This window comes from Helianthus annuus, chromosome 6 (assembly GCF_002127325.2).
Source record: "Helianthus annuus cultivar XRQ/B chromosome 6, HanXRQr2.0-SUNRISE, whole genome shotgun sequence".
NCBI lineage: Eukaryota > Viridiplantae > Streptophyta > Magnoliopsida > Asterales > Asteraceae > Helianthus > Helianthus annuus.
Genome location: NC_035438.2, coordinates 68,535,817 through 68,607,905, shown reverse-complemented (window position 1 = coordinate 68,607,905; position 72,089 = coordinate 68,535,817). Strand labels below are relative to the sequence as shown.

The 72,089-nt window shown below is 37.3% G+C and overlaps 1 protein-coding gene, 4 non-coding genes and 2 pseudogenes across 6 annotated transcripts; 6 read left to right on the top strand and 1 right to left on the bottom strand.

Annotated features, from left to right (window-relative positions):
• Positions 1-29,132: 29,132 nt before the first annotated feature.
• LOC118480086 lies at positions 29,133-29,234 on the top strand. Its single transcript, XR_004861722.1, has one exon. It is a non-coding gene; the product is annotated as a small nucleolar RNA Z43 (small nucleolar RNA).
• Positions 29,235-29,427: 193 nt separating this feature from the next.
• On the top strand, positions 29,428-29,509 carry LOC118480092. Its single transcript, XR_004861728.1, has one exon. It is a non-coding gene; the product is annotated as a small nucleolar RNA U83 (small nucleolar RNA).
• A 58-nt stretch (positions 29,510-29,567) lies between these two features.
• LOC118480084 lies at positions 29,568-29,655 on the top strand (annotated as a pseudogene).
• Positions 29,656-37,806: 8,151 nt separating this feature from the next.
• Positions 37,807-37,908, top strand: LOC118480087. The gene has a single exon (XR_004861723.1). It is a non-coding gene; the product is annotated as a small nucleolar RNA Z43 (small nucleolar RNA).
• A 179-nt stretch (positions 37,909-38,087) lies between these two features.
• LOC118480091 lies at positions 38,088-38,169 on the top strand. Its single transcript, XR_004861727.1, has one exon. It is a non-coding gene; the product is annotated as a small nucleolar RNA U83 (small nucleolar RNA).
• A 56-nt stretch (positions 38,170-38,225) lies between these two features.
• LOC118480085 lies at positions 38,226-38,313 on the top strand (annotated as a pseudogene).
• A 10,139-nt stretch (positions 38,314-48,452) lies between these two features.
• On the bottom strand, positions 48,453-54,430 carry LOC110865592 (pentatricopeptide repeat-containing protein At5g25630). 2 transcript variants are annotated; one of them, XM_022114883.2, is made up of 5 exons: positions 54,415-54,430; positions 54,230-54,281; positions 52,870-53,140; positions 51,874-52,791; positions 48,453-49,539 (listed from the first exon to the last, which is right to left on the bottom strand). In XM_022114883.2, exons 3-5 carry the CDS (start codon positions 52,969-52,971, stop codon positions 48,694-48,696), a joined length of 1,866 nt encoding a protein of 621 aa, XP_021970575.1. In that variant the 5' UTR covers positions 52,972-53,140; positions 54,230-54,281; positions 54,415-54,430; the 3' UTR covers positions 48,453-48,693. The 2 variants fall into 2 exon arrangements, with proteins under 2 accessions (XP_021970575.1, XP_035830717.1); XM_035974824.1 differs by lacking the exon at positions 54,415-54,430 and having other exon boundaries at positions 53,459-54,239.
• Positions 54,431-72,089: the final 17,659 nt, after the last annotated feature.

Below are 72,089 nucleotides of genomic sequence, written 5' to 3'. Positions count from 1 at the left end.
AGTGTTTAATAGATTGGCCCAATCAATATTCTGACATATATTTGCGGCCCAATTATAGAGTTTTGAAAGATCATATATCAACTATGTGAATATATGTTGTTTTCGGCCCAAGTCATAGTGTCAGCCCATGTTATTTCATCTTGTTTGAGGCCCAAAGTGTTGACGGGATATTGAAGTTTGAGGCCCATTTGATCTAGTTCATTAGTTTCAGATTGCGAAGTCATTTGAAAGGGTCAAGCTAGTTTGAAAGTGAATTCTGTGTCACACGGTTTGAATTTGATCTCAGTTCACAAGAGGTGGTTCAGTCCCAGGTCGTGTGGATTTGTCAGGTTGTTTGAATTTGATCCAGGTCATGGCACTTCGTATGGTTTGACAAATTAAATCTCAGTTCGCATGAAGTTCTGCCCGCACAAGAATATTCACCAGTTCGAGTATTATTTTGATTCAGTTGTTTGATAAGTGTTTAAACTGATAAGTGTTTGTTTGCTTGTTGATTCAGGTAATTCGAGATATTCAAGGTAATTCAAGAAGTTCACATCATGGGTGAAGAATTCTACAACACGTTTTTCAACGCGTTCACATCCGAATCGTCTGAGGTTGCAAATGTTACACCAAAAACCATCACGAAGGCAATCAACGAGAACATCAAGCATGATAACTTTTATGGAACGCAATCAAAACCACCAACTCTTAAAAGCATTGAGGATTATACCTGGTGGAAAGAACGGTTCATCAACTGGGCGAAAGTGTATGCCCATGAAAGCTGGTTTTGTCTGGAGTTTGGATATGAAAGGCCAAAAGATGACAAAAACGAAGATCTACCGTTCAAGAAACTTTCCAGAGAAGAAAGATCTGAGTTTGCAGCAGAACAAAGAATGGTTGCTTTGATCCAGACAGCAATCAGAAATGATACATTTGCTTTGCTTACTCATGATGGATCCTCAAAATCAGTCTGGGAAGCTTTAAGAGTTAAAGCAGAGGGGGGAAAACAGATTAGAAAAAATAAAATTGCTTTACTCAAAAAAGAATTTGATCTGTTTGATAATATAAAAGGAGAGACAGTGAGACAAATGATTGAGAGATTCTGTCATCTTAAAATAGAACTTGAACGTTTTAAAATTGATAAAACGAGAGAGGAACTTATTGATAAAGTCATTGAAGCGTTACCACGAGCTGATCAGTGGCAAACATTTGTTTTTATCTTAAAAAATGATGCTTCTTATGACAAAATTTCTCTTGATTCTTTGTTTGAAAAGATTGAAAGTCATGATCTGGAGTTACAAAAGCAAAGCCAGATGACTGGTTCTTCACATCAACAGAATGTGGGCTTGTATTACAAAGGCAGTGTACCTTCTGATAAAGGCGTTGGTTCACCAAAAACAACATTTAGTGGTGAAAAGATGAAAGAGCCACAAACAACGTCAACAAGTCATCATTCTGGATATCATTCATCTTCACAGTCAAATTCTGATGAATCTGAAGAGATTCTTTGCAACATTGCTCTTAAACTGAAGAATTCTCCTACGATGAGCATCAATGCAGCAAAGCAGCAAATGAGTTTCCTTACATCGGTTCTGGAGTCATATGAAGGTCTTGTAGCTGGCAAAATTGGAAATTCCGAATTGACCAAAGAAGACTACGACCAAATTGATCCGGGAGAAATGGAACTCATAGATATTCGCTGGTGTTTAGCTAGTTGCATTCGCAGAGCTCAGAGGTATATGGAGATTACCAGAAAACAATCGCTTGGAGGTGCGTCAACAAAGCTTGGATTCGACAAATCCAAAGTGACCTGCTTCGGATGTAAGCAAAAAGGTCATTTCAAAAGAGAATGCAGAAACTCTGAAGTTGCTGAAGGAAATGAACGTCCTTTCAACGATGATTACTACCGAAAGGCGATCTACCATCGAAGCAGAGAAGATCCGAAATTGATTGAAGATAAACCCAAGTTAAGGGCTTGTGCAGTCTTCCATGAGGATGAAGGATTTGATTGGAGCAAGATTTGTCCAGAAGAAGATCGAATTGATTATCGATGGAAGATTAGAACAAAGGATGATGCAGAAACTATTTCAAAGAAACACGATTACTATGCCTTTGTTTCTGAGATTCAAGATGAAAACAAAGACAAAGACACTGCTGAAATTTGTGAAGAAAAAGTTGAGATCAAAGAAAGAACTCGAGAAGAGATTTTGAGTGAGAAGACTTACAAAGAATGGAACGTGGTCCACAACAGAATGGATGACATGCAGGAAGAATATGAGAGTGCTGTTAGCAACAGAAGATGGGATAAGAAGAGAGAATGTTACTACAACAGAGAAGGTGAACCAGTTGTTCCAAAAAAAGACATAATCTTTGATGATGTTCTTCTCGTTGTTCCGTTGAGAGCAGAATATTATCGAAATGTGATGAAAGATGATACATATGCTAAAAGGCTTGAATTAGGATTATCGAAATATTATCGAAATGTATCGGTATTATCAGAGTCTGTTAGTGCAGTAATGTCTATCGCCTCCGTCAATTCCGTTCGTAGCAGAAACAGAAGAACTTTAGTGATTATAGTGTAATATCTTGTTACTAAAAGGTAAGGTGGCATTATTGTAAATAAGGAAAGATTCCTTATTGCCCCTTGGCCTATAAATAGAGAACTTAGGGTTTTCATTTAAGACTTTTGCAACTTTGGTCACTTTAGAGCTTTGGAGAAGATAGGAGCTAGAGAGAGAAAGTGACATCGTGATTCAGGTTCTTGTACGTTTTCAGATCTGATCAATAGAATCACAGATTATATTACGTCTCGTGTGTTCGGTCACGTTCGTGTACGGATTCCGCACGTCACACGTTCGGTTACGCAATCGTTTCGGAGTCAAAACCGGTCCTACAAGTGGTATCAGAGCAGGAGCTCGATTGCACTGATCTATCACACGATTTCGCACAGGATTCATCGATTTCAGATCTGAATTTCATCTATTTCTTCATCTTTTACATATTTTTTCATGTTTTTAACTGATTTTAGTCAAATTGAACGGGTTTTTATGGTCCAAATCGTCTGATTTTTTGATATGTTGTGCGAAAACACCTGATTTACAACCCTACCAAATTTCAGATTCAAACTCCTAGCCGATTAGGAGAAATTCGAGTTTTTAGGTCCGATTTCGTTTGAATCGGCGAGAGTCCGTTTGAAATTGACACATCTCGTTTGAAATTGGCCATCCCGTTTGAACTTATCGTTTGAAGTGATACATTCCGTTTGAAAACAAGTGCTTCCGTTTGAAAACAGCCTCATTCCGTTTGAAAGCAGCAACATTCCGTTTGAAAATTAACTACCGTTTGAAGGTTTCGTTTGAATGATGTATATAGTTTGAAAGTAGTTAGTCATTTGAAGAAACCGTTTGAAAAATTCAGTCCGTTTGAAAGTGGTTCAGACTTTCCGTTTGAAGAGTATTGGTCCAATCAGATTGAAGTTTGAATTGAGTGTTGTCGGTACATTGTATCAGCCCACAGTTCGGTCCAATCAACGCATTAGCAACCAAATAACAATTATAGTGCATGTGTTGTTTAAGTTCATAAAGTTGTCAGACACATTAAAACGAATAAAATCAAATTGTCGGCTTAGTGAACAAAAGGTCCAATAACATTGAGTTGAGAAAATAATTGTCGGCCCTTTTTGAGATATGTACACAGTGTTAGTATACAAAGTGGACGGGCCAATCCATGTACAGTGTTAGTATCATTGCTTTGGTTGACTTTTGATATAGCGGCCCAATCATGTATTTTGAATATTAAAAAAAATGGTTGATTTTTTTAAAACAATCCATGTGCATGTGATTTGAATATAGCAGCCTAGTGAATCGGTCTAATAATATTCTACTAAGTGTTTAATACATTGGCCCAATCAATATTATGACATATATTTGCGGCCCAATTATAGAGTTTTGAAAGATCATATATCAACTATGTGAATATATGTTGTTTTCGGCCCAAGTCATAGTGTCAGCCCATGTTATTTCATCTTGTTTGAGGCCCAAAGTGTTGACGGGATATTGAAGTTTGAGGCCCATTTGATCTACTTCATTAGTTTCAGATTGCGAAGTCATTTGAAAGGGTCAAGCTAGTTTGAAAGTGAATTCTGTGTCACACGGTTTGAATTTGATCTCAATTCACAAGAGGTGGTTCAGTCCCAGGTCGTGTGGATTTGTCAGGTTGTTTGAATTTGATCCGGGTCATAGCACTTCGTACGGTTTGACAAATTAAATCTCAGTTCGCATCAAGTTCTGTCCGCACAGTATGTCAACTTTCAGTCCGCACAAGAATATTCACCAGTTCGAGTATTATTTTGATTCAGTTGTTTGATAAGTGTTTAAACTGATAAGTGTTTGTTTGCTTGTTGATTCAGGTAATTCGAGATATTCAAGGTAATTCAAGAAGTTCACATCATGGGTGAAGAATTCTACAACACGTTTTTCAACGCGTTCACATCCGAATCGTCTGAGGTTGCAAATGTTACACCAAAAACCATCACGAAGGCAATCAACGAGAACATCAAGCATGATAACTTTTATGGAACGCAATCAAAACCACCAACTCTTGAAAGCATTGAGGATTATACCTGGTGGAAAGAACGGTTCATCAACTGGGCGAAAGCGTATGCCCATGAAAGCTGGTTTTGTCTGGAGTTTGGATATGAAAGGCCAAAAGATGACAAAAACAAAGATCTACCGTTCAAGAAACTTTCCAGAGAAGAAAGATCTGAGTTTGCAGCAGAACAAAGAATGGTTGCTTTGATCCAGACAGCAATCAGAAATGATACATTTGCTTTGCTTACTCATGATGGATCTTCAAAATCAGTCTGGGAAGCTTTAAGAGTTAAAGCAGAGGGGGGAAAACAGATTAGAAAAAATAAAATTGCTTTACTCAAAAAAGAATTTGATCTGTTTGATAATATAAAAGGAGAGACAGTGAGACAAATGATTAAGAGATTCTGTCATCTTAAAATAGAACTTGAACGTTTTAAAATTGATAAAACGAGAGAGGAACTTATTGATAAAGTCATTGAAGCGTTACCACGAGCTGATCAGTGGCAAACATTTGTTTTTATCTTAAAAAATGATGCTTCTTATGACAAAATTTCTCTTGATTCTTTGTTTGAAAAGATTGAAAGTCATGATCTGGAGTTACAAAAGCAAAGCAAGATGACTGGTTCTTCACATCAACAGAATGTGGGCTTGTATTACAAAGGCATTGTGCCTTCTGATAAAGGCGTTGGTTCACCAAAAACAGCATTTAGTGGTGAAAAGATGAAAGAGACACAAACAACGTCAACAAGTCATCATTCTGGATATCATTCATCTTCACAGTCAAATTCTGATGAATCTGAAGAGATTCTTTGCAACACTGCTCTTAAACTGAAGAATTCTCCTACGATGAGCATCAATGCAGCAAAGCAGCAAATGAGTTTCCTTGCATCGGTTCTGGAGTCATATGAAGGTCTTGTAGCTGGCAAAATTGGAAATTCCGAATTGACCAAAAAAGACTACGACCAAATTGATCCGGGAGAAATGGAACTCATAGATATTCGCTGGTGTTTAGCTAGTTGCCTTCGCAGAGCTCAGAGGTATATGGAGATTACCAGAAAACAATCGCTTGGAGGTGCGTCAACAAAGCTTGGATTCGACAAATCCAAAGTGACCTGCTTCAGATGCAAGCAAAAAGGTCATTTCAAAAGAGAATGCAGAAACTCTGAAGTTGCTGAAGGAAATGAACGTCCTTTCAACGATGATTACTACCGAAAGGCGATCTACTGATGTGTGTAAAATGCAACATATAAAACACATCAATTAAGGCATAAAACTAACCCTTTTTAAGTACTAATGTTGGAAAAAGAGTGTTTTTGTCTTCCTTTTGTATTTTCAGGATGAAATGAGCTCAAAATCACAAAAGAAGCAAAAAGACCACTAATTCTACCATAAATACAAGAAAAGGAACAAAAGTAGACTGCCCGGACCCTCAACGGCACCTCCCAAGGCAAAAAGAAGGAAACAGAGTCTGAACACGCCCCGTGTCCAGCGAACACGGGGGCGTGCCCAGGAAGCAGCAGAAAAGACAAACCAGTAGAAGCTTCCATTGCCCACCACGGGGCCGTGTCCAGCGAGCACGGGGGCGTGGTGAAAGTACAGCAGGCGCATTAATTGTAATTCGCAATTACAACTAATGAAGAGAGAGAGTGTCAGGCGGGCACGGGGCCGTGTCCAGCGGACACGGGGCCGTGTCCAGCCTTCTGTTCAGCCTATAAATAGAGGAGCTTGGATTCATTCTCTCTCATCCCTTGGCACACCACCTCTCTCACACTTCATCCACCACCCACCACCACCATAACACCATCATCCACCACCATCATCCATTGTCCATCATAGAGTGTGTGAGTCGTCTCGGGATCCAAGATTGATCGTAAGAGTTCTTGACAATCAAGGCCATGTTTGCCTAAGTCTCTTACATCACTTGGTGAAGACAAGTGTTTAGTATAATACTTTTATTTTTAATCTTTTGCACTTTTTATTTGGTTTTGTATTAATGACTTTAATAACTAGTTACTTATGTTGAAGGTGATCTTTCCTTATCGTTTGTCCGTGGTGTCTTGGCGTTATTTTACTGTCTATATAAAATAAAAGATTTTCACCATTCATATCTCCACGGTCTATATGGAGGTATGTTGGCTACCTGGTCGGGGGTTAAGGGAACGGTTTGGTAAGGGTCTTGCCCTTGTTCAGCGTTTAGAGGTCCTGCTTGGGACCTGGGTCAAATTTAGTAGGATCTCCTTCAATGCCCATAGGTATTGGATGGCGGGGATCCAAACTCTTTGACCCCCTCATAAGTTAACTACTATTAATACTATAACCCGGCTATTTAGGACTGTATCCCTGCTGACTCATACTACTTAGCCGAGGGTAACGTCGCCGCCAAAAGCGGGGCCTACCATAATTTGCATTAATAACTTAATTCATTATCTTCCAATAATCCGACCCTTTAGGATTGTATCCTTGCTGACTCAAACTACTGGGTTGAGGGTAACGTTGCCTTCAAAAGAGGGGCCTACTACAATAACTAAGATAATCTCTTAAACAAGTGCAAAAGTGCGAAAATAATCAAAGGTTATACTAATACACGTGTCGGATCCAAGTGATTCATCTTGTCTATCTGTTTTTATTTTATTTTTATTTTCAGCATTTAGTTAGTTTTTATTTTTCTTAGTTTAAAACATTTTTCTAACCTTTTTGATTTGAATAGACGTTGAGGATAAACCGGTATTAAAAGCTCTTGTGTCCTTGGACGACCTTGGTATCTTACCAACACTATACTACGTCCACGATGGGTGCACTTGCCCATATGTGTGTTTAGTGTTAGTAAATATCGTGTTTTATAAATTTAAAACTTGGCTAAAAGTGTAAAAAGGGCTTAAATATATATCTAAAAACATATATACACTAACACGCATCAAGTTTTTGGTGCCGTTGCCGGGGACACAAGGATTTTAAGAAAGCTTAAAATCAGCGGCCTAATCAGTTTTTCAAAACCTTTTTAAAACGTGCGCATTTTTCTGCATTTTAGTTTAGTTTTTGCATTTACAGTAGCCTGACCACGGGCCGTGCTCACTGAACACGCCCCCGTGCTGCATATTTTTAGAGTAGATACCCAGATACAGAGTCTGAACACGGGGCCGTGCTCGCTGAACACGCCCCCGTGCTCAACGTGACCAGTAACTTTAATTAAAACGCCCAGATACAGTCCCTGAACACGGGGCCGTGTTCACTCAACACGGGGCCGTGTCCAGCTTCTGTTTCCGTCTTTATTTTTGTTTTCTGGTCCCGAGACTCAGTTGTGATCTGTTGAGTGATTCTTATGGATCAATACTCAAGAGGTTACAACTACACCTATGATGAGGATGATTATAGGGGTAATTATTGCACTAATTGTCGTAACACACGCTCGGTTCAATATAATACTTCATATCAACCATCCAATTCATACAACCATTATGAGGAACCCAGGTACGAGCCATCAACTTCATACACATCCTATGAAGACCAAAGGTATGAACCTACTCCCTCATACTCATATTTTGATGAACCAAGGTATGAGCCATCATACTCATACTTTGAAGATTCAACATATGAGCCACCACCTTCATACTCTTATTATGAGGAACCATGGCGTGAACAACCCACCTCATATGAGTACTATGAAGAACAAAGTTTCGACCCTTATCCATCATATACTTACAATGAAGAACAATGGTGTGAACCATCTACTTCATATGAGTATTATGAGGAACCTAGGATCGAACATCCGGATTTAAGCTTTGAGGATCCAAATTCTTTCAATCTCACCGAAGTAACTAATAGGATATTAGAACACATTAAAACTATCGAACGTTGCATAAAAGAATCTCGCGCAAGGGAAGAGGAATCCCGCGCAAGAGAAGAGCTAAAAGATGATAATAACGTAGAGATAGTTGAAAGTGTAAAAATGGAAGAACAAGAAAGTGAAAAACCGACACATGAGTTAAACAACGAAAATGGTGAGTCCGATAATGTTAAAATTCAAGAAGAGTCTAATTTCGAAGAAATTAACCTCTTGTCACCTACTTTCGAAAACCATTGTTTAATAACCCCTCATGCTAAGTTTTTAAAAGAGTTAAACACTAGTGCTAAAATCAAAGACTTAGTAAGCGTTAAGTTAACTAATGATCAAACCTCGCTAATAAAAGAAGACCCTTTTGAAATTAACATCACACCGGTTCCATGTTTCTTTCAAAATTCATTTATTAGTAATATAACCATCGATAAGGATCTTTGCGTTAACATAATGCCTAACTATATTTTTGAAAAATTAAGTATTAGTGATTTTACTCCACTTCAAATACCCATTTTTCTATCCGATCGGAAAGTAATAAAATCAATCGGTGTAGTTGAGGATGTCTTGGTTCAAGCAAATCAAATGGTAATCCCAACCGACTTTGTCATCCTAGATGACGCTCCCCTAGTCTTGGGAAAACCTTTTGTACAAACTCATAAAGCTTTGAAGAACCGGAAATTCAACAATCTACCTCTTCAATTAGGGGCATTCAAAAGGAGCATAGATCTTGAGCGCTCAATGAAATATCCTTTTGGCAACAATGACCCCCTAATTGAAGATGAAGCTGAACCACCCGATACAACCAACGAAGAGGACCACTTTGTCGAGGAAGAGATAGCCATAGAACAAACTTTTAAGGTTCTTGATCTAAAGGAGCCACAAAATAAGGTGTCTTCTAAAGACCCACCCATTGAGCTCAAAGAACTTCCTAAAGGTTTGGAATATGCTTTTCTAGGCAAAGATGGTAGTCTACCCGTAATTATTTCATCTAAATTAAGTAGTATAGAAAAAGAAAAATTAGTTATCTTACTTAAAAAACACAAAAATGCAATCGCTTGGAAGCTTGTAGATATTAAAGGAATAAGCCCTTCCATGTGCACGCACAAAATTTTAATGAATGATGACTACAAAACGGTAATTCAACCACAACGAAGAGTGAACCCCAATGTTCAAGAAGTGGTTAAGAATGAAGTCATCAAACTACTCGACGCCGGACTAATCTACCCTATCTCCGATAGCCCGTGGGTAAGTCCAGTCCAAGTAGTCCCAAAGAAAGGAGGTATGACGGTAATAACTAACGAGAAAAATGAATTAATACCAACGAGAACCGTCACAGGATGGAGAGTCTGTATAGATTATAGGAGATTAAATGAAGCAACTAGGAAAGACCACTTTCCTTTACCCTTCATTGATCAAATGTTAGAAAGATTATCCGGTCATAAATTTTATTGTTTCTTAGATGGTTTTTCAGGTTACTTTCAAATACCGATAGCACCGGAAGACCAAGAGAAAACAACTTTCACATGTCCCTACGGAACTTTTGCATATCGACGCATGCCATTCGGTCTATGTAATGCGCCTGCAACATTCCAACGTTGTATGGTCGCCATTTTCCATGATATGATCGAAAAGACAATGGAAGTCTTCATGGATGACTTTTCCATCTTTGGAGACTCATATGACCAATGCCTCGATAATCTTGAACGAATGCTATCCCGATGTGAGGAAACTAACCTCGCCCTTAACTGGGAAAAATGCCATTTCATGGTAACAGAGGGAATAGTACTCGGTCACAAGATCTCAAGCGAAGGAATGGAAGTTGATCGAGCAAAAATAGAGACTATTTCTCGATTACCTCCTCCATCCTCCGTGCGAGCAATCAGAAGTTTCCTAGGACATGCCGGATTTTATAGAAGATTTATCAAAGACTTTTCAAAAATTTCAAGGCCTCTAACAAAATTACTTGAAAAAGATGCACCCTTCATCTTTGACAAAGAATGCAATCAAGCATTTCTAACCCTCAAGGAAATGCTAGTCAATGCACCTATCATGATAGCGCCAGATTGGAAATTTCCATTCGAAATCATGTGCGATGCAAGCGACTTTGCTGTTGGAGCAGTCTTGGGACAAAGAAAAGAAAAACATTTCCACCCAATCTATTATGCTAGTAAAACTCTTAATGATGCACAAGAAAATTATACAACTACAGAAAAAGAATTACTAGCGGTGGTATTTGCTTTTGATAAATTTCGTTCTTATCTTGTTCTTTCTAAAACTGTAGTTTATACAGACCATGCAGCCATCAGGTACCTCTTCAAGAAGCAAGACGCAAAACCCCGTCTGATAAGGTGGATTCTACTCCTCCAAGAATTCGACATTGAAATCAAGGACAAAAGAGGAGCAGAAAACACTGCTGCAGATCATCTCTCACGCTTAGAAGACCCAGCTTTGGAGACAACCAGGGACGAGCAAATCAACGAAAAATTTCCCACAGAATCCCTGGAAATGATAGAGAGTAGACAAGAACCATGGTATGCCGACTATGCTAATTTCTTAGCTAACGGTGTAGTCGCCAAAGGATGGCCACATCATCAAAGGAAGAAATTCTTTGCTGATGTAAAGCATTACTTTTGGGAAGACCCCTATCTTTTCAAAATATGTGTTGACCAGCTCATCCGAAGGTGTGTCTATGGTAATGAAGCACGAAGAATTCTCCATCATTGTCACGAAGGTCCATACGGAGGACATCATGGTGCCGCAAGTACCGCACGAAAGGTATTTGACTCAGGATTTTACTGGCCAACCATTTACAAGGATGCACAAAACCTTGTAAAGACATGTGATGCCTGCCAAAGATCAGGTAATATTTCTTCCAAAAACGAAATGCCTCAAAATGGCATTCTCGTCTGTGAAATCTTTGATGTGTGGGGACTCGATTTCATGGGACCTTTCCCACCTTCAAAGGGAAACAAATATATACTTGTGGCAATAGATTACTTGTCTAAATGGGCAGAGGCCGAAGCTCTTCCAACAAACGATGGGAGAGTGGTGGTAAAATTTCTGAAAAAGCTGTTTTCTCGTTTCGGGACACCAAAGGCTTTAATAAGTGATAGAGGTACCCATTTTTGCAATCATCAACTCGAAAAAATATTAACAAGGTATGGGGTCTATCACCGGGTCTCGACAGCATATCATCCTCAAACAAATGGGCAAGCCGAAGTGACTAATCGAGGTTTAAAACGAATACTTGAAAAAACTGTAGGAATAAATAAAAAAGAATGGGCCGACAAATTAGACGACGCTTTATGGGCTTTTCGAACTGCTTATAAAACCACTATAGGCACAACCCCATATAAGCTAGTCTATGGAAAAAGTTGCCACTTGCCAGTAGAAATCGCTCACAAAGCCTACTGGGCAATAAAAAACGTAAACTTAGATTTAGAAGTTGCCGGTAAAAATCGATTTTGTCAAATAAACGAATTAGAAGAACTTAGGAATTATGCATATTCTAACTCCGAAATTTATAAAGAAAGAATGAAGAATTTGCATGATAAATATATTAAGTCTAATGAATTTCGGGTTGGAGACCAAGTTCTATTGTTTAATTCACGACTTCGATTATTTCCTGGTAAGTTAAAATCTAGGTGGTCAGGACCTTTTTCCGTCACCCATGTTTTTCCACACGGTGCAGTAGAAATTAAAACTCGAAATGGGGCACCATTTAAAGTCAATGGCCAACGGCTGAAACTCTACAGAGGATCCATTGAGGATGAGGAAGAGGAAATCGCACTACAAACGGTCAACGAATAAACTCGTACCCGACATGTTACAGGTAAGTGTACATTCAAAACCAGTGAATCATCTAACCATTTTTCGGAAGTAAGGGGCATGCACACGAACACATCTAAAAAAATATATATATATATATTTTCAAAAACTTCGCCCGGCACGGGGCCGTGTCCGCTGAACACGGGGCCGTGTCGAGGCGACTGTCGGGATAAAACCCTCTTTTCTTATCAGTTACACCATTCCACACGCCCCGTTTAGCCGAAAACTCTCTGGTTAGAGGCGATTTTCTGCAGATTTCGAACGTCACCACCGAATCTAACAACGTCAAGGTATGATTCTATCCTTCTTAGTAGTTAGATTAGTTACTTGCATGTAGTTAAAACATCAAAAATTGGGGAAAAATCTAGGGTTCTTCATGTTCATCCGGATCGAACTCAAAATTTTTGATGAAAATTGTTAGTAGTAGTTTAGAATAGAGTAGTAGGAAGTAAATAGACATGTATTGTTGATAGATTCGTCCGATTTCCAACTAAAAACCCAAACCCTTGTTCTTGAACCGAAAAACACGAAATTGAAAGGGTAAATGGTTTGTTTTTGGAAAAATGACACTTAGGGTTTCATTTTCGGGGGAAACCGCTGCTATTAGGCTAAAAATTTTCAGGATTTCGAGACCGGGACGAAAAATGAAAATTTTGAGTTACAGACGCCTGGACACGGGGCCGTGTCCGCTGAACACGGGGCCGTGTCCAGCCCACTGTTTGCAGTTTCGCTTTAATTTTCCTGGTTTCATACTAACTTTTTATGTATTCTTTTCAGATGTCGAAATTCACAAGGTTTGGTGCAAACGAACTTGACGCTAGGGCACGCTACGAGGTCCTACAAACAAGACCCGAAGAATACCCAAGGCGGGCATGTACTGATTTGCTAACCATGGTGAACCAACTGGACCGCTTCAACAACATTGTGAGGGGTCCACTGCACGTTGCATTGACTGCCCGACTTCGGTCGGTCCATCAATGCACAATGGAGTTCTATAGCACCTTCATCTTCAACTCAAGGCGTGAACCATTTGATCATGAGGCGGTTGAATTTCGATGTGGAGGAACCACCTATAGAACCTCCATGGCGCAGTTTGGAGCCATCATTGGGCTATACAATGATGAAGAAGCGGGAAATGAAGAGAATACAGGGGGGTTAAGAGACTTGGATGCAACCGAACGCCAAGCCGCATGGGCTCAAATAGGTGAAGGAATCTACAACCCGAGCAGCACAAAGAGCACCAAACTGAGGGACCCGTTATACCGCTACATCCACAGGCTCCTCACATACTCGCTGAACCAACGCCATGACAGTAGTGGCGTTGTTGGGTTGAAAGATTTAGTTGTCCTTCACTGCATCCACAACCAGAAGCCTCTAGATGTTCCTTACTTCCTACTGCGAAACATGCACTTGAACCGCCTTGCCTCTGCTCCTACACCAATCTTCTTCGGGGGATGGGTGTACCGTCTTTTCAAGCACTTCACGAATATCCCAAGGTCCTTCGAAAGGAGTCCATGGTCGGGACGGGTCGATTATCATATTTGCCGAGCCATGAACTTGCTTTATGAAGCGGAGGACGGGACGGTGAGCTTTCAGAGGACGCAAGGCTACGCATGGAACCCGCAGGAGGCTCTAGTTCTTCATGCACCACCTCCACATTTCCAATACCCACCCCAAGGCGATCCGGGTCAATCCTCCTCTCAAGGAGGCGGTTTTCCTAATTTTCAAAGTTTACATGATCTTTTGCAGGAAAACCTTATGTGCACCAGGAACACCTACAACCTCGCTAACAACACATACCACCGGGTTGGAGCTATCGAGCGCAGCGTCAACGATATACAAGATGATATCGGTAGCATCCGGGAGTACATGGCGAGGCAAGGGGGTGGAGGTGATGGTAGTGATGAAGACATGGAGTAGGAGGCTGGGAGGAACAAGGGGCTGGCTGGTGATGAGCCCACAGGTTTGATTGCCCTTCTTATCCATCAAACAATTCATGGCCTGCGTGCCAGTTGTCGAACAATTTACTTTCCTTAACTACTTTTTATCTTTATTTTGTTTTTATTTTATGTTTGGATAATGTTTGACAATGGTAAATTAGGATGGTTTGTGCTTGGTTGGTTGGTATTGAATGATTAACAGGTGCAATGCAGGGGTTCAAGTGCTAAACATTAGTACTTGTAGCCCCAGGAGGGAGAAACCGGGAGAAAACCTTATTTTTCAGGCTAACAGACTGTCCACACGGGGACGTGTCCAGCCGACACGCCCCCGTGTCCATCTCCCAGATCTGCTGTTTGGCTACTGACCTGCAATTTTTTGCCCGACACGTGGCCGTGTTCACCCAACACGCCCCCGTGTTCACCTTCTGTAAGTTTTTCGTTACTGGCAGTTCACCACGGGGCCGTGTCCAATGGACACGAGGCCGTGTCCAGACTGCCAGTAACACAAATCTTTGCTTTTTAACACACTTTTATACATTCTAATCAACCAAAAATATTATTTTTGGACACATTGAGGACAATGTGTAATTTAAGTGTGGGGGGGGATGCTAAAACCTTGAAATTTTGCAAAAATCCTAAACACAAGCCTTACACAAAACTCTATTGGAACCGCTAAACACCCCAAATTTTTTCAAAAACTTTTTCATTTTTTTTATTTACTTGTCTTAGTTTAAGTTGGGAAGAGCAAGTCTAAAAAGGTTATATTTTTACAAGTTTACAACCGATAGCGTCGTGATAAAAAAAGGAACCAACATAAGAAAATTATGAAACGGCATAACAAGTCTAGTTTAAAATTCGATTATATATGCTTGGTCACATTAAAAACCCATTCCCACAAAAGTGAGTTTTGAGCCTTTATTGAGCATAAAAATACACATATTTAGATTAAATGCTCATTTTTCGTTTCTTGTGTGAATAGCCGCTCGGTCCTTACAAATCTAGAACTTGCCACGACGATACATTCCCGGTCCTTACCAACTTAAACCCAAGTAAGTAAATGATGGAGGCATTAGGACTAACTATTTTTCTTTCAAAACCATTATTTTTCATTTTTTTTACCTACCCAAAATCCCCCTAGATAGCCCCTTTGAGCCTAAACCTTTCATTTCATTACCCCAAAAACCATTTTTACCCACCAAAAACCTTTTTCATTTTTTTTTCACCCTTTATTTTAGTAACAAGCTCGGTTTTTCGTCAACTTGCCCTTTCATGTGACATCAAAAAAAAAAAAATAAAAAAAAAAAAATAAAAAATAAAAATATATATATAATGATGATGAAGTCAAAAACAAACAAAAGCTATAAAAAGCTTGTTTGGAGAAATACTTCAAAAAAATAAAAAGTCACTAAAAATAAGGTACTTCACGAAAACCGACGCTTGTTACGATTTTTCGCCCTTTTTACTAACCACTAACCAACCACCCACCTTTAAACCCAAGCCTTCACCCAAAAAGTCCTCTTGATATTTACAAAGGTAAAAAGTTAAAAAGGAGGAGGATTGATTGCTTGGCAAGCCTATGGAAATACGTAAGTTCCGTGCCGCTCTCGAGTGATTCACTAAAATATACACCTTCGGCCGAGTGTTGAGTGATATCCCGTGAGGTATGTGAACTTGTATATAAATGGAATTTTAATAAGGCATGTTATGCCCAAATAAGTAGTTTATCTTGTGAAAAGTTCAAAATAAATCATAACGAATAGGATTGTAAATAACTAAAAATAAAACCTATAAAAACCTTGGATTCCCGACACTCTAGGACAAGCTAAAAAAAAAACTTCTTTTCTACCTATTCCATTTGGGAGTGTAAGCCACATTTAAAGAGTTTTGCTTGAGGACAAGCAAAAGTTCAAGTGTGGGGGTATTTGATGTGTGTAAAATGCAACATATAAAACACATCAATTAAGGCATAAAACTAACCCTTTTTAAGTACTAATGTTGGAAAAAGAGTGTTTTTGTCTTCCTTTTGTATTTTCAGGATGAAATGAGCTCAAAATCACAAAAGAAGCAAAAAGACCACTAATTCTACCATAAATACAAGAAAAGGAACAAAAGTAGACTGCCCGAACCCTCAACGGCACCTCCCAAGGCAAAAAGAAGGAAACAGAGTCTGAACACGCCCCGTGTCCAGCGAACACGGGGGCGTGCCCAGGAAGCAGCAGAAAAGACAAACCAGTAGAAGCTTCCATTGCCCACCACGGGGCCGTGTCCAGCGAGCACGGGGGCGTGGTGAAAGTACAGCAGGCGCATTAATTGTAATTCGCAATTACAATTAATGAAGAGAGAGAGTGTCAGGCGGGCACGGGGCCGTGTCCAGCGGGCACGGGGCCGTGTCCAGCGGACACGGGGCCGTGTCCAGCCTTCTGTTCAGCCTATAAATAGATGAGCTTGGATTCATTCTCTCTCATCCCTTGGCACACCACCTCTCTCACACTTCATCCACCACCCACCACCACCATAACACCATCATCCATTGTCCATCATAGAGTGTGTGAGTCGTCTCGGGATCCAAGATTGATCGTAAGAGTTCTTGACAATCAAGGCCATGTTTGCCTAAGTCTCTTACATCACTTGGTGAAGACAAGTGTTTAGTATAATACTTTTATTTTTAATCTTTTGCACTTTTTATTTGGTTTTGTATTAATGACTTTAATAACTAGTTACTTATGTTGAAGGTGATCTTTCCTTATCGTTTGTCCGTGGTGTCTTGGCGTTATTTTACTGTCTATATAAAATAAAAGATTTTCACCATTCATATCTCCACGGTCTATATAGAGGTATGTTGGCTACCTGGTCGGGGGTTAAGGGAACGGTTTGGTAAGGGTCTTGCCCTTGTTCAGCGTTTAGAGGTCCTGCTTGGGACCTGGGTCAAATTTAGTAGGATCTCCTTCAATGCCCATAGGTATTGGATGGCGGGGATCCAAACTCTTTGACCCCCTCATAAGTTAACTACTATTAATACTATAACCCGGCTATTTAGGACTGTATCCCTGCTGACTCAGACTACTTAGCCGAGGGTAACGTCGCCGCCAAAAGCGGGGCCTACCATAATTTGCATTAATAACTTAATTCATTATCTTCCAATAATCCGACCCTTTAGGATTGTATCCTTGCTGACTCAAACTACTGGGTTGAGGGTAACGTCGCCTTCAAAAGAGGGGCCTACTACAATAACTAAGATAATCTCTTAAACAAGTGCAAAAGTGCGAAAATAATCAAAGGTTATACTAATACACGTGTCGGATCCAAGTGATTCATCTTGTCTATCTGTTTTTATTTTATTTTTATTTTCAGCATTTAGTTAGTTTTTATTTTTCTTAGTTTAAAACATTTTTCTAACCTTTTTGATTTGAATAGACGTTGAGGATAAACCGGTATTAAAAGCTCTTGTGTCCTTGGACGACCTCGGTATCTTACCAACACTATACTACGTCCACGATGGGTGCACTTGCCCATATGTGTGTTTAGTGTTAGTAAATATCGTGTTTTATAAATTTAAAACTTGGCTAAAAGTGTAAAAAGGGCTTAAATATATATCTAAAAACATATATACACTAACACGCATCACTACCATCGAAGCAGAGAAGATCCGAAACTGATTGAAGATAAACCCAAGTTAAGGGCTTGTGCAGTCTTCCATGAGGATGAAGGATTTGATTGGAGCAAGATTTGTCCAGAAGAAGATCGGATTGATTATCGATGGAAGATTAGAACAAAGGATGATGCAGAAACTATTTCAAAGAAACACGATTATTATGCCTTTGTTTCTGAGATTCAAGATGAAAACAAAGACAAAGACACTGCTGAAATTTGTGAAGAAAAAGTTGAGATCAAAGAAAGAACTCGAGAAGAGATTTTGAGTGAGAAGACTTACAAAGAATGGAACGTGGTCCACAACAGAATGGATGACATGCAGGAAGAATATGAGAGTGCTGTTAGCAACAGAAGATGGGATAAGAAGAGAGAATGTTACTACAACAGAGAAGGTGAACCAGTTGTTCCAAAGAAAGACATAATCTTTGATGATGTTCTTCTCGTTGTTCCGTTGAGAGCAGAATATTATCGAAATGTGATGAAAGATGATACATATGCTAAAAGGCTTGAAAAGGAGATCAGATATGCCATGCTATCATGTCTGAGAAAAAGGGATGAAGAGAGAATGAAGAAGAGTGTTGAAGAGATGGTGAACAATCTGAAGAAGGTTGCTGAAAAGGTTGAAGTTGTGAAAGAAGCTGTTACTGAAGAACAGCAGATTGAAAACGAGGTGCAGAAAGAAGAAAAGAATGAGAATTTAGATGCTGGTGAGGAAGTCAGTACCAAAGAAAAGCAAGATGATGATGAGATGAAGCAGACAGAAGCTGCCGAAAACACCGAGGTGCCAATCACTGAGGTACATTCTGATTCTGAAGTCTTAAAACCAATTGAACAGTGCAAGAAATGCATGGAACCGTGCAAAGCTTGTACTGAAAAAGATGAGCAATTCAGAACAAGAGAACTTGAATTCATAAAAATCGAAAACATTTTCAAAGAAAAATGCAAAGAAATGTTAGAAAAAGAAAAAGTTTTTAAAGAAAATGATGGAAAAATTTCAGAAAAATGTAACAAATTAGAGAAAGAAAATGAAGTTTTGAAAGAAAATGTTTTGAAAATAACAAATGAATGCGAACAAAAAGAGATTGCTTGCCAAGAAATGAAAAAGGAATATGACTCAATGAAATTATCATATCATGTTACAAAAGAGTCATATGATAAAGTAAAAGACGAAATGAAATATGCTCAATCTAGAATGAATTATCTTTCTGAAACAACCAAAGAGCTTAAACGAATGTGTGCTATAAAACAAGATGTTGTTAATTCCTATATTGAAGATGTTGCTAAGCTAAAGCGACAGATTGCTGATTTAGAACAGGATAACAACAAGTTAAAAAGTTACCACGTGTCGTCATATGTGCTTGAACGAATTTTCAATATAAAACCGGGAGATGGTGAGTCTGAGCAAAACAAGAAAGGCATTGGCTCAGAGTTTCATCAAGTTCCACCACCGGAAAAGTTTGCATTTTATGATGAGGAGAAGGTCGAAAAAGCTTTCAACATGGTAGACCAATTGCCAGACAACATTGACATAACCTATTCCAAATCTGATGATTCTCATGATTCAGAGGTGGTAGGTAAAGTCGTTGAAAGTGTGTTGAAAGAAGAGTCGATTGTTACAGGTAAATCTGAATCACAGGATGAAGATGAAGGAAATCTTCATGATGCATATCTGAAAAACATAAAATCCGAGAAAAATTTGAATGATGATTCAAAGGGATTGGTTTATACCATGATTGGATCAGACAAATTATTCTTAGATGTTGTATTACCGATTCAGAATGTGATTTCAGAAAAAGTTGACAAAGTTTTCAAAATGGTTGAGATTGAGAAGTCTGAGATTTCAAAGTTTGTCGGTAAGAGTCATAAAGGTTCGTATAAAAAACCTGGTTTCAAAAAGAAAAACATGAAGGCTGGGTTGGGTTATAAGAAGAAACAGAATGGAAAGAAAAATGAGACGCCAAATTATCAAGCAAAAATGAGTTTTGTTCAAGGAAACAGTTTAGCTGAAGAGAAAGAACTTAAAATTGGACGACAGTCTAATGCTGAGTTTGAGGCACAAAAGAGAAAGCAACAACCACAGGTCAAAGATGTGTCCATGAGAACATGTTTCAAATGTGATAAAAAAGGACATCTTGCACGAAAGTGTCTAAATCTAAAACCTGTGGATGTTGACAACAAGAAGATTGATTCTGAGAAACAAAAATCTGAGTATGTGAGACAAAGGTCAACCAGATTTGATTCAAAACAAACTTGGAGGTACAACACAAACAAGTTTGCTTCAAATCAAAATTGAAAATCAAACCAGAACAGGTTCGATTCAAGACAGACCTGGAATTCTCACACACCCAGATTCAGAACAACACAGAGTTGGAAAACATCAGTTGATATGACAAAACCCCAAGAGTTTTGGAAACCAAAAAATGTTGTTCAAAACCAAAGTGTTCAAAAAGATTCACATTTTTACAAACGTGGTACACCGAAAGGTCAAACATGGAGTGTTAAGAAACATGTTGATTCGGTAAAAGATGAGAAAGCTGAAGTTAAAATTGAGAAAGTTTTTGTGAAAAATGACAAAGAATTTCCAGCGTTGAATGAAAATTATTGTGTTGAAATGCCTAAGGTCCAACAGACCTGGGCTAAATTGTTCAAGTAATTCAATAAGTTGAATGTGCACAAGAATACTGAAGACTGTGAGATTGAAAGTTGGAGCAGCCTGGCACATGAAGAGAAAGCAGAGGCTGCTGAACCCTGTGTTGGTTGAAACAGGGAGTTTATGTGTTTTTCTGTACATAAATAAACAATATTTTTAAACCCTAAAAAATTGAAAAATTAAAAACCAAAAATATGTTTGTTTTTAATTTTTGTCAAAAACAGAAAATTACAAAAATATGTGTTGATTGAATACGCCGAAACCCTCACGGCTGAACAAACATGATTACATTCACCAGATTGAAAAACAGTTTTCAAACTGTAAAATCAATGTGTTGTAAATCATGGGGGTACTTTATGTTAGTTTTTCTGTAATTCGGTACACGAGAAGCAAAACATGGATGGCGAGACAAAGCTATCAGTATCGGTTTGTCAAATTTCTTTTAATGGTTTTGCATTTTAGGGGGAGAAAAATTGTCACAAAATACAAAAACATTAGAAAATTTGAAAAAGCCAAAAACATGATAAATTCAAAAACTGAGTTTTATGTAAAAAGAGGAAATGATAGTACATCAGTAGACAGTTACAGTATGCTAAAGAAATGTAATGATTAAATGGCGTTAAACAGTCTCACTGATGATATGTCGATAGGTTTTTATACATTTAGTAAATTTTTTCGGGATATAAACCTAAATTCAAACACTTGCTTATTTTGTGGGGAACACTACTTGGATATATAGGTAACCCCTGAAATCTCGTTTGAAAGGTCTCTTATTCTGAGATACTAGGTCTTTATACTCAGTGATATCTGGGGTATTATTCCGGGACTTCTGCTGAATGGAAGTTCTGACCTAGTCCCCGAATAATACTTTCCGCAAATGCTTGAAACATAGCATCGCCCTCAGCAAGCTGATGAAACAATAAAATTGATAGTCGCTGCTGTTGTAACTAAAAGATCCTCTAAAGGGGACACACCGAAAAGTCGAAGCCGTCATCTCTCTGCGTATACGGAAGTATCGACCTGAGCTCTCACGGCCATCGCATCTAACCCCTTACAGATATCATTTGTGGTATACTCACCTGTAAGACTGAATATTGGGATCTGGATACGGGAGTATATTCAAGAGGTGGGACACATGAATGAGTTTAAGTTCTTAAAACATCTAACTCGTATCCTGAATCAGTTGAAATTTGTATGAAAATTTAAGTGGATCAGTATATCGACAATCTAAGTGAATTGTTTAATTCTTAATGTGTAATTAAGCTCAACGGTACTTGTGACTTGTCAAAAACTGATATGATCCTCTGACGCATACTCAAACAAAAATATTGTCTGTAAATATGTTTGTATATATTTCTTTACTGCTTTATATTTTCAGAAAATACAAAAAGATTTTGATTTCTACTTTATTTTCGATAAACCGATGTCTGAAATGCTGAGTTTCAAAATCTAAGTAAGCTGATTGTGTTTCTGAAAATAAAACAAGTTCATTAATTTGATACTTGAATTAAAATCAAAAATTTCAAAAACAGTTTGTGATATCTCCAAGGTCATTAGTTTGGACTTGGATGATTAATTGTGAGGGAGTTGGATTCTTTAACACTGCCAAATCGGTAAAGATTGTTGATAGGGGGAGTGATTTAGAGAGTTGAATAGTGCCAGATTACGATTTCTGGATAATTGAATGTTCAAAACGTTGTTACTTATAAATGTTTGAGAATTGCAGATGTTATACCAGACTACGATCCCAAAAGCCGAGTCTAAGGGGGAGTCTGAAGACGAGCTCAACGCAAACAGAAGCGTGCAAAGAGCCAGGTATCGTTCCTGGAAGAGCTTGTAACTGGAAAGCCAGGTGTCGATCCCAAAAGCACGGAAGCTTGACGAAAGGGGGAGCCTGAAGAGTTTACCGAAAGGGGGAGCTGAAGCTGAAAACAGATCCATGGGGATTCTGTTCAAACAAAAGAGAGTCTAAGTTGATGAAAAAGTGTTAAAGCTTCAAGAAGACTCAAAAAGAAAAAGATAGAAAAGTCGCTACGAGCTTGACTACGGATTGACTGCGGCAATATCCAAGGGGGAGTCTATTAGTGCAGTAATGTCTATCGCCTCCGTCAATTCCGTTCGTAGCAGAAACAGAAGAACTTTAGTGATTATAGTGTAATATCTTGTTACTAAAAGGTAAGGTGGCATTATTGTAAATAAGGAAAGATTCCTTATTGCCCCTTGGCCTATAAATAGAGAACTTAGGGTTTTCATTTAAGACTTTTGCAACTTTGGTCACTTTAGAGCTTTGGAGAAGATAGGAGCTAGAGAGAGAAAGTGATATCGTGATTCAGGTTCTTGTACGTTTTCAGATCTGATCAATAGAATCACAGATTATATTACGTCTCGTGTGTTCGGTCACGTTCATGTACGGATTCCGCACGTCACACGTTCGGTTACGCAATCGTTTCGAAGTCAAAACCGGTCCTACAGAGTCAGTATCGGTATTCTTTTATGTCTTTTGATCGATATAAAACACGTGTCAATATCATTTTGGGCATATCACAACTTGATTTTTAACCAAGTACCGGTACCCCAACGAACTAAACTGATATTGATCGGACATTGATACTAGTATTGGTATTCATTTTATGCATTTCTATTGATAAAAAAGACGTGTCGATCTAGGCATATTACGAATTTATACTTTAGATTGTATTCTTCGGTTATACGGAATAATGTTGTGTGGATTATATATATTAATTTAATAATGTTGAGCACACTTAAGTGTGTTAATAACTTAGGAACACCATTATCTAGTTTTAAATTTATAAAAATGATTTTTATTTAAATTAAACACACACAAAGGGCAGAGAACCCATCGCGTATAGTATAGCTTTTGATAAGAAGTATCGTCCAAGGAATATGCCTCCCCTACTCACCCGTTTATTATTGTGACCATTCTTATTTGTAATTAGATTAGTAGACTAAAATAGTAGTAAAGGACTCTCAGATAAGTCTTTCTCTATTAATATAGTTTATTTTATAAAATGAGAAAAATGTTTAAGTCTTCGATATTAGAGGTGGCTTCCTTGGTCCTGGTCCATTCGCCAACTTCCCTTAACCTTGTCATAACATATTGATAGATCGGTCTGGAAATATGTCTATAATGAATTTCCTCTAGCCTTTTTACTAGTAAACGATATGCTACAACAAGATTAGTTTAGAGCCATCCTGATTTTATTACCTTTTTATAACTGAATTAACAAGTGATTTATTTCAAGCTTAACAAAAGGGATCATGTTTAGGGATCTTTTAAATTACCAAAGCAATTTAGTCATCAGATTAATTAAGTTATCGAATAAACAAATAGGTCTCATTTCACCGGTTATCTTCTATTCCATTGATTGCCTTATTCCCCCCCATTAATTTATTACCTTAACTTTTACCCCGATAAGGTCTTGGTGCATTACCATAAGTCTTCCCTAAGGATCTTGATAAAATATCAGAAGCCTTTTATTACCCTCAAGATCTAGTTCGATACCAGAACCTTGTCACCCGAATGTGGTTCAAAACTAGAAGTCTACATAATAATAAACTTGATAAGCCAAGTTTGGATTTCCCTTATTAGTATATAGGTTGTTACACGCCATGAATGTACTAATAAGCTTCACCTCACAAGGTTTATTAAGAACACCAAATCTAATTAAGGGTACCAGAAGCCGTATGCACACCTTAGTCAAGTTAAATTAGGTTAAATTAAGATGTTAAGTTAATTTAGCTTCAAAGGAGTCATGGAATCCTGTCACAAAAGATAACAAACCAAGAATTAGTAAAGGATAAACACATTAAATAAGATAAAAATATTATATTAATAGGATTAACTAATCTAATAGATTGAGAAGATAGAGATTACAACCATATGAAAAACTTTTACCAATGGTGATTACCACACTTCATGATCTTCAAGTTCTAGCTCAGTGCAAGTAGTAACAAATGCTTAATGTAATATTCATGTACCATATGTACAAGTAGTAATAAATGCTCAATGTAACACTACATCTATAATCACGTAACGACTTATATTGCAGATCTAATCACGTAATAGCATAAAAACAATTAAGTTCATATTGAATGTATAATAGCGTAATAAGCATAACTTTAGTAAAAAACCATTATACAATGAAAAAGATTATAGTAACGTAATTACATACTCATACATATCATGTGACATTACACTTGTTACATATGATACATGATTACAGATGTAGAGTCACATTGAACATTTGTTACTGCTTGCACATATGGTACGTAATTACGCAATGGAACATAATCACGTAACATTACACAAATCACGTAATTTTATAGCTTTTTAAAAGTTAAGAAAACTATAGCAATAGCATGTTCAAATTAAAGAGAATGAAATGCACGTTAATACGGTGTAGTTTTTTTTAAATATTATCGTATGAAAAAAGTATAGTTGTTTGAAAATTGGGGGTGAAGTAAGTTCAAAGGAGAATAGACCAGAATACCGAAGCCATCTTAAATTGAAAAGGACACTTGTCAAACCCACAATGTCGTGTATACTTCATATGAAACTTCTGTCTCATACATGATCCATTACCTATATGTGTATGGTAATATGAATTTGACAACAAGCCAACTCATAATCTTTATTAGTTTCAATTGTACCGAACGGTTACAATTGCAAGTACGTCAATAATGTGCATAAGAACACTCCTAAAATAGATCAAAGAGCTAATATTATATAAACTAAACCCTAAATTTATGCTACACAAAAAAATGTTTTAAAAAAAATTAGCAATACACTCCAAATGAATAGTTGCGTTTGTCACTTCCATCCTCGCTATGTCCTCGATAAATGTTTAAACTTCTACTTACCCCGTCGAATACCTCGTAGCAGCCGCAAAGCCTTTGGTTATCATTTATGATCGTTTGTGTTTGTGAACCGTTCGCGAACACGCGTATTTCCTTAATGAACGAACATGAACGTAAAATCTGTTCGGAAAGTGTTCATGAACCATTCGTTAACACATTTATTTCCTTAACGAACGACACGAACAAGGCCTTGTTCGTGTTCGTTCTGTTCGTTTACAGCCCTAACCATACGTCAAGATCAAATCTTTTGACATATTCCAAAAAAACTATGGTTCGGAGGGAGATCATTGGTTGAAAAGTGTACGACAGCATCTTAGGCGGTAGTGCCGAAGAGGAAGATGGCAGTGACATCGACGAGGACACCAACTCTGTGCTACTCTGCCGGCTTACACTCTTCGCTGCCGGATTCTTCTAGATCTGGAGGTCTAAAAGAAAGTGATATTAGGGGGATGAACGACTGCAACCGCCAGAAACTCGTAGATAGTAACGGTGGTTGAGTGAGAGGGTAAAGTAAAATACCAACTTGATTTGTATATGAGAGCAAGGTGGCCTTTCAACAAAATAAAAAATAAAGATAGCAATGTGGAACTATCGAATTTGTGTCTTTAATAGGTGTTTTCTAAAAGCTCATATCATTTTACTTTCAATATATGTGTACAACTTTTGAAAAACAATATCTGAATGTTGAATGAAATTAAACATGATTAGTTTATTTCAGTTTATCTTTATCAAATTACATATGTCATTTTAGTTTATTTTTATTACTTTCTTTTGTAAAAATCATCTTACTCCTTTTTCATACATAAATATTGCATCCTCAGAAGCTAAATCAATAAATCATTGTAATCTTAATTTTTTTTACTAACAGAAATATTATGGAAATGATTGGTTTCTTTTTCGTTAGAAATAACGAGTGCATCATAAGCGACCAAAGTCCTGTCTGCCGTACGCGCGTTGCCCAATGCCTAAGAGATTGGTTTGCCTCATTAATATGCTTTAAATTTTTTGCATCTCTTATGTTGATACTAAAGATATTCATCATCAAAATCACGCTGCAACGCGCGTGTTAGCATCAACTCGTTTAAGTACAAATTTTATCTTGAGGTCATCAACATTGAACGGTAACATCCACTTTTATCTCTCTCTCTCTTTTTACAACTTTTATATTTAAGTGTAAAAATGCATATTATAAAGAAAAGAGTAAACCACACGAATGCTCCCTGTGGTTTTGTAAAATAACACATATAGTCCCCAACTTTTAGAAATTACCTGTGGTTTAACAAGTTGTTACTCGAATAGTCCCTAGAGTGGATGACAGTTAGTTTTCTCAGTTAAGTGAGTGTAAAATGACATAATTACCCATTGCTTTTATTAATTAAAATATAAGAAAATCTAATTAATCATTAATTATTAAATATTATCTATAACAACACACTCCCACCCCCCAATCGTCTCCCTCTAAACATGTTTCACGATTACACGGTTAGACCACCAACATCACACAATGAACCACCGTCGGACCACCACCATTACAAGGTCGTGACTTCGCCTATTGCTGCCTCACCAGATCAATTCGCAGACCACTCCTACCCGTTTCATCTTCTTATATGCAGATCATCGCCCACCTCTACCCTCACCACCACCTGCTTGACAAACGTACAACAGTTGATCGACCAATGCAATTGTGATTGAGGATCTCGCAAATCAGAAGGTGCGTTTGGTTATCGTGGTGTACAATATTGTGTTTCTAGGGTTTGTTGTGTTGTTCGTTATTACGACTAATACGTGGAATCTAGTGTTGTTTGGGGCGATCCTGGTGCACGATGGGGTGTATTGTTATGGGGTGTTTTCGAGGATTATGAATTTGGTTGGAATTTTTTTTTGGTTCAGAGCGTGCTGCTGGTGATTATGAATTGGGAGGGGGGTGGGTTCTTGGTTTGTTGTGTTGTTGATTATCGCGATTGATTCACGGTGTGATGTTGGTGGATAAGTGGTGGTTCATGTTGTGATGGTGGTGGTCCGGCTGTGGTTCATGGTTTGATGTTGGTGGATAGGTGGTGTTCATGTTGTGATGGTGGTGGTCCGATGGTGATTGCCGGCAGATGGTGGCCAGAGGTGAGGAAAAATGGGTGGGGATGGTGGGCCCTGCTATTGTATAATAATAAGTTAATTTAATGTTTTTTTTTTTAATTTTTTTGTCTTTTAGCAAGGGTAAGGGGAATTATGTCATTTCACACTCATTTAACTTAGAAAACTAACTATTATCCACTCTAGGGACTATCCGAGTAACAACTTGTTAAACCATAGAGAGCATGAATGTTCTAAAAGTTGGGGATTATATGTGTTATTTTACAAAACCATAGGGAGAATCTGTGCATTTTACTCTAAAAGAAAATAATTTGAATTTGAATGTATTTATGTTTTGTACTTTATTTTAATTATTTCTACAAGTTACAAACCAAATTTAATTTTTAATCGAATTTATTTTTGTGTAAAATAATTGAAAGAAAAAGCTTATTTTTTAAAAACTGGGTACTAATACTTGAACCTATACAGGATGAGGATCATTGCAGAACACTAACTATTGCGAGAATAAAAAGAACAACTCTAAAACACTAAATTTTGGGATTTAAAGTACATATATTTTTTTTTTTAATTTTATGTTTCTTACATTCATATGTGTATTATATATACATAAAAAAACCAAAGATTTTAACCTACACATAGCCTGTATACATGTTGGTAATTTAACCTATACATAACCTACATATGTGTAGGTTATACAAAAAGTGAAATTTTTCATATTTTGTTTTGATTTCTAGTGTAAGAAACAATAAATTTTATATTTGTAACATTTTCATTTACTTTTTAGGTTTTTAGGATAGAAAAAATGAGTGATTTACTGTGTTCTACGTGTTCTCGCAATATTTAGTGTTCTGCATAGAACCTTCCACTATCTTGTTATATCCGAACCCGATCATACCCTACCCAAGTACATAGGGGATGTTTTATCTTCTCAATATACGTATCCAAACCCTACCCAGTTTATCTCAAAAACCGATTTTCCACCACCCGATTATGGGTATGTTTGGCATGGAGCTTTTTGGGGCTTTTAGGAGCTTCTAGTTTTAAGCTTTTAAGAAAAAGCTCATACTCAATAAAAATTCTTGTTTGGTTGAAGAAGCTTTAAGCTTTTAGGTTAGAAGCTTGAAGCTTTTGGTTGAACGCTACTACTAGTAGCGTTAAGAAGGAGCTACAAGCTTTTAGTGAAAAAATGACTATTTTAACCTTTAAAAATAAGGAACTTTTTAATGCACCAACTTTCTAAATTTTTAGCTATGTCCATTTTGGCCATTTTATACATTTTATTAAAAGCTCCAGCTACTCTACCAAATACCAAATATACCTAAAAAGCTACAGCTACCAGCTTACAGCCATCAGCTACCAGCTTACAGCTATCAGCCACCAGCTACTTTTGCCAAACATACCCTATACCGGAACCAGAACCACTAGGGGTGGTTTTAGATTGGCGGCCCCCACTACGTTCGGACAAAAGAGATGGACCTAAAGCCCACTCATATCAGGTTAGCCCAATGCAAGTCTTACATAAGGAAACAAACACTATAGTAAACCCTAGCACCCCTCTATAAGTAGAAACGCCCAACGTTTCACTCCTCATCGCCTCTTTTCTTTGCTTCTGGATACATCTTTCACGATCTATCTTTTTGTTTTCTGATTCTGTTTGAATCGTTATTATTTTGTGTTTCCTGAAAAAAAAGGGGCAATGACGATGTCAAGTGATAAGGTCTCGTTCGTCGTAACGGTGACTAACAATCACCTTGCCGACCATTCTGTTATATCACCACCCATAAACTGAGCCCATTTTTTTTTTAATTTGAATTTTTTTTTATTTTATGTTGGAAATATGTTTTTAAAATATGGCCGATGATTAAATTCTAAATAATGACAAGCATATGTCTGAACTAAACCGTGTTGTTAATTCTAATCTTCTCTATAAGGCCACTGGTTTTCATTTTGTAAATTGTTTGTTTTTTATTGTTTTATTAATTTTTAAGCCAATGATGATTAGTACTATATTTGCGTAATGTATGAAAAATTATGATTACGTTATTTCTACTGCCTTCCTTCTGAGGCTTTTTGTTTTCATGTTTTTTTTTTATATATTTTTGGTTTTCTTGTTTTATGAAGATTGAGAAGTTCAAATGATGATTAATTGCATAGTTCAAATGACTGTTTGTGATTAGAAATTATTTAGTCTTTCGCTCCTATCTGATGAACTTTTCTATTTTCGTTCTATAATCAATTCAGACTTGTATTCTGTTTTTTAGTTTTTCAGTTAATCAAATTAACATACTAAATCAACTAGTTTTTATTTTCGCTTGTTTTATTATTTAAGTGGTTTATATAATTAATGAAACAAGAGTAGTAAAAACCAAGCAAGAAAACTAAAGTTACATATATAAATTTTTATAGAGTTTTGAACTGTGTAATCTCTATTCATATTTCATAACCAAAATCGGAGTATGAGCCATTTATAAGCTATAAAAAGATAAATGTTCTAATGAGGACTCGGGCTAAGTAAGTTAAAAAACATGAATATTATGGATATTTTTAACGAATAAAAACAAGTTGTGGAGCAAAGCGACCGAGGCTTTACATACTAATAGAAATGGTGGGGATTTTCTTATGGTAAAGAAGTCTCTTGGTGGAGTATGGTACAGCATTGTGTAGTGGTGAGAACATTGCATTATTGTTGGAACTGTGGATCCTTGACAGACCTCTTAAAGAGTTTGTTTCCAAACTTGTTTAAGCTTGAGGAAAATAAAGATTGCAGGGTTAATGTTTGCTTGAACGATCTGAACATTGATTATCAAAACAACAGGAAGAGGCCGTTATTGGCTGAAGTGGAAATCAATGAACTGGTGAATTTGTGTATGATGCTGTTACAGGTTTAGTTAAACTATAACTGTGATGAGTGGAAGTGGAACCAGTATAGAAGATGGAGAATTCAGCATGAATGCGGTTAAGAGACTCATCGTTGAAAGTCGGATCAGATTGGATGTATTTGTTCCAGGCGAATGCTAGTGGATCCCTAGCAAATGTAATATTTTCATATGAAGGGTGGAAATCGGTAAGATTGTGACTCTTGGTTGCGTTTAAAAAGAGAAACATCACTGATGGTAACACGACATGCGGATTATGGGAAGGAGAGGAGAGTGTTAATCATTTGTTCAGATCTTTCTATTTTGCTTCAATGCTATGGTGGATCATTGGTAACCGATACAAATGTAAGAATTTGGTGGTTTTCTTGTTTAAAGACCTCTTTGAAGTCTACGATCATGTGGGCTTGAATGGGCAGAAAAAAGAGATGCTGAAGGGCCTTAATAGGATCGGATGCTGGGCAATTTGGAGAACAAAAAATGAGTCTAGGTTCAAGAATAAAACCGTTAAGTGAGACTATATTATCAGTGAGGTTAAAAAGATTGGCTTTTTGTGGTATACGACTAGATCTAAAATATCGTCTACCTCTTAGGTAGATTGGTGTAAATTTGTAATATTGCTCTTGGTTGCCTCGGTTTTAGGTGTAGCTTGTGTTCTAATGAAATTTACCTTTTGGTAAAATAGTACAAAATGCAATTCTAGAGTGGCAGATTTGTTTAGTGATGACATGTTTTGATGTGACTAGTGTTTAAGATAAATTGAGTGCATTGAATTGAACCCTGATATGACTCGTGTTTAAGACGGATCTGGTGGGTTGCAATGATTATTATTTTAAACAATGAGCCTACGTGATCATTTTTATAGAGCGCAAAGCTCAGTGCTTCAGAGTAATACTTAGCGTTTTGGGCAAAACTCGGCGTTTGGGTGGTTTATTAATATTTTTAAATATGATATGATTTTAATTCAAAAACGCACCTATAGTTGTCGAATTTTGACATATTTTGTTATTACGCGCCATTTTATGAAGAATATGGTCTATGCGGCACGTTCCGGATATTGCCATATTACATGATTTCATCTTATCTGTTTTGATTTCACCTGTAGTCCAACGGGCCGTTTTGTATGTATACGCGTCCTACCGGATCAGTGTGATGTATTTTGTCACTAAATGTCGTATGATGACGTGTATTGTTACTATTGTTCACTACTACCGCATATTTTGGCCGTACGGGTCATGTCAGTGACATACGGTGTTCTGTAATACACTCGGGTCAACATTTAGTTTATTTAGATGTAGGATTTGACTAGAGGGCGAAAAAAAGACTTAAAATGGAGTTAACATACCAAATAAGATGTTACAGATGTTATTGTTGATTTTGAGGCGACAATTGACAAATCAATCTATTTCTATTGAAATAATCTAAAAAATGGGGTACACAATCAATCTAATTACATTAACAAACAAGTCATCAAACATAAACCATAATTCAACTATTGTCACCTAATTATAGATCATAAAACAGACATTTACTTTGCTCAAAAATAGAAGTTTAAAAAAATGGGTAACTTTATAGAAATATAACAAAGTTTGTCAAGTATTTTAATTAAGTCATTGAAACTTTTTTTTGTCTCTCTAAAGTCATTGAAGTTTCAATTGTTGTTCTAACACTATGTGGTTACCAATGATGATGTGTCATGTTTCATTAATTTTTTTTTAAATCTTTTAAGTTGATGTGGAAATTATATATAACACTGATTTGTCAAAAAAAAAATAGAGAAAAAAATTAGAAAACAATCAATTTCAAGTTTGAAGGATATATTTTTTTAAATCATATAATTATATTCTTTTAGTTTAGAATTTAAAAAACACTAGTAGTCTGAGATCGCAACTTGCAAAGAAGGAAATCATATCGTTCATTATTTGGAGATTATTTCTAAGATCGTCGTCGCCAAAGCTTGGTAGGTAGTTAGAGGGTCTAAAGAAGAGGATTGTCGATCGTCGGAGGTTGGGTGGGTTTAAAGAAAGGATTTAAATATATTTTGATTTTATAAAACTATCTGATCTAAATAATATCCAATTAAGCATTGAAATAAAATAAAAACAATAGAAAAAAATGGTAACCTGGTTACCTGGTAATTACATAGTAGTAGAACACTAAATTAAGGTTGATTTATTTTTAGAGACACAAAAAAAAGTTCCAGTGATTTAATCAGAACAGTTGATAAACTTTGTTACATTTCTGTGACATTTTCCCTTAAAAAAAATTAAAAAACCACCCAAACGCCGAACTTTGGCCAACGCGCTGAGTATTTACCCTGAAGCGTTGAGCTTTGGCCAAAGCTCAGCGCTGAGTATTACCCAAAACGCTAAGCTTTGAGCGCTTCAGATGTCAAAATATACAAAAGGGGTGTGTGAATAGACGGGGCCTTTCTATAATGCCTATAAATCAATTTTGGGGTGTGCAAAATTGGTTAACTGTGGGTTCGGTTAACCGATATCGGTTAATTGAAAATTAACCTTAACCATAACAATAACAGATGGTTGGGTAATTTTCTTTCGGTTAACCATTGGTTATGATTAGTTTTGGTGTATTTTGGTTAATTATTCTATGTATAAATCTTGTAAAATATAAACTAACGAAACCAACAACTTAAGTTGTACTAAAATGTTAAAAGAAGCTAATGAGTCATGAACTTAAAAATAATACTATATTATATATGTTAGGCTAGGTTGTTCGGTTTGGTTATTTTCCGTTTTAGAAATATGATTAACCAAAACCAAAAATTCGGCTATTCAAAAAACAATAATCTAGTCATTGGTTATTTCGGTTTGGTTTGTTAGTTATACACATCCTTAATTTTGGAGATCATATCCATCTTTATTAAGTTATAATGCTTATACACCAATTTAGGAGAGAACCTAATAAATTTGGTAAAAATTTTCTTGTAGACTAGACTATAATGTTATTGACTTTTATGTTATCTTTAAGATAGTACTTAACTACTATAGATGAAAAGATAATCATTTTATGATTTATACGCATATCCCATTGGAGACATCATTGCTGCTTGATATGAAAATGGTTTTGAAAGAACAAAATCTATTATATATTGTATACAATAAATGAAAGAAATTTAGGCTAATGTGATACAATATTAGAGTTTCTTAATCCCACTTTTGGCTCCAAAATCCTGGGTCTAAATTTTCTTTAGTGAAGCCCTGAATACCTTAATCCGATCCAACTAACAATCCGGATCCATATATAAACCTCTTTTATTTTCTAGATTTGAGACAAAACCCTAATCTCCTACATCTTCTTCGTCGCTTCATCAAGATAGTCGCAACGATCATACTCTTTATTCTTTAATCCTATAGGTAACTTCAGATTCACATATTCTTTAAAACGTTTAAGAATTGGGTATTGAAATTCCTCGGTTATATCTTATTTACACAAAGTGAGATGGCATTTGATGGTGTGACAACATAGCCAGTGGTGAATACAGAAAATTTTTGTAGGATGGGCACAATACGAGTCGACTAAAAATGAGTCAGACAAAAAATGTTGATAAAGTAAAATAGTTCTTTAACATGTACAAGTTATATGGGAATCATTAAAATTGAAGCAAAATAATTTAAATGTAGAACCCTAAGATTGATCGACAACTTTTAATAAGATTAGATGAGATAAAACACTAGAAGAGAGGAGTAAGTACTAAGTCCTCAGTAATATTTAATTAATATTGTCGACCCTGAATTCCAACGTTTTATTGATATCGTCGACCCTGAGTTTCAAAAGTCTTGTTCAAAAAATAATTGCTAACTTGGATGTATGCTCATTCAAAAATAACATGGATGTAACAATTATCGTTATCATGTATGATTGTTCAACAATTGGATTTAGCCGCATGCATGTATTTTATTTCACTATGGTGGCGGGTTATTAAATTGGGCACTTGGGCCAGCAGCTAGAGGTATTAGTTAAAAAACAAGAATTACACAATAGCTATTGGGTTGTTGGGCCAGTTGGACGGTGGGCACAGGCCCACCCTCCACATGCTTTGCATCCGCCACTACATAGCACGCAATCAAGTAACAATGAAAGAGTTGTAAATTCCGTTTGTTCTTGAATATTATTATTGTTTTAGATTGCGATAGTATAATGCGATTCAGAATTTCCAATTCTTGAAATGAATGAGGGATGTGTAAAACACATTAAAATTGATATAACATAAAAGAGAGTTAATGTAAAACTTGGAGTGTTCCGTAAGAGAACTAAGACTAATCCAAAGTGATCAAAAATTATTTTGATTTCAGGAAGCATACTTTGACATAATAGGTAGAATACTCTCGCCAAAAATTTCGGTTAATGATATTCACCTTTCCGGTTATTACATGTCCCTAGTCAATCGAAAGTTTAAGACCTTGGTGGGATTGAAAATCGAGGAGTGTGACTAGTTATATAGGTATGGACATCACTCCTAACTTGATAATGTCGTTCCCTAAACGTGGTTGATAATTACTCATCGAGTTAAGGAAATATTTCCGACTCGTTGGTAAGAGTCCACAAGATGAGAATTGTGAAATTTCCATCAAGGTGAGGAAATCACTCCTAACTTGATGGTATAATTTCGTAAAAAAAAAACAATAATTGCGGATTGAGAGTTATCACCAAAGTAAGGGTTTCACGCCTATTTTCGTGAGATCGTCTCGTTTGTGAAATAAGAGTGTCTTTGTATCTTCGTATTGTAGCACAATTAGCCTTAGGAAAGACGTCTATTTTGAGACAAAACGATAAGATGAGAGGCAAAATAGGAAGAATTTAAGTGTTTTAAGCATGATAACAAGAATGTCAAGTAAGGATTTCTTAAAAATAGACAAAGTCAAATCATGGCAATTTTTTCTAATTCCTTATAGTTAAGGCTCTGATACCAATCTGTCACACCCCAACCGATGACGAAAACATCAAAGTGAGACCTAACAAGATAGCTCAAAACATCATAACGTATTTAAAATGACAATAATTTAAAAGGCCATATTTCATTTCATTTCATACCAAAAAGAAATACATTGTTTCGAAAGAGAAAGTACAACAACTTGTATCTGAACATGACTAAACATAGAGAAATACGTGAACGCAATATTTGGTGCGTTTCCAGTCCACCCTAATAATTTTCTAGAGATTTCATCGTCAACTTTCCTACAACATTTATTAAAGTATCTGTCAACACAAAATAGGTTGGGGAGCATACATGTTTGGTCTACATAGCATATATGATAAAAGTCTCAAATCCAACATGGCAACTTTATACTAAGTTTAATCAACATACTAGCATGCATATCCTAAGTGTCAAACCAAAGTGTCCACTAACATAATCTCATCAACAAGTGAACAAGACCGTTATGATAGAATACTTAACAATGACCCAACAATGGGCGATGTGCTATTCCTATAGCGTTATAAATGTTAAGGTAGGCTCGCTAAGTTAATAACAAGTAATTTGCATTAATGTATTCTAGCATGTATAAACATCAAGTATAACAAGTAGCATATTTTAATGGATCGAGTGTATTCATAAGAATGATTGTGTGTGTTTTGTGAATTTTATAGATTATACATGTTACACCCAAAAGTGGTTTAAAACGAAAGAGGGTCAAGTATAGTAACGGTTTGCAAATGTTTTCCACAAAGTGAGTCTTGAATGATTTGAGGGATGGAACACCGAGGTTATCCTAAAAGGATAAACAAAGGTGTGTGAGTTTATGGATTTGATGATGGAATGGATTCGAGGATTTATAAGTTTAAAAATATACAAAAGTACATCTCTATGTGAGTTTATGGATTTGATGATGATTTAGAGACAATGTTTATAGTGTTTTTTATTGGTACTAATTCACCCATTAGAAGTCCAATTTGAGGAATCAAGAACCAAGATATTATCCACCTTAACACATAATATCCTACCATTATTTTGGTAAGTACCATGGTTTGGTCTTGGATTAGATATATATATATAGTAATAATTCTAAGTCTAAGTCTAAGTTTGTCATGTAAACACAACACTTGATGATATGATATGAGTCAAGTTGAAGGTTGTGTGCGTGTGTTTGTGTTTATAATGCAATTTCAAAGAATCATATCATGCATGGGCTGGATGAATCCATTAACCATATTATTCACCAATGCACAAATCATCACATGGATGATTCAGATGGTCATGGAACATGGTATAATAATGTAAATACTAGTATCTACTTCATCTAAATCACCTAAACAACCAAATGACTTGACTAGACGAGTGCATTCCAAACATGGATAGTGTTTGGAGACTTGGTGTAGTCTTGTTCTCTTTGTTACTTGGAAGTTGTTTTGGTTACTTAGGTAGTGAGCTAACACCTTTCATTTCTGTAATAATCTTTAATCCAACCTATCCCAATAAGGGGATTTGTGGCAACTTGAAGATGTTCAAGAAATGAGAAAGGATGAACAATGTTTGAAAGAGTTTAACAAACAAAACATAACATTTAAAAAAAGACATAATATCTTAAAAAACATAATTTTAAAACATAATAAGCTTCTAATTGTTTAGATATTTTGCTTGAATGACTTCTTTCCCCGTTTCCATAATCATACGGTCCTCGGATAAATGAGAGGGAATGGCTTTTCAGAGGAACTTCATGTTGGTCGCCCTTTGCATACTCACTTACGAGGAGGTGACCGCGAGGATGACGTTTCGCAAGTATCAGGTTGGGTTTCGGGAACAAGTTGGTTTTCAGGTACTATTGTTTGGGTATTGGATGGAGACATGAGAGATATAAGAGAGATACGAGACAAAGGTTGTGATATGTATTGCCCAAACGCGGGAGAATACATGTAAAAGACCCGACATTTGAACAGGTGGGGGTATTTGTCGAGGTTGAGGCGATGGCATTTCCCATCTTGGTGAATTCTTGGTCGGTAGGGGTTGGTATTCGGCTTTTCCAGTGTTGGTGTTGATGATCTATGGGTGTTGTTGAGTTGATGTGTAACATGGATTGTTCAGAGAAAACATGTTCTGGTCATTATTGAATGGAAACATGATGAAGATAATGGATTATGAGTGATGGTTTTTATATAAAAAAGATGGGTTAAAGTGTTTTGTTGTGTGGTAAAAAGATGGGCTGAATTTAGAAAGGACCCATACATTTGGACAAAATAGATGGACCAAAAGCCCACTCATACCAGTCATCACATGTGAGATGACCGTGAGTCTATGCAGCCCAGCCCAATACAGGCCTGACAAACCTAAACAAATACAATAGTAAACCCTAGTACCCCTCTATAAGTAGATACACCCAACATTTAAGTCTTCATCGTCTTCTTCTCTGCTATAGATTTTGGGTTTATCGATCAACTTCTAATCAGTGTTATAGATCAAAGGTTACATCTTTCTCGATCGATCTTTTGTTTTTCTTTCTGTTTGAATCGTTATTATTTTGTGTTTCATAAAAAAGGGCAATGACGATGTCAAGTGATAAGGTCTCGTTCGTCGTAACGGTGACTAACAATCACCTTGCCGACCATCCTGTTATATCACCACCCATAAACTGAGTCCTTTCTTTTTATTCAATGTTTATTTTCATAATTTTTAATCTAGTTTTTGGGTTTTTGGCCGATGATTAAATTCTAAAAAATGACAAGCATATGTCTGAACTAAACCGTGTTGTCAATTCTAATCTTCTCTATGAGGCCACTGATTTTCATTATGTAATTTTTTTGTTATATTAATTTTTAAGCCAATGATGATTAGTACTATATTTGCGTAATGTATGAAAAATTATGATTACGTTAATTCTACTGCCTTCCTTCTGAGGCTTTTTGTTTTCATGTTTTTTTTATAAGTTTTTGGTTTTCTTGTTTTATGAAGATTGAGAAGTTCAAATGATGATCAATTGCATAGTTCAAATGACTGTCTGTGATTAGAAATTATTTAGTCTTTCGCTCCTATCTGATGAACTTCTCTATTTTTGTCATAACTAGTTGGTTATAGCTGTGTTCTGTTGCGGGGTGACCCTTATTTTTAATGGAAATGTAGACACAATAGTAAAAATAACGTCAATGATCGGAGTTTGTTTGGTATTGGTTTGGTTCATTAAGATACCGGCACTTACCGAGAGAAACAAATTAAAAATAATGATAATACCAAAAAATACCGAGATGTGTTTATATCTATTGAAAAAAAACGAATATTAATTCCTAATTGACGTTATTCTGCCAGTATTAGACTGTTTGTTTTGTTACTTGTACAAATACAAGTTCGATTGGAACTTAAAAAGAAAAACAAAAACCAAAAAATAGACAAAAGATAAAAAAAAATACACAAAAAAGATAAAAAATTCACAACAGCACAAAATAATTGTAGCTAAAATGTCGATAAATTATACTGTGTATACTAAAACTAAGCCCCCCACATTTTTGGACTAGGGACATAACACCGTAAAAACATGCTAAGTAGCAAACCAACGACCACCAAAACAAAATCACACATTTATAACACCAAGTGATTCACTTGACGTAAAAAGGGAGATGGACCCGAATCTAAACCGATGGGGTGGGTGCGGGCAACGACCAAAACTGCCAAAAAAAACCTGAATTCATAGCATATAGTGACTCAAAGTTGAAAGATCAAAGCGATGCCATTTAAATATTTTACAAAGCAAGGGTAAGATGACAACACATTAAAAAAAAGTTAATGGATGGTCAAGTGAATGTTTTAACAATCGACGCCATTTGTTCTTTCATATGAACGTTCTATATTTTGGAACATGATAAATAATGACAATCGCTAGATAATAACGTGCAACTTGCCTCGAAACGGAGCTCAATTATAAACATGCGATTTGTTTAGATAATAACGTGCGAAATTACACTGAGTAAAAACAGCAAAATCATTACACCGAGTAAAAAATACTTTCAAATTGAACATTTAAACATCTGAATTATAAGAACTTACTATTGGAACCCTCAGTTACAACATTTTCAGAAATTGGATTTCTAACTTCCTCAATCGTAACTCTCTAGTCATTACCACGCTCACTGACGAATTCAACGTCTACAAAGTCAACATCCATGTTTCGTCCGGTGCTGCTCTATGGATCCATTGAAAACAACAATCGATTAAACCCTAATCACGGAGAAATGAAAACCACAATGTATAGTATAATTTTAAAAATTATGAATATTTGAAATTGATACGATTCATAATTACCTGGATAGTGGTGTAAAGAACTCCTCGCGATCTGCTGATTGAATTTCTGAATTGTCGGTTTTGCCCTTACTTATATGAATTGTATTCTACACTTCCTCTCTCCCTCTCTCTCTCTCTCTCTATATATATATATATATACACCATGGTTGTAAAACAAGGTTTCCAAGGCCGAGTACTCCCCGAGTAGTCGCTACAAGGTAGGCTGCCGAGGCGACTTTCTTTGACTCCGTCTAATTACTCGGAGTCGGTCAAATGCGGTCAACCTCGGCCAGAATTGGTTCTAGTAGGTCAACTCGAGCCTAGTTTGACTTAAATAATAATAAAACATAATTTCTATGCCTATCATATTAAAGAATGAATATCATTTTCATGTATTTTGTTATAAATATTAGTAAATTTATGTTATTTGACATATATTTAATCACCAAAAAGTAATTTCTTTATGATTTAACATGTCCGAGTACTCCCCGAGTACTCTCCGCCTAGACCGAGTACTCTCAACTCCCCGATCGACCGACTAGGGAGCGCCTAACGACTTTTGCAACCATTATACACACACACACACACACACATTCACACACACACACACACGGATATATATATGTAACATTTGTGTTTGTAATCATTGTGAACAGTTCAGTTATAAATAAAACGATGTTATTTGATCCCAATGTTTGTTTGGTTGTCTTTTACATTTTTCATGTTTTGACTTTTGTCCAATTTCAAACTCAACATCGCTTTCTGGAGAATTATACGCAAACTGGTGCGTAAACGTACTCAGTTTAATGCGACAAATACTCCGGAACATCAACATATACTCAACATACCTTAAATAACCTTTACACAACTTAGAAATAAGTTTTGAAGGCTTTGGTATGGCAAAAAACAAGTTAATTCGCTTACAGGGACTAAACTTGACAAACTGCGAAAGTATGCCAATTTGAACTGTAACGAACATTCCGGAACATGTCCATAAGTTAAACATACCATAAATATCCTTTACATAACTTAGAAATAGGCTTTGAGGGGTTTGGTATGCTAAAACAAACTTTTGGATCATTCAGGGACTAAAAGTGTCAAAAAGTGCACAAGTTTGCACTTTCGCACATAACTTACGTTCTGAATACATCCGGACATCCAAAAATTTATGTAAGCATCCTAATATTATGCCTTAGTGTTTGGCATTAGAAAAATCCATTCGTCGCGTCATTTGGATCGTTTTTCGCGCTTATGCGCATTCCGTCGTAATTAAGCGAACATCGCGATCGTACGGCCAAACGAACCAACATCCGGAACATTTTTAAGCATGTTTCATGTCCACAATGTTTAGGCATCATTTTAGGGCCTTAAAGTTGGCTTTACGGGCCTTAGAAGTGTCGGAAATAGCTTAAACACGCAACAGGGACCAAATCTGTAAATTCTGCAAGTGGTGCAGATCAGACGGGGCCAGGCGGCCCGCGTAAGTCTGACCTGCACCTTCACGCAGGCCGCGTGGGACATGCAGAACAGATAAGAACATCTAGTCAGCAAATTTCAGCTGGTTTAACCACAACCACATGATTTTGGCTTGCCCTTTCAGTTCACTAAGGGGTATTTTCAGTAACCACAACCTTTCGACAAGTGTACGCGCAAGATACAATCACGTTTTTCAAGAAACGATCCTAACGGTTCGGGAAATACTATAAATACCCACCCCCCTTTGTTGCAAAAACCCACACAATCTGATCAAGAGCTCTAAGTTGGAACCTTTGTTTCATACCTGAGCCATTTTGATCTAGATTAGCATTCGGGGACCCTCCGTAAGTATTCTTTCGCTCTTTTATTCGCTTTTCGAGTCCGAAAGTCAACGTTTTGTTGACTTTCTGCATTGACCAGCCTATGGTCAACACGAAGTTCTTGGAACTTCATAACGTGAGCGTGATCACGATGGTTATAGTCCGTAGTGACTATACCTACTGATTACCACGTTATCTAGGCTCAGTGACGAGTCGTAGTTTCGGCCAAAATGCGCATTCTTGCGTGTTTTGTAACCAAACTACTCGTGAGCATCAAAGCCGTTTGTTTTGATGCCAAACCTGTTTTCTAAACTTAGTTAAGCATGTTCTAACATGCTTAGCTCGTCACTTTTAGTTTAGTGCTTATATAGGGTCGTAAGGTAAGCGATCTAAACCATCGCTTATACTTTCGAACCCGACCCATTTGGTCGATCATTAGGATCCGACCAAACACATTAGGTGACCACAGCTATAACCTTCCGAGGTTATACCTAGTGGTCGCGATGTTAGGCGTTCCGAACGCGTTCTACGCGAACGACGCGTTAAGGTAGCATAAGCTACCTAAACGGGTCGTGATGGGTCGCAAGCACTTAGGTTAAGTTTCATTTTAGTATGTAGGCTTTGTTAGACCATATTACACGAGTCTCCATACTCGTTTGGTTTACGAACCCGCATACTATCCGATCCTTCTGATTTGGTCCGGTATATTAACATAGCTACCTATTAGGAGCCGTTTGATATCCCGTGATCTTTAGCATTACCTGGTTATTATACAAGGAACTCAAAGCAATCTCAGGTGAGTACATAGAACCCCATCTTTTACTGTTTTCCAAACTGTTTTGGGGTGAAACACATGTGCCTATCTGTTACTTTCATGCTTTCCATGTTTTCACATCATATGCCTGCTATGTTGTTAGTACATTATAGTACACGATTTCATTACATTTCATGCTATGTATGCCCATTGTGTGCGTACTTAGTACATTGATTTACATTATATTTCTGTTGCATATGTTTACTCAGCATATGGACACATTGATTTACATGAACATTTCTGTTGCATATGTTTACTCAGCATATGGACACATTGATTTACATAAACATTTCTGTTGCATATGTTTACTCAGCATATGGACACATTGATTTACATGAATATTTCTGTTGCATATGTTTACTTAGCATATGGACACATTGATTTACATGAACATTTCTGTTGCATATGTTTACTCAGCATATGGACACATTGATTTACATGAACATTTCTGCTTCGTATGTTTACTTAGCATACTTAGTACAATTGTTTACATCACATGCCTTCATTTTGTTATGACATTTGGTTTGTTTAACATGGGACAATACATTCATTAACATTGATCACGCCGTTCGTTAGTAGGTAGTGGTACCATAGGAATTGACAACTCCCGTTCCTGAAATCCTGGGTTTGATAGGATTGGAAGGAATGACCGAATTCGATATACATAACTTAGATGAACCTTTAATTTGTTTAAGGGTTTATCGCCACAGTCTCAAGGCTTGGATGTATGCATATTTCACAATACCGAGCATGCATTTTTCCACAGAACATAACGTTGATTTAAACCATGTTTTACTTCAACGACTTGTTTTGTGCATTTTACATATGGTTTAAGTTGATACATTTCGCTTACCGTACATGATACATTTTGGGACACACATTACATGATTTACATTGAACATAAACACGTTGACATTGACATACTCATTTGGTGGTTTACATTGAACATAGACATTTGACATGATTTACACAATAACACTTGACAATTGAGTTATACAAGAACAATTTACATGGTGGTTGGTTTGGGTAAGTGATTAAGTAACGAGGCGTGTGTAATATGATACAAACATGGTGGATACGCCGCTGATACTTCATATATATAAATGTTTGTATAATATTACATATCGTGGCGTTATCTAAGTCATTCCAGTTTAGACACATTACATTTTACACAAATAACATATTCTTCACAAGACATTATTTTCACGAACAACTTATCTTATTCAACTCATTTTACTGAGTTACTCGTTTAACCTTACACTTATCTATACATATCATCTGATATTATCGTTTTTCAAATGGTTTACAAAGCAAGACAAATTACAAGGTTCATGACTGACTGTTATTAAACATTTCTTTAAAACTCAAGTCATGAATCCCACTTTCACAAAACCTATGTATCTCACAGGCATTTTTATGCTGACGTACCTACTTTCACATGTGTTTTCAGGGGCTATTCCATAGGATGATGATCATGATTCTAGGGCGGACCTGTGCCTTAGAGCCTAAAAATGAAGATAGAACTAGTATAACTATGTTTTGAATTATGTACTTCCTTTTTAAGACAATGTAACACCCGTGTTTGATAAATAAAATGTAACTTTAATTTCCATGGTTGTATAACAATTAATTCTGTCCACAACACTCCCCGACGTTTTCCGCCGCGGTTGCATGTTATACGCGGTCGGGGTGTGACAATATATATAGGGGATGGATCATGAGAAAACTAGTTTAAATGAGAAAACCAAAAAACTAACTAAAAAAACCTAAAAAACATACCGATTTTGTTTTTTTTACATTTTTTATAAAAAATCGCTAGTTTTTATACATGGAAAAAAATTTTAAAAAAATAAAAATAATTTTTTTTTGTTGTATTACACATGTGCACTATTACGGATATAGTGTACATGTGTAGTACACATATAATCACATATAATGCACATGTGCAGTACAACAAATTTTTTTTTGAGTTTTTTTTATATATAAAAAGTAGCGATTTTTTTATAAAAAATTGTAAAAAAAAAATTGGTATGTTTTTTTGGCTTTTTTAGGTTTTTTTTTGTTAGTTTTCTCATTTAGATGTAGTTTTCTAATGATCATCTCCGTATATATATATATATATATATATATATGAGAAGGATCCGTTAGGAACCACCTTTTATTGCGAGAACTGCGAGAACCAATGTGAACACAACCAAAAAATACCTAAAAAACACCAAATTTTTTTTTACTATTTTTTTTTGGAAAAATCGCTATATTTCGTCAATAATAAAAAAAATCATTTTTTTTTCGAGTAACAGTTATCCATGCACATGTGCATTTGTATCATTTCTTTGACAAATTCCGTAATTCATTACAAATATCAGACAATTGCACTTTCATTAACACTACCATTCATAATACACTATAGTAATATATTACATATGGTAGTGTAAATGAAAGTGTACTTTTCTACTACTGGTAATATATTATGGAATTTGTCCAAGAAATTATACATATGCACATGTGCATCAATAACTGTTACTCGAAAAAAAAAACATTTTTTTTGGTAACAAAATATAGCGATTTTTATTAGAAAAATATTTTTAAAAAAAATTTGGGGGTTTTTTGGATTTTTTTAGGTTTTTTTCTTGTGTTCACATTGGTTCTCGCGGTTCTCGCAATAAGGGTGGTTCTCAAATGAACCTTACCACCACCTTGAGTTGTGAAAACCATGAGAACTAGGCCTTTCAAAAGATTTTTCAAAAAAAAAAAAATTCTTAAAAAGAAATTACTTATTCCAGCAAAAAAAAAAAAAAAAAAGTTGCATGCAAAAATTTACATCAGATGTAAAAAATTTAAATCGCCGTAAACGAAATTTACATCAGGCGTAAATTAAACAAAATTTAAATGAGGTATCACTATCGACTCGGCAATTTTTTTTCTTTTTACAGATGTATCTATAATATTTTCATCTATGTTTGTGCAAAAATTGGTGGTCCAACTCGCGCGAGAAGTAGAAGTTCTCATGGTTCTCACAACTCACGATGGTTCTTATTTGAACCGAATCCTATATATATATATAGGGGCAGGTTAACGTACAAAATGATTTATTGTACATTGCGTACGCGATAAGCCCAGTAGTCAGATCTTCATCCCCCATGCGATTTCACACCATAAAACACAACATGCGATTTCATCCCCCATGCGATTTCATCCATGCGATTTCCCAGATCCATGAATGCGCTTTTTTTATAACATGCGATTTATACTAGCGTACGTAATGTACGTTAAGGGCAATTGTACGATACACTTTTCCCATATATATATATATAAATATATATATATATATATATATATAAGGATCATTTCAGAACCATAAATATTTATAGAACTCACAAAACTCCTAATAAACAATCTTTTTATTTATATATTTTTATGTTTAGGATAATTTTATCATTTATTATGTGTATTTTTTATGATTACATACATGTTAAGAGTAATTTTATCATAATTTTGTAATTACACATATGTGAACTAGTTTTTTTACATATATGTAATCAATTATCACACATATATATAATTGGGGAAATGGACTGTATCACCCTCAACTATGCAAAATTGGCCAATATCACGCTCAACTTTCACTTTGGCTCCCACCACCCCCAACTGGACACTTGGGTTGCTGTCACCCCGTCATTAACCAGACACTAACCAGGTTAGTTTTTTTTGCTGACATGGTTAATATATGTGATGTGGCAAGGTGACGTGGCTTTTTTTTTATCTAATTTAAAAAAAATAGTCAGATTATAAAGCTCACCCTCTCTCTCTCTCTCTAAAATCACTTTTTCCCTCTCTCTGCCTCTCTTCTCTCTCTTACTCCCTTCACTGATACGAAATGAAGATCTAACCAATGAACTGCTGCAATTCTTGATGAATATCCAAACTACAAAAAACCCCTAAAATTCAATAGCTCTGGGGTTAAACGCCTTCAAATCTGAGCCCTAACAAAATTATTTTAAGTGTTTCTTCGATGAACCTTCGGTAATGGTGATGATGATTGGAGTGATGACCGGATAAGAAGTATCGTCGGAGATGGAGTGCAGGATGGTTCGTTGATGAAGATGATGATCTGATGTTGGTGGTTGATTAGTGAACGGAAGGTGCTGATGATGCAGGTTTATCGGAGGTGGCGCAGGGAGTGACCGGAGAACAAGAGACAGCCGGAGACGATGATGAGTGATGAACTGTGTTAAGAGTGCCGATGATGATGATACGAACGGAATGATGATGGAACGACGTGCAAATTCATGAACTAGGAAGACGGTGCTTGATGTCGGTTGTCAAATATGAGAAGCAGTTGTTGTATGATGATGACTAGTGGTGGTTTAACTGTGATGTTACAGGTTCCAGATAGATGGTGACGGTGTCGTGATGGAGGAGGTACGGTGGACAGAGTGCAAGGTGGCTGTATTGTGTTTTATGAAGGGTGAGTCCACGTAGATTAAAAAAAAGCCACGTCACCTTGCCACATCACATATATTAACCATGTCAGCAAAAAAAAACTAACCTAGTTAGTGTCTGGTTAACGACGGGGTGACACAGCAATCCAAAAGTTCAGTTGGGGGTGGTGGGAGCCAAAATGAAAGTTGAGCGTGATATTGGCCAATTTTGCATAGTTGAGAGTGATACAGTCCATTTCCCCTATATAATTTGGCTATTACACATATGTAAACTACTTTTAACATGTATGTAATTAAAGAAATACGTATAATAGATGATAAAAAGATTCTAAATACAAACAAAAATATATAAAATGATTGTTTATTAAGAGTTCTGAAAGCTATGTATTATTAAGAGTTCTGAAAGCTCTGTATTATTTAGAGTTCTGAAATAAACCCAACCCTATATACACACACAAACCACGTCAAGTTAGACGCATAATATTATTTATTCGAAGCATTAGATTTTATAAATAATAACACCATGCAAGTTTTATTAATTTTATACAAATGTTTAACCCCACTTAGTTATTTAATCACACATATGAACCAATGGCGGATCTAAAAAATCCTTATAGGGGCAACGTTGCAAAAAATGGGGTAACAAAATCGAAAAAAACGTCATTTTTTTTCCAAAATTTACACTGGCGTCGGAGCGTTAAGGGGCAATGGGGGTTACCCCTTGTTATAAAGTAGGCCCGCCCCTGATATGAACCCAACCCCATACGTGTTATACTTGTTTTAGCACTCGAGTAGAATGAACCCTTTGTGAATAGTATTTTTCATCATTAATATCGGGTGAGTTCTGCCAAAGAGCTAGTGGTGGAGTGGTAAGGGAAAGACTTGGTATTCCAAGTGACCCAGGTTCAATTCCTGTCCTCAGCATTGGGTTTTACCTCACTGCACTGTCGTGCCTTCGGGCGAGTGTTCACGGGCTTCGGCCCTAGGTGAGGGTTTTCCCCGGTTTGGAAGGCGAGTGTATCCCAATGTGGTGAATTTCGCCAGTAGCTCATTTGTTGGATAAAAATATATATCGGGTGAGTTCTCGCGGCCCCACGTTTACTTTTTTTATGTTGTTTTACTTGGGTGAGAAACATGCTTACCTAAAACAACTACATTTTGAAGCATCTTATACAAATGATATTGTGATGCTGATGTGGGCCCAAGTGTGGAGGAACGGGCTATTTTGTACTTGGAGGCCCAAGACCGCGTAAGAAAAGGGCCTTCACTAAAATGGCCCTAACTTGGGCTACGGGGGCCAAAAAACGCTTATTTCTATTACTTATTTGCATTTTTATGTTTTTTGAACTATTTTGGGCTTTTTGTTTTAGGCCGTGTGTTTGGCCCGTTGTCTTTTTTAGGCCCGTTTCGAATTTCTGTCATTATTTATATGTCCCTTTAGTGAATGAAACAATCAGACTTGAATTTTGAGAAAAGTTATTTTTCACTTCAAATTCCGTGGCCTTTGGGTTGCAATTTGGGGGTTGGGGAAGAGACACACGGGTATTCGTAGAATCAACGTGTTGGTCTTCGTTTATCGTATCACTCACTACATCAGATGCATACTTAAATTTGTATACAGATTATTACGTAAAACAACTACATTTTGAAGCATCTTATACAAATGATATTGTGATGCATACTTAAATTTGTATACAGATTATGTTGTGATGCATACTTAAACATTTTATATAAGTAATGATGTGATGCATGCTCAAACATTCCATTCAGAATATGTTGTGATGCCATACTTAAACATTAAGTTATGTTGTGATGCTTACTTAAACATGTTGGCCAAAGCGGCTTTCACAACAAATGATCTAAACGAAAGATTTACTGTTAAATAAAGATCAAAAAACATGTACATAACCTTTTTTTGTTAAATGGGGAATGAAATGTGTGTCTGCCTGTGAATCTAGGCATGCTTTATACAAAGATTACACAATTTTATATAAGCACAGAAAACCAGCTGCAGAACTTGAAATGAATCTACACCCTTCAATCTTTTTTGCAACTTCAAGAGGCTTTCTAACCATGCACACAACTTTCTCTTCTGCAAACTTCAAAACACCAGTTTGCAAATGTTCACGTGTCCATAAAATGAAACCTGAAGCTTAACTTGAACCCGCTTGTGAAACACTGACATCGATTTCACCCCAAATCGACAACTATGAACCGACTTTCTTGCCACACTACTTATGCTTTCTGGTGAAAACTTTGATCTTTCAACAACAATTCTGCTTCTCGACTTAATAGTTGGCGACCCGTTTCCTTCGTTAATCACATTCACGAGCATTTCATCCTTCTTCACACCCAAATCAACGATATCATCATCATCATCTTCATTAAAGTTGTCATCATCTTCTTCAACATGATCCATAATCCTCTTAGCTTCATCGGTAACACCAATGGCACGCCATGCTTCTGCAACAAGCTCGACAGTGTTCTTTTGCGGAACAATCCCCTTCTCTTCCATAACTTGCAGCAACTCTTCGGCTTTCCATGGTTGTTTTGCTTCTCCAAAACCCCAAATCAAAGTTTCAAAAGTCTTCAAGTTAGGTGAAACACCCATTTTGCCCATCTTATCGAAAACCCGCATGGCATAATCCATCTTTCCTGCACTGCACCATCCACTAATGACAGTAGTGAAGATTACAACATTTGGGCTCACTTTTGATTCCTTCATAACTTGCAAAAGTGCTTCGGCTTTCTCGGGTTCTCCAGCCCGGACATAGCCCTTGGCCAAGATACCAAATGCGTGAATGTCGGGTTCAATCCCGTTCTTGATCATGTCATCGAATATATCTTGACATTTGTCCATCAGTCCTACTGAACTCCATGCATTCATAATGGTGCTGAATGTAATAACATCAGGTTTGACCCCAAATTCCTCCATCATCTCTAGTGTCTGCCATAGTCATCAAAACATAATTAGTGTGATAATCAAGAACCCATTATAAATCTTGCTTATTTTCAAGCATTCTAGAAGCTAAAATGTTTAGCTTTTGTGTTTTTTTTAAGAGTAAAATACACGGATGGTCCATGTAGTTTACCAAAATTTTGGATTTAGTCTCTTGCTTTTTTAAAGTACATAGATAGTCCTTGTGGTTTGCACTTTGTAACACATTTAGTCTCCAACATTTGCTAAAACTACATGGATGGTCCCTGTGGTTTGCACTTTGTAACATATTTAGTCCCTAACTTGGACATGCTAAAACCTTTAGATTTGTTGGCTGGGGACTAAATGCGTTACAACGTGCAAACCACAGAGACCATTCGTGTATTTTTGAAAAGCTAAGAACCAAATCCATTCGTGTAGTTTTGAAAAGCTAAGGACCAAATCCACAATTTTAATAAACCACTGAGACCATATGTGTACTTGGATTAGGATCAAATACAAAGGATCCTAATTGTAAGAAGTGTAAGAAGGATTTATAGAGTGACAAGTGTCCAATAACCTAAAAAAACCCACTACACAAAAAAACCCCACTACAAAAAAAAATAAAAAAAAACCTTAAACATCCACCACCACCAAAAACCTAAACCCCCACCCCCCCCCCCCCACCAAAAAAAAAAAAAAATTTTTTTGGTGGTGGGGGTTTAGTTTTTTTAGGTTTTTGGTGGGTGGGGGTGGGGGGGGGGTTAGGTTTTTTGGGGGTTTCTTTGGTGAGGTATAGTTTTTTTTTGTTTTTTTTGCCTGAGGGGGGGGGGGGGTTTAGGTTTTTGGGTGGTGATGTAGTGGGTTTAGTTTTAGGTACTGGGTTCGAGTCTTGGAAGTGGCATATGTCGCCCAGGGTAAGAACTCGACATGGGGAAGTCACCGCGGAGCTAGCTTGGTCGGGTAGCGGCTCCCGGAGTGAGATCACTCCGGCGGTTGGGAGGACCGTGCACTATCCCCCCACTTGTCACTCTATAAATCCTTCTTACACTTCTTACAATTAGAAGGCTTTGTAGAATAACTTGACCCGTGTGTACTTTACTATTTTTTTATATTTTAAAAAGAACATAGTTCTTTGCACATGGTTCGTATCCCACTTGCCTATAAAATATTATTTCATTAAACAATACGTCGATTTGGCTTATGTTTTATATCAAACGGGTCAAGTCAAAGTATTTATGCTGAAAGGAAGACTGATAAAATAAGTTGAACAACTTGAAAGTTGCCATCATTTTATTTATAGACAAAAGATAAAATATAAATAATTTTAACGTATAAAACGTAAGAATTGAATGTTTTGCTGAAAAAACGCGGTAGCATTTTCGTAATTATCTACTCATAGAGTAATTATCAAAATTACTCTACAAATGATCCTGTATGGTAATTTTGATCTTGTAGAGTAATTTTGTAAAATGTTCTTGTAGAGTAATTTTGATCATGTATGGTAATTATCAAAATTACTATACAAGTGTATCAAAATTACTCTGCAAGTTTATCAAACAACATACAATTCAAAATTACTCTACAAAATCATTTGTAGAGTAATTATGATACTCTACAAAATTACGTACAAGAACAAAATTACCATACAAGATTATTTGTAGAGTACTTATGATATTCTACAAAATTACTCTACAAGATCAAAATTACCCTAGAAGAACATTTTACAAAATTACTCTACAAGATCAAAATTACCCTACAAGAACATTGTACAAAATTACTCTACAAGATCAAAATTACCCTACAAGATCATTTGTAGAGTAATTTTGATAATTACTCTACGAGTAAATAATTACGAATATGCCACCACGTTTTTTTGGTTTTTTCACGCCTTTAGTACGTTTTGTATGATGCCTTTACTACGTTTTGTATGATAAGGCATTTTGTAGATACACTTTACTCTTTATTTATAACGCATACAAGCTGCTAAATCGGGTTACTTAGACCATAGGTAATGGTTAATGCCCACTAAGGGGCATTTTTCACCACATCATCATCATAATGCCCTTTTAAAAAAGGTGTAATGGTTAATGCCTATTTCATTTATTACTTTCCATTATTTTTCTTCTCTTTGGGCATTATTATAGAAATGCCCCTCACTCTTCATGCCTCTATAATGCCCATGAGTAATGGTGTAAGAGCATTATCAAAATCTTTCATGCCCTTATAAAGCCCCATTACATATGTTCTTATTGTGATGCTATTTTTTCTCAAATCATAAATAACACCTTAAATATTATTTAAAAAAAAAGTTAAAACTGACAAAAAGGTTTTATGGGTCAACCCAACTTAGCCCATACATACCTCATCAACTCCATCAGAATCTGCAGCATCAATAAACCCTTTGATAAGCGAATTGAAAACGACATCGTTTGGTAGCACACCAAGATCCTTCATTCGGTAAACAAATCTCATAGCCTCATTCATGTTTCCTTCTCTACAATACCCGTTAACTATAATCCCACATGTTCGTTTATTCGGAGCCACTTTATTATTCTGCATTTGAAATATCATATCCTCGGCCCTATACGTATCTCCATTCAAAGCATAAGCTTGTGCTATCGTGTTATACGTCACAACATCAGGTTTTATACCATAATCCACCATCTTATGAACAACATTCCATGCTTCTGCGATATCCTTTTTACTACACCAAGCTTGAGCAATTATATTAAACGTTCTATCATTCGGCTTCACGTTTTCTTCTAACCTCAACATTTCTAACAACTTTATACATTCTTCCGGCTTACCTACAATCCCAAGCCCTTTGATTAAAGTATTTAAAGTGCTTGTTGTCGGCTTGCACCCGCTATCCTTCATTTTCTTGAACATTTTCATGGCTTCTTTGATGTTTCCAGACTCTGAGAACGCGTTGATCATGGCGTTGAAGAAGATCGAGTCGGGTTTCAAGCCGTTGGATTCGACTTTGGAAAGGAGGGATGGGATGGAGTTGAAACGCTTTTGGAGGGTTAAAGCGGCTAAGACGGTTGTGTATGTGACGAGTGTTGGTGTGTGGCCTTCTTCGATTAAATCTTTCATGATTGATTGGACTTGGTGAGGCTTTTTCTTCTCGATCAAGATTTTCATTTGTTTGGTTCGTGAACGAACGGTTTGGCAGCTGTTGTGTTTGTTTTGAAGACAGATGTTGCAGCGCGATTGAGTTCGTGAACTCACGACAGCTGAAACTGTACCCAAGTGGACTTTTTCGTGAAGATGTGTTTCCTGCAGCATAAGTAAACCATCAAGATGAAACTTATTGTTACTTTGTTAGGTGCGTAACGAGATAATAATGTGGTATACCATTGTGGGTGATGCTTGAACCTTTGACTTGCTTATGATTGGTCTATTTTGGTGCTTGTTGATGATGACAGAATGCAATCTTTCTCCACCAAATTCTCCCATTTTGCATACAAATGCTTCTCAATATCCAGAAACTTAATGTATTTCAGCAATTTGATGTGTGGTACTAGCAGAAAATGTGTTTTAAGGCACTTGACTCTGACTTTGACTTTGACTTTGACTTCAAATTCATGATCTTAGCAGATAAATGATGGTATTGGTCTTACACATCCTAAAGAGAATCATGAACAAAGTAAGCAAAACAGGACAGATATCGGTTAAAAGAAGCATCTAGAAGGTTATAACTGTCAAGAAAATCACAGTAACATCCTCCTGAAACATTTAGGTATCTATAATCAACTGGAATCCGATTTCTTTAAACTATACATAGAACAGAAGTTCAGAATATTGAGGGCGGGCCTCGGAGCAACTGGTAAGGTTGCTGCTTTGTGACCTTGAGGTCATGGGTTCTAACCGTGGGAAATACCATCCTGCACAAAGTATAGGGTAAGGCTGCGTACATAAGATCGCAAAACGATCTGGTCCCTACCTAAATGCGGGAGCTAAGCCAAGCACTGGGTCATCATCTTCATCATCATACTCAGTAAATCCACCAATAGTAAAGATAAGGTAGGGTCTGAGGAGGGTAAGATGTAGACAACCTTACCTCTATCCCATAGGAATAGAGAGGTTGCTTCCAGCGAGACCCCTGGCTCGATAGTAGTTTTGTATCAAGCCTTGGACATAAGACATAAGACACATAACACTCAACAACTGGGACAAAAGCCGATTAGTAGTTTTGTATCAAGCTTGGACATAAGCCAAGCACCGGGTACGCCATTTAAAAACGGTTAACGGGCAACAATCAACGCTTCAAACGGGCAACAGTGTGCTTAGGGATGTTAGTGGGTTGACGGGTCAAACCCGACATGACCCGCTTAGCTAAACCAACCCAAACCTGTGAATTTCGTGTACAATCTGGAGTTCACACCCCTAAGTGGGCTACAAAATCATATTCATGGGAAAAAGAAGATAAATAATAAGCAAAATTCGCCCATACAGGTTGACCCAATTAGATCAAGAACTCTAATTTCATTCTAAATCAGATATTGCAAACATAAAGAAGTCAGTTTCTCAATTCTAAGGCCCATTGTTCTTGATTTCCAAGAATCTAGGAAAATGAACTCTAACAACCAAATTCTGTTCCAAGATTACATTTTTAAACATAATAATATCAAACCAAACAGCCATAAAGATCAAAGCTTGATGATCAAAGAACATAATATGAAGCAAAATGTGCTTATTGGCATTAAGAGAATACCTGTTTGAGTGAAGCAGGATGATGCAGGATGAAGAGAGATGAATCTCTCTTTCTGCACGTAAGAAATTGTAGTTTAGTGACATCTGGGTGAAATCTTATCCACAAATATTATCAAGAAAATCAAAATGAGTTTTGAATTTTCTTGAGGTTGCAAATTTTAAAGAAATAAATAAATAAATAAATACTTGGTTTCTTTTTCATATTGGCTGGAGCTTATTCGGCCACGTCTTGCTTTTTACCCTTCAGAGAGTGATCAAGATTTGGAGAACAGGGATGGGCAGTTGGATGGTATGCGTGGAGTTTTAGCGACCCTAATCCTTCATTTAAAATTGTGCGTTAGATATAATTTTACTAAAAATAACCACACTTTCTATCATATTAAATTAAAACCTATATAAATTAGCAACTTTTCTATGCATAAGTACTTGTACATTATGCTTTGCACATTATCCAAAAAAAACTTGACTTTTTAGTTTTAACCCTAAGGTTTGTATCTTTTGCAATTTTAACCCTACATAATTTGTTTTTTTAACTTTAACCCAAAACTTTTCATTATTTGCAATTTAACTTCACAACTTTTGTCACTTATACTTTTCATCTTTCGCAAATTTCCGTTTTACGTATAGTTCTAAATTTTTCGAGTTAATACGACACAACGTGCATGTGTGGTCAACGTTTTTGCCTCTATTTTTCCATGTTTGACAGGTTCATCGCAACACGCATATCCTAGGTCAAGTCAGTGTTGGTGGTCGATGACGGTTGTGTGACATTAGTACTATTTGACACCGTTTTACGCCCCGCTGCAACGCAGGGTGTGCTTTGTGGGTTTTTCAAAGAAAAAATGGTTATGCATATGGTTGTCGTAACGTTGGCTTTAGGGGTTTTCCGAAAAAAATGACTTTTTTTTTTACTTTTCACTCAAAAGTATTTCATAAATTACTTTTAACCCAAAACTATTTGTTTTTTACTTTTAACCCAAAACTTATCTTCATAACTTTTTTTACTTTCAACTTTGTTCCTTTATAGTTTTCATTTTGCGCTTTATGCTTGGTTCTAAATTTTGTGACATAACACATCACAGCGTGCGTCTTTGGCTTAACGTTTTTACGTTTCGTTCTAAATTTTGCGAGTTAACACGACGCAACATGCGTGTGTGGGTGAACGTTTTTACATCGTCTATTTTTTCCCCGTTTGACACGTTTAACAACATGCGTGTGTGGGTGAACGTTTTACATCGTCTATTTTTTCCCCGTTTGACAGGGTTAACATAATGTGCGGGTCCTAGACCGACTTAGTTATAACTAAAGAATCTCCGCCGCATTGCGGCGGGTCGTAATCCTAGTTTTAATTAAATAATATGTTTTTATACTTTTATTATTATCTTTTCTCTCTTCTTCACTCACAACCACTTTCAAAATATATTAAAAAATTATAAAAGTTAATGAGTGTCCCCTCAAATTTACAGATAAACAGTAACATTTTCTCTCTCATCTACTCACAACAACTTCCAACCACCTACAATCATCTTTAATAATCTAAAAAGCCCCCTCACAGAATTTGAGAGACGGATTGTGAATGCTCTTATATGCGTCGGGTTTGCATATAGAAGTATAAATGAGCCAAATTCAGCTCGTTAAAAGCTTAAATCAGATTGAACTTAAAAGAGTTTGATCATAAAGTAGAGCTTATTTAATATAACAAAGCTCATGCTTGAGCCTAAATTGAAACTCGTATAATAAACGAGTTCGAACTCATACTTCTTATTTCAAGCTTGACTAAGATCATGAACTTAAATGAGCTTGTTATCTTGTATAAATATAATATGCTTTATTTAATGTAGTAAATTAATAACTATGTACTTTTTCGTATAATAAAATAATTGAAAATAGATATTATGCAAACATGTAATACCCAAGTGAGTGGGGAAAAAACTGTGTCACGTAACAAAGAGGCGTCCCTTCTCACACTTACTAAATATATGTTATGTGTTAATAAGGGGTGAGAGGGGGAAAAACTTTGACTCGTGGACTCGTGGGCTTGGATAAGGGTGTAAGGGGCACCCTCGGGGACTCCCTTCGGGGACCATGTTCACCGTGCGGGAGAAGTGCCGCCATCCAAGAGGGGAGGGAAATCGGGGAGGGGGTTGGGCGAGAAGTCACCGAAGAAGGAAAGAGAGAGAAGGTGGGTGTGACAACTCGTATTTCGAACTTATCTTGTGTGACATTACGTGTTTATGTGAACTTTACTAATTGAATGAATGCGTGATTATGTGATATGTGATTGTGTATATTTCTACATGAACCGAATATTTATCCAACTACACAACCCACTTGGCCCATGTATGTTTGGCCGACTCGAGACCAAGAGGTAACCCAAAGATGGGTTCGGCCCATCCCCCCTAATCGCATAACACATGAGGTGTTGTAAACATCTCACATTTTTACAAAACATACACAAGTTCACAAACCCTACACACCCTCCTTCTCTCTCTCTTGAAGCCGGCGACAACTCTCTTGCAACTCGAGACCTTACGGGTTTTTAATCTTCGAATCCGGTTAGTGTATGTTTACTGATTTCATGTTTAATATGTGTGGTTATGTGATGATATTATTGTTAATCGGATTACACGATCGGTTAGGGTTTATACTAGTGACTCGGGTCATATATTGTATGATATTATGAATGCATGATAACCGGATCGGAGGCTACTGTTATTGTTATTGTTCTTGTTGTACAGTGGTCCGAATATATGCTTGTTAATCGACTGTGATGATTGTGTTTTGCAATTAAGATTTAGGTTGCATGATAGTTAAATAATTCGGTTTATGTGTGAATGATGATTTCGATGGTTACTGTTCTTGTGGGTGATGAAGATGTTATGAATGTGTTTGAATATGGAATGATTATCGATTTGATCTGATTTTCGAAACTGCTAAGTTGTTAGCTGAAATTACGGAATGATTGTTACTGATTAAGTAAGGAAATCTGTTACACTTTGTCTCGGCACAGATTGCGAGTCGAGAACCCTTAGTCTCGACTCGAGACCACATTACCGGCACAGAACAGCACAAACCGAGACCACGGTTGCGGGTCCGATTGCGACTCGAGACCGTGTAGTCTCGACCAGACCATGACAACTCGAGACCGCCCTTGTTGCGACTCGAGACTTCGAAACCAGTACACCTCGAGACCGACTAGTCTCGACTCGAGACCGTGAACACTTGCACACTATTGGACTCTCACTGTTACGAGCCCAATTGATTTGGGCCGGATACTTGGACTTGTTTACGTGTCTGCTATTGGACTGCTTTGAAATACTTGTGCATACCATGATTTTACTTGTGTACATTACGTGTAGAACATACGTGCTATATTCGAATACGAACCTGACTTGTATGGTAACCCTGCTAGGACGTGGTTGATCACCATATAGCTTACTTGAACTTTTTGTGTATCTGCCGAGCAAACCAAGGTGAGTTCACACAGCCAAGGCATGGGGTTCCCGGGTGGGAATGGGATTGGATGACTTATTGCATATACTCAGAGGGTAGAACCTAACGATAAGATACGGCTAGACTAGTAACACTTATTGAACTGATCTTCGCACACCTGCCAAGGGTTGGCCGCGATATTATGACTGACTTCGCACACCTGCCATAGGAAGGCCGCGAACTAAATGTACTAATCTTCGCACACCTGCCTGAGAGGCCGCGATACAAATAAACCTAGTCTAGAATACTAGGGAAAAACATCCCCTAATCTTCGCATACCTGCCTTGGAGGCCGCGATACGAACTAATACATGAATAACGAACGAACATACTACTACTCACACTATACTATTACTGAACTATTAACTGTGAACTCGCTCAACTAGTTGTTGACTCTCTGCTGCATGCCTTGCAGGACCTTAGGTACTTATGGAGCTTGCACTGGGAAGGAGCAGGTCGTTGTGGGCAGTGGATCGTGAATGCTTGCTAAACACTTATGACATTTCATACATTATTATTTATGTTGGGTTTTACTTACATGCTTCCGCTACTTATGTCACACCCCAACCAATGGCGGAAACATTGGGATGAGACGAAGTGTGAAGATTGCTAGAGACATCATAACGCTATTTGTGACAATATTTAAAAAATCCAAATTTCATTTCATTTCATAACTTCAAATAGTCAACATTACAAGAAATTCAAATACGACAAGTTTAACAAAACAACATGATAACATAACAAAATTTTGATACAACATTTTAAACCCTAACGTCTATATGTGTATCTAGGCATCAACGCTACTTCATTTCATAGCATCATCGTCCTCAACCTGTAACATGTTTAAAATAAAGTTCAATGCAAAAGCAAAGGCGAGTATACAAGTTTGATACGTACATAGCAAAAGATAAGTTTGAACAATTCCTCATAGCAAGCATGTGATTCAAGATAAACATTTAAACATGGCATGTGTCTAACATATCAAACCAAGAAAACGCAACTTGCTCATGACATAACCAAAGTTTCAGTAGAGGCGGGTCGTTAATCCTATAGCGCTACATATGTCACGGTTTGGCTCGTACGAAGTTAATGATAAATTCAACACATAAGTTTCACCCAAGTTTAAAGTATCAAGCCATCATGTATACAAGCATGTTGTAGGAATGTTCATGTGTTTAAGCAAAATGTTCATGTGTAAGTTTGTTGATAGATAAACATGTTACACCCCAAAAGTGGTAAAAGTAAAAAAAAGGGGAAATACGAGTATACTCACAAAGTTTGCATATGTTTTCCGATTATCCAATTGTTGACGAGTAGAGATTTAGAGTCCGAATGTATAAGGGTTAAGGTTCAAGTATGTTTAGAGTCGAGATTCGGTGTTTAAAACAACATAAAAATAAGATATGAGAATAACATGGAAAATAATCATTTAGTACATATGATGCTTGTTCTTGACACTAGGAAACTCGAAGGAGTTTAGATGTTTTCATGGAGCAAGGTTCCATTAGAATCGTGACAAGTTATCATAGTCTAGGATGATGTAATCTAGTACCCCGACATATGAACACTAGTTCATCATCAAAGATTCGATTATTCGAATAATATATTTAGGTTATATAATATATGTCCAATAGTTCAAGCATGAGGTAGAAGATTAAAATCTTCATTTTGGTACCTCTAAATGTCATAGAAGTCATGTAGGAGGTAGGAAGATCAAGTCTTCCATTTAGGCACCTCTATGTGTTCACCACTACACTTGATGTAAAAAAAACAACCAAGGAGGGTCATGAACATACAATAAAGAATAAGAAATATACACACTAACTAAGAGAAATCATCAAATCATGTGAGGATTGTATGTTTGGACAACCCAAGTTGTTCCATAATCACTCATGTATCAAAGACAAAGTTTGACATGACTTGTGGGTTAAAAACCCTAAACAAAACACCAAGTTTATGAGGTTTAATCCTCTGATTTTAAATGTCTCAACCTTGTTTTTAAGCTTAACCAACCATGGGATAAGTTGTAAGCATTAGGACATAGGTATGAGATGTGTTAGACACAAGTTGCATAGGTTTAAACAAGTTTTTGATGAACATAAAAACAAACAGAAAGTTTATGGACTATTTCGGGGCATTTCCAGGTCTGATTTCTCCAAGGAGAAGTCTAGGAATCGAACCCCATGATTATACAAGCAAGTAGGAAAAAGAATCGAGTGAATCGGATAAGAATTGAGTGAGTTATGCTCATTTTCGTGAAGGGGTGTCAATCTACTCGAACCCTTGCTTTCAGCTACGGTTTGGTGGATGTTTTGTGAGTTTTTAGGGTTGCAAAAGTGGTAGGGAGGCTGGTTATAAGTGGTATTTATAGGGGGAAGTATTAGGGTTTCAATGGGTTGGGCTTTGGAAGTGTTTAGAAGGGGTTACACCTTGAAACTAGCCCACAAAACCCAACTATATGGGGCTGAATTTTGCTGAATTGGGCTGCCATATTTCTTTATTTTTTTTATTTTTTTAAAACATTATAATGAGTAATTTTGTTAACTAAGTTGTGTAATAATATGCAACAATGTTTCCCCTAACTTGTAACAAGGTGAAATATGAAATAAAACATGATTTAACTAGGTAAAAAGTGTAATGTACAAGTTTTATTTACGAAGCAAGTTCCGTATTTTATAACGATTACGATGAAAGAATGGTTATAAGAACACAAGATTTCCAAAGATAGAATTTCACGTAAGGTTTCTAAATGTAGGATGTTTGAAAACGCAGGGCGTTACAGTCTCCCCTCCTTTAGGAAATTTCGTCCCGAAATTTATTCAAGAGGAAGGCTTGAAAGAGTTTTTGGCATAAAGGTGATCATTAAGAATTGAAACTTGGGAAGTTTGAAAGTTTTGAAAAGTACCAAATTTTGGAGAACGTCAAGGTAAATTTGCAAGGGGAAGTTTTTAAGGATAGTATAAAAAAATCATACTTTCGTAAAACCTGTTTATTAAGAGAAACGAAAAGGTTTGTTACTTTAAATAAAGCAATAGAGGTATACTAAGTATAGTTTCACAAGAATCAAGAATAGGGAGGCTATTTTATAGGTAACGAGGTAAGTTAGGACTCAAATGTTTAAACAAGCTGGATTGCGAACGAGTTTTGTATAAAATAATACGAGTATAGAATGAACGAATGACTCTTAAAGAGTAAAAGTATGTGAATAGCATAAGTGTTGGATAGATGAACGTAGTGTGTTAAGGATGAAGTCTCGTCATGAATAATCGGATATAATGCGTTTGTGAGTTGCGTGAAGTTGTATTAGGTCCAAAAGGTCTGCAACACACTGAATTTCTCATGGCACGTTTTACGAAAGTTTGGTAACATGGTGAAAACACTTATATATAGGAAGTACCAGCGGCGTATCCACCATGTTTTAACCACATTACGTCCGTTTCGTTACTTGGGGTCATGTTACGTTCCGTGTCTTACCATACACAGTAGTACACTCTATGGTTCTCATACGCCTATCACTATAATCCCGTGTGCACCCGCGATTATACTGATTGTCGCATGATCCACATAGCTTGTACTAGTTATGTATGAATCAAGGTATACATGAATTTGAAAATAAGAATGTGTACGTAGAAGAATGTCGTATGTAAGCATGTTTATGTTTAAGCATGTATGGGACCCATGTAAGCGAATCCCTCGGATTACGCTCGCGTATAGGTACGAATGTACGAATCATGAGTAAGGATGAAAGTATGAGCATAAGTTTAAGTATGAATACGCATGTATGTATGAGCATAAACATAAAACGTGTAAGTAGTATGTGTACAAGCAGAAGCGTAAAACGTATAAGTAGTATGTGTATGAGTACAAGCATAAAACGTATGAACATAGGTGTAGGTATGAAAAATAAATATTGCGTATATGGTGTACGTTGAGACATTGCGGAGAAAAAAAAAGGTTAAGTATGTAGATACGAACGATATAAATGATGTTATCGCGAGATATCGACTAAAATGTGTATGATGATGTGCATGTATAGTTGTTTAAACAAAACGTTGAGTTTGTCGAATCAAAATTAGATTGAGCTTGGTTTGAAAGGTAGAATATAGTTTGTATATGTAAAGGAACATAAAGTACTCATTGGTCATGCTTAACGTATTTTGTAATGATTGAAATGCTACTTTTGTTTAAAAAAAAAGGAGTTCACGTATGTTGAAAATTGTCGGTCCCCATGAAGTCTTCTAGCCCACGTGTTTTGAAATTTGGATGACGAGCTAAGCGTTGTAGAGAAGGTTTTTTTTTTTTTTTTTTTTTTTTAAATAACGGGTTTGTTTCATTTGCATCAAAACATGAAAATTTTGGACTTTGAAAGTTCTTGTGAAAACGTCGACCCTTAGAAAAGAAATTTAGTAAAAGGACTTAGTGATTGTTTAAAAATAATTTTAACAAAGGATTTATTGATGTTGGAAAGAGTATTTGGTAAACGGTCATATAACATCTACGAGGTCTTATAAGTAATTGAGAAAGGTTAGGTTGATTTCGATTAAGAATGGAAGTCTCTAGTATGATGATATAATGTGAGCGTATTTTAGTTAATAAGTCGGATATGAAGTTCATGGGCAAGAGATTCATTAGACCGATTAATTGATAGGTAGCATTTCATAAGGTTTTGAAATTCGTGAAATAAAATGTTTTAAGACCTGATTAAGAATCTCGTGTATATGATTTGAGTGAAAATGGATGGTAGAATAAGAAGTACGTTTTATAAACAATGTATTTTGAAATCGGTATAAGTAGGTATTTTGAATAATGATAAATGATTTAGGTATAAAACATGATCGGGTTTGCATAATAAAATATTTTGAAAGAGGAGTTTTGGTAACGGTCACCTAAGTAAGGGAATCACCCCTAACTCGTTGGTGAGGTCGTTTTAGGGGAAGAGGGGTGGAGTCAATCGTCAAGGTAAGGAAGTCACTCCAATCTCGATGATACATCTCCACTAGTTGTTACAAGGAATATGAATTTAAATTATATGAAAATCATGCATATATAAGTGTATCGAAAAGGTTCGATATGTTGTGCGTGTGAAAAGAGAAATCAAAGGTAAACTCGAGGTTGAAAGATTGCATCGTATAAAATGAACAATAGAAACACATGTTTGACCAAAGTTTGGAGTGTTCCAAAACGGAACTTTGACTAACCAAAGTGGTCGAAAAGTCTTTTGAATTTGAGGAGCATGTTTTGGCCTAATAGGTAAAATACTCTCGCCGACAAGTCGGTTAACGGTATTTACCCTTCCGGTTACTACATGTCCCAAATCAATCGAAATTTCGAGACTTGGCGGGATTTATGAAAAAAATGCCAAGGAGTGGAACTAGTCGACAAGGTGCGGGTTTCACTCCTAACTTGACGATTTCGTATCCTAAGTGTGGTTGGTACTCGTCAGGTCAAAATTTAATTTCGACGTGTTGACGAGGGTCCACTAGAACTTGAAATTTGAGATTTACCATTAAGATGTGGATTTCACTCCTAGCTTAATCGCGATATCTCGTGTAAAAAAAAGAATAGGTAGATTGAGAGTCGTTCACCAAATTGTGAGTTTCACGCCTATTTTGGTGAATTCGTCTCATTTGTACAATATGAGTGTTGTCGGATTTAGAATAATCGAGTAAAATGCATGAGGGAAGTGTATTTCGAAGGAGATACACAAACAAGTATAAACACATAAGAAAGCATATCAAGGATGATACTTAAATAATGAAATAAAACAAGTATTAACACATAGAGAAATATGTCAAGAATAACACATAAAGAATCGAACAACGAAACAAGTGTTAACACATAATAAAACAAGCATTAATGCGTAAGAATAACATGTCGAATATTACACATGAGTAACATACATGTTTAAAAGAGCATAAATAAGTAACAAATAAAGTATCATATAGTAGTCCAAGCAAAGCATACGAATAAGGTTCTAAAACTATAGACTAGGCTAAAGCATTCCTACTTTTCCTAATTCCCTATAGTTATGGCTCTGATACCAATCTGTCACACCCCAACCAATGGCGGAAACATCGGGATGAGACGAAGTGTGAAGATTGCTAGAGACATCATAACGCTATTTGTGACAATATTTAGAAAATCCAAATTTCATTTCATTTCATAACTTCAAATAGTCAACATTACAAGAAATTCAAATACGACAAGTTTAACAAAACAACATGATAACATAACAAAATTTTGATACAACATTTTAAACCCTAACGTCTATATGTGTATCTAGGCATCAACGCTACTTCATTTCATAGCATCATCGTCCTCAACCTGTAACATGTTTAAAATAAAGTTCAATGCAAAAGCAAAGGCGAGTATACAAGTTTGATACGTACATAGCAAAAGATAAGTTTGAACAATTCCTCATAGCAAGCATGTGATTCAAGATAAACATTTAAACATGGCATGTGTCTAACATATCAAACCAAGAAAACGCAACTTGCTCATGACATAACCAAAGTTTCAGTAGAGGCGGGTCGTTAATCCTATAGCGCTACATATGTCACGGTTTGGCTCGTACGAAGTTAATGATAAATTCAACACATAAGTTTCACCCAAGTTTAAAGTATCAAGCCATCATGTATACAAGCATGTTGTAGGAATGTTCATGTGTTTAAGCAAAATGTTCATGTGTAAGTTTGTTGATAGATAAACATGTTACACCCCAAAAGTGGTAAAAGTAAAAAAAAGGGGAAATACGAGTATACTCACAAAGTTTGCATATGTTTTCCGATTATCCAATTGTTGACGAGTAGAGATTTAGAGTCCGAATGTATAAGGGTTAAGGTTCAAGTATGTTTAGAGTCGAGATTCGGTGTTTAAAACAACATAAAAATAAGATATGAGAATAACATGGAAAATAATCATTTAGTACATATGATGCTTGTTCTTGACACTAGGAAACTCGAAGGAGTTTAGATGTTTTCATGGAGCAAGGTTCCATTAGAATCGTGACAAGTTATCATAGTCTAGGATGATGTAATCTAGTACCCCGACATATGAACACTAGTTCATCATCAAAGATTCGATTATTCGAATAATATATTTAGGTTATATAATATATGTCCAATAGTTCAAGCATGAGGTAGAAGATTAAAATCTTCATTTTGGTACCTCTAAATGTCATAGAAGTCATGTAGGAGGTAGGAAGATCAAGTCTTCCATTTAGGCACCTCTATGTGTTCACCACTACACTTGATGTAAAAAAAACAACCAAGGAGGGTCATGAACATACAATAAAGAATAAGAAATATACACACTAACTAAGAGAAATCATCAAATCATGTGAGGATTGTATGTTTGGACAACCCAAGTTGTTCCATAATCACTCATGTATCAAAGACAAAGTTTGACATGACTTGTGGGTTAAAAACCCTAAACAAAACACCAAGTTTATGAGGTTTAATCCTCTGATTTTAAATGTCTCAACCTTGTTTTTAAGCTTAACCAACCATGGGATAAGTTGTAAGCATTAGGACATAGGTATGAGATGTGTTAGACACAAGTTGCATAGGTTTAAACAAGTTTTTGATGAACATAAAAACAAACAGAAAGTTTATGGACTATTTCGGGGCATTTCCAGGTCTGATTTCTCCAAGGAGAAGTCTAGGAATCGAACCCCATGATTATACAAGCAAGTAGGAAAAAGAATCGAGTGAATCGGATAAGAATTGAGTGAGTTATGCTCATTTTCGTGAAGGGGTGTCAATCTACTCGAACCCTTGCTTTCAGCTACGGTTTGGTGGATGTTTTGTGAGTTTTTAGGGTTGCAAAAGTGGTAGGGAGGCTGGTTATAAGTGGTATTTATAGGGGGAAGGATTAGGGTTTCAATGGGTTGGGCTTTGGAAGTGTTTAGAAGGGGTTACACCTTGAAACTAGCCCACAAAACCCAACTATATGGGGCTGAATTTTGCTGAATTGGGCTGCCATATTTCTTTATTTTTTTTATTTTTTTAAAACATTATAATGAGTAATTTTGTTAATTAAGTTGTGTAATAATATGCAACAATGTTTCCCCTAACTTGTAACAAGGTGAAATATGAAATAAAACATGATTTAACTAGGTAAAAAGTGTAATGTACAAGTTTTATTTACGAAGCAAGTTCCGTATTTTATAACGATTACGATGAAAGAATGGTTATAAGAACACAAGATTTCCAAAGATAGAATTTCACGTAAGGTTTCTAAATGTAGGATGTTTGAAAACGCAGGGCGTTACAACTTAAACAAAGTTTGGTTTGAACATCAATCATATTGAATTGGGTTTTAAGAATAACTTTAACTATTATACACTATGATTGATATGATTGATGGCTTGATCCTGGTCATGTCACGCCTCCAAGCGGTGGTACTCCGCGTGTGGATTTTGTGGGTGTGACAGATTGGTATCAGAGCCATTGGTTATAGAGAACTTGGTTTTAATATGGGAAAACGTTTTTATTAAAACCAGACTATAACCAGAACAGTGCTCTCAATGATCCACAACGACGCTTCGCTCCACGTGCAAGACTCAACATCTTAGGTAATAAGGTTTATGTTTATTACCTGCTTGCTAGAACTATATAGAACTTTGCTCGTAGTATGCTTAGATCGCATTGCCTACTATACGTCATTACATGAGAATACCTATGTGCTTACACTCTTCTGTCATCGCACTACTCGCGAACAATTCTCACTTACGCTACTTTTACTATGAAGATCATGTCTGGACGTGTGAACATGACTCAAGCCCAGTTGACGGCTCTCATTAACGAACAAGTTGTTGCGGCACTTGCAGCCGCATAAGCAAGAGGTATATCCTGTAGTCTTAGCACACACTAGGATCTTTAGATCCTACACTCCTAAACCAACTCTCGTATTTAAACTTTGTCCTATTCGTACACAATAGGTCAACCCGCACAGCAACCTATCTGCACATTCAAGAACTTCATGGACTGTCGTCCAAGCACATTCAGTGGCACGGAAGGAGCAGTGGGACTACTCCATTGGTTTGAGAAGCTCGAGTCAGTATTCGAGATGTGTGAATGCCCTGAGGCTCGCAGGGTCAAGTACGCCACTGGTACTTTGGAAGGAATCGCGCTAACCTGGTGGAACGCGCAAGTACAGATCCTAGGGTTGGCAGCTGCTAACGCCACACCCTGAGAAGATTTCAAAGAACTGATCAAACGAGAATACTGCACGCGAGACGACATCCACAAGTTGGAGGATGAGTTATACCACTTGAAGATGACGGGGTCAGAGATTGAGGCTTACACGAAACGGTCAAACGAACTGGCCATCTTGTGTCCAACGATGGTGGACCCTCCAGTTAAGCGCATTGAGTTGTATCTCAAGGGGCTTGCGCCAGAGATTCAGAGCCACGTGACGTCGGCTAACCTCAACAACATCCAAGACATTCAGCGTCTTGCTCATCGACTCACCGATCAGGCAGTGGAACAGAACAAGCTGCCAAAACGCATCAGTGCTACCACTACTGCTGTCACTATTTCTGCTACTCCCAGTGACAACAAGAGAAAATGGGAAGGGGATTCCAGCAAGGGATCAGTTTCTGTTCAGTCTCAAGCACAGCAGCACAAGACAAATGACTACCAGAGTCCGAATCAGCAATCATCAGGCAGTCAGGGACAGGGTGGATATCGGGGAATTCACCCATGGTGTGGTAGGTGCAACAAACACCACAGTGGAAGATGTCGCAGGGAACGTTGTCAAAGATGCCTCAAGATGGGTCATGAGGCTAAGGATTGTAGAAGCTCACGGCCAGCAAACCAGAACCAGCAACTCCCACCGCCAGCTCCACAGAACCAGCAACAGCAGCCACAGCGTGGAAACCGGGGATGTTTCCAGTGTGGTGCTGAAGGCCACTACAAACGTGATTGCCCTCAATTGAACCAGAACCAGAATCGCAACAACAACAATAATCAGGGCAACGGCAACAACAACAACGGGGGAAACAACAACAACAATGGCAACGAGGCAAGGGGTTGAGCTTTTGTGCTGGGTCGGGGCGACGCAATGAACGATCCCAATGTGGTTATGGGTAAGTTTCTCCTCGACGATATTTATGTTACTGTTTTATTTGATTCGGCTGCGGATACAAGTTATATATCTGTGAAAGCCAGTAAATTGTTAAAACGTGCACCAACACCCCTAAACACCAAGCATGTAGTAGAACTAGCTAATGGTAAGAGCCTAGAAGCCACGCAGGTAGTCAAGGGTTGTAGTATTGTCTTAGCTGGTCAAGCTTTCTCCATCGACCTTATTCCCATAGTTTTGGGTAGTTTCGATATCGTTATAGGGATGGATTGGTTATCCCAACATCAGGCAGAAATCTTATGCAGCGAGAAGATCATTCGTATTCCCCGTTCTGGTCAAGAACCTCTCGAAGTTCAAGGCGACAAGAGTGGTGCTGTGGTTGGCATCATCTCTTTCTTGAAGGCTCAGAAATGTTTACGAAAGGGGCACACTGCAATTCTGGCACTTGTCACTGACACATCAGCAAAGGAAAAGAAGCTGGAGGATATTCCAGTTGTACGTGACTTTCCTCAGGTGTTTCCTGAAGATTTACCCGGTTTACCGCCTCACCGCCAAGTCGAATTCCAGATTGAGTTAGCTCCTGGAGCAGCACCAATAGCCCGCGCACCGTATCGTTTAGCTCCAACCGAACTGGAAGAACTGTAGAAGCAACTACAAGAGCTCTTGGAAAAGGGTTTTATTCGTCCAAGCTCTTCGCCTTGGGGAGCTCCAGTGTTATTTGTGAAAAAGAAGGACGGTACCTTCAGGATGTGCATAGACTACCGGGAACTCAACAAGGTGACGGTGAAGAACCGCTATCCTCTTCCACGTATAGACGATTTATTCGACCAGTTGCAGGGGTCGAGTTACTACTCCAAGATAGACTTGAGGTCAGGGTATCATCAGCTGAGAGTCCGGGATGAGGACGTCTCCAAAACCGCATTCAGAACTCGCTACGGCCACTACGAGTTTCTTGTCATGCCGTTCGGGTTAACGAACGCGCCTGCCGTATTTATGGATCTAATGAACAGGGTATGCAAGCTGTACTTAGACAAGTTTGTCATCGTTTTCATCGACGACATTCTGATCTACTCCAAGAGTCAGGAGGAACATGAGCAGCACTTACGCCTTATCTTGGAACTTCTTCGAAAGGAGCAACTGTACGCCAAGTTTTCTAAATGTGACTTCTGGCTTCGTGAAGTCCACTTTCTAGGCCACGTGGTGAACAAGGATGGGATTCATGTCGATCCATCCAAGGTAGATTCGATCCGGAACTGGCCTGCACCGCGTACACCAACGGAAATACGCCAATTCTTGGGTTTGGCGGGATATTACAGACGGTTCATCAAGGACTTCTCAAAGATTGCTCAGCCGCTTACACTACTAACACAGAAGGGTGTCACCTACCGTTGGGGCAACACTCAGGAAACCGCTTTTCAGTACCTAAAGGATAGGCTTTGCAGCACACCTATTCTCTCATTGCCAGAGGGCACGGACGACTTTGTGGTTTATTGTGACGCGTCGATACAGGGTCTTGGGTGTGTATTGATGCAACGGGATAAGGTTATTGCTTACGCTTCTCGTCAACTCAAGGTTCATGAACGAAACTACACGACGCACGATTTAGAGCTGGGAGCTGTTGTTTTTGCACTTTAGATATGGAGACACTACCTGTATGGTACCAAGTGCACAATTTACACCGATCACAGGAGTCTCGAGCATATTCTTAAGCAGAAGGATTTGAACATGCATCAACGACGATGGGTTGAGTTACCCAATGATTACGAATGCGCCATCAAGTACCATCCAGGCAAGGCCAATGTTGTGGCTGACGCTCTCAGTCGAAAGGACACTCTACCTAGATGCGTACGAGCCTTGCAGCTCACTATTCAGTCCAGTCTTCCTGCACAGATACGAACTGCTCAGATGGAAGCATTGAAACCCGAAAACGTCAAGGCTGAAGCCTTACGCGGCTCAAGGCAACGAATGGAACGAAAGGAAGACGGCGCCTACTATGTAACAGGGCGTATTTGGGTCCCACTCTATGGCGGTTTACGAGAGCTTGTGATGGATGAAGCACACAAGTCTCGCTACTCGGTACATCCAGGGTCGGATAAAATGTACCACGACATCAAGACTACGTATTGGTGGCCTAGCATGAAGGCCCACATTGCCACTTATGTCGGCAAATGCTTGACCTGTGCAAGAGTCAAAGCAGAATATCAGAAACTAGCAGGCTTACTTCAGCAACCAAAGATACCACAGTGGAAATGGGAGGAAATTTCCATGGATTTTGTTACAGGCCTGCCTAGATCTCAGCGTGGGAACGATACTATTTGGGTGATCGTGGATCGACTCACCAAGTCTGCTCACTTCTTGGCAATCAAAGAAACGGACAAGTTTTCCACACTTGCAGACATATACTTGAAGGAAGTAGTCTCAAGGCACGGGGTGCCCACCTCTATCATTTCGGATCGCGATGCACGATTCACATCAGAGCTATGGCAAGCAATGCACAAAGCTTTTGGCTCACAGTTAGACATGAGCACAGCATATCACCCTCAGACGGATGGACAATCTGAACGCACGATACAAACCCTAGAAGACATGCTTCGGGCATGTGTTATCGATTTCGGCAACGGCTGGGAAAAGCATCTCCCTTTGGTGGAGTTCTCGTATAATAACAGTTATCACACCAGCATACAAGCCGCTCCATTCGAGGCATTGTACGGGCGTAAATGTCGGTCACCTCTCTGTTGGGCAGAGGTGGGGGATAGTCAGATCACGGGTCCAGAGATTGTAGTGGACGCCACGGAAAAGATTGCGCAGATACGACAACGCATGGCGGCAGCACACGACCGTCAGAAAGCCTACGCGGACAAGCGTAGGAAGCCTTTGGAATTTCAGGTCGGGGATCGGGTTTTACTTAAAGTCTCACCCTGGAAGGGTGTGGTACGTTTTGGCAAACGGGGCAAACTAAATCCGCGGTACGTCGGACCATTTGAAATCATTGAGAAAATAGGCAAAGTGGCCTACAAGCTAAACCTACCAGCTGAACTCGGTGCAGTTCACAATGTATTTCACGTGTCGAATCTGAAGAAGTGCCTGTCAGATGAGACCCTCATAGTTCCTTTGAAAGAGCTCACTAACGACGAACAGTTGCACTTTGTCGAGGAACCAGTTGAAATCACGGACCGGGATGTTAAGGTCCTCAAACACAAGAGAATCCCTCTTGTCCGAGTTTGTTGGAACTCCAAACATGGCCCAGAGTACACCTGGGAACGCAAAGACCAGATGACAGAAAAGTATCCCCAGTTATTCGGAACCAATACAACCACTACTGAGGCTGAAGCTACTACTGCGGAATTTCGGGACGAAATTCCAGATCAACGGGGGGAGGATGTGACACCTTAGGAAAACCTGTGAACGATATAACCTACCTAGCTTCCTCAGTGAGTGCGTACCAAATTTTGGGACGAAATTTCTTTTAAGTTGGGGATAATGTGACAACTCGTATTTGAACTTATCTTGTGTGACATTACGTGTTTATGTGAACTTTACTAATTGAATGAATGCGTGATTATGTGATATGTGATTGTGTATATTTCTACATGAACTGAATATTTATCCAACTACACAACCCACTTGGCCCATGTATGTTTGGCCGACTCGAGACCAAGAGGTAACCCAAAGATGGGTTCGGCCCATCCCCCCTAATCGCATAACACATGAGGTGTTGTAAACATCTCACATTTTTACAAAACATACACAAGTTCACAAACCCTACACACCCTCCTTCTCTCTCTCTTGAAGCCGGCGACAACTCTCTTGCAACTCGAGACCTTACGGGTTTTTAATCTTCGAATCCGGTTAGTGTATGTTTACTGATTTCATGTTTAATATGTGTGGTTATGTGATGATATTATTGTTAATCGGATTACACGATCGGTTAGGGTTTATACTAGTGACTCGGGTCATATATTGTATGATATTATGAAAGCATGATAACCGGATCGGAGGCTACTGTTATTGTTATTGTTCTTGTTGTACAGTGGTCCGAATATATGCTTGTTAACCGACTGTGATGATTGTGTTTTGCAATTAAGATTTAGGTTGCATGATAGTTAAATAATTCGGTTTATGTGTGAATGATGATTTCGATGGTTACTGTTCTTGTGGGTGATGAAGATGTTATGAATGTGTTTGAATATGGAATGATTATCGATTTGATCTGATTTTCGAAACTGCTAAGTTGTTAGCTGAAATTACGGAATGATTGTTACTGATTAAGTAAGGAAATCTGTT

Coding starts and splice junctions, on each gene's coding strand:
- LOC110865592 (XM_022114883.2), bottom strand. CDS start 52,971: ATGGGAGAATTTGGTGGAGAAAGATTGCATTCTGTCATCATCAACAAG. Junction 52,792..52,869: donor TTCAAGCATCACCCACAATG/GTATACCACATT, acceptor CTTATGCTGCAG/GAAACACATCTTCACGAAAA. Junction 49,540..51,873: donor ATTCTGATGGAGTTGATGAG/GTATGTATGGGC, acceptor TGACTATGGCAG/ACACTAGAGATGATGGAGGA.